The sequence below is a fragment of the Chanodichthys erythropterus genome, chromosome 11 (assembly GCF_024489055.1).
Source record: "Chanodichthys erythropterus isolate Z2021 chromosome 11, ASM2448905v1, whole genome shotgun sequence".
Lineage (NCBI taxonomy): Eukaryota > Metazoa > Chordata > Actinopteri > Cypriniformes > Xenocyprididae > Chanodichthys > Chanodichthys erythropterus.
Genome location: NC_090231.1, coordinates 2,745,742 through 2,817,830, shown reverse-complemented (window position 1 = coordinate 2,817,830; position 72,089 = coordinate 2,745,742). Strand labels below are relative to the sequence as shown.

General features: G+C 40.2%; 5 protein-coding genes across 8 annotated transcripts in view; 2 read left to right on the top strand and 3 right to left on the bottom strand.

The window, feature by feature from the left end:
* The window catches only part of LOC137030399 (uncharacterized), a 5,001-nt gene extending 533 nt beyond the window's left edge, over positions 1-4,468 (bottom strand). Inside the window, exons 1-2 of the mRNA XM_067400695.1 lie at positions 4,289-4,468; positions 1-1,938 (exon numbers count right to left, since the gene is read on the bottom strand). The exon at positions 1-1,938 is cut by the window's left edge and continues 533 nt beyond it. Of these exons, the coding sequence (XP_067256796.1) occupies positions 305-1,918 (1,614 nt within the window). The 5' untranslated portion in view covers positions 1,919-1,938; positions 4,289-4,468 and the 3' untranslated portion in view covers positions 1-304. The remainder of the gene's footprint in view (positions 1,939-4,288) is intronic.
* A 14,439-nt stretch (positions 4,469-18,907) lies between these two features.
* Positions 18,908-36,617, bottom strand: LOC137030582 (uncharacterized). The gene is made up of 3 exons (XM_067400984.1): positions 36,446-36,617; positions 23,408-23,471; positions 18,908-20,841 (listed from the first exon to the last, which is right to left on the bottom strand). The coding sequence occupies exons 2-3, from the start codon at positions 23,416-23,418 to the stop codon at positions 19,242-19,244; spliced, it is 1,611 nt and encodes a 536-aa protein (XP_067257085.1). The 5' UTR covers positions 23,419-23,471; positions 36,446-36,617; the 3' UTR covers positions 18,908-19,241.
* Positions 36,618-39,851: 3,234 nt separating this feature from the next.
* On the bottom strand, positions 39,852-48,230 carry LOC137030205 (uncharacterized). Its single transcript, XM_067400388.1, has 8 exons — positions 48,105-48,230; positions 47,962-48,031; positions 47,744-47,847; positions 45,972-46,033; positions 45,756-45,842; positions 45,603-45,657; positions 40,908-41,096; positions 39,852-40,778 (listed from the first exon to the last, which is right to left on the bottom strand). The coding sequence occupies exons 1-8, from the start codon at positions 48,228-48,230 to the stop codon at positions 39,942-39,944; spliced, it is 1,530 nt and encodes a 509-aa protein (XP_067256489.1). The 3' UTR covers positions 39,852-39,941.
* A 5,935-nt stretch (positions 48,231-54,165) lies between these two features.
* On the top strand, positions 54,166-60,485 carry LOC137030402 (uncharacterized). Its single transcript, XM_067400698.1, has 3 exons — positions 54,166-54,303; positions 55,053-55,086; positions 57,120-60,485. The coding sequence occupies exons 2-3, from the start codon at positions 55,076-55,078 to the stop codon at positions 58,705-58,707; spliced, it is 1,599 nt and encodes a 532-aa protein (XP_067256799.1). The 5' UTR covers positions 54,166-54,303; positions 55,053-55,075; the 3' UTR covers positions 58,708-60,485.
* An 840-nt stretch (positions 60,486-61,325) lies between these two features.
* Positions 61,326-69,490, top strand: LOC137030389 (uncharacterized). Of its 4 annotated transcripts, none has more exons than XM_067400679.1 (5): positions 61,326-61,517; positions 63,907-63,955; positions 64,092-64,179; positions 64,394-64,532; positions 66,727-69,490. In XM_067400679.1, exons 4-5 carry the CDS (start codon positions 64,498-64,500, stop codon positions 68,324-68,326), a joined length of 1,635 nt encoding a protein of 544 aa, XP_067256780.1. In that variant the 5' UTR covers positions 61,326-61,517; positions 63,907-63,955; positions 64,092-64,179; positions 64,394-64,497; the 3' UTR covers positions 68,327-69,490. The 4 variants fall into 4 exon arrangements, with proteins under 4 accessions (XP_067256780.1, XP_067256776.1, XP_067256777.1 ...); XM_067400675.1 differs by having other exon boundaries at positions 64,052-64,179; XM_067400676.1 differs by having other exon boundaries at positions 64,052-64,532.
* The last annotated feature ends 2,599 nt before the right edge of the window (positions 69,491-72,089 follow it).

Sequence of the window (72,089 nt, the reverse complement as noted above, 5' to 3'; positions counted from 1 at the left end):
AGTATAATAATAGAATAGTAAATATAGAAGGGTTCAAGCAGGATTAACACAATGCAATTCCCTGTTTGTGGTTGCTTTTCTTTTAAATCAATTATTCAGTCCCTCATATTATATTATTATTATTACATTATTACAGTGTAGGAATTAAATTATTGGAGATTTTAATGTAAGAAATTTTGCCTTGTTTCATACAAACACTAAAATCAAGGCTGAAAATGATCTTGATTGAATCAATCATTCTTATCTTCACATCTACAGAAAGTCACCTTCATTGTATTCTCATTGTAAGCAATCTTCTTATTTCTCATTGACTCATCTCTGTTTTCCTGTCTGCGTTTGTGCCTTTCCTACCAAAGAAATCTCCCAGTTTTGAAAGACCGGCTCTCAGATAACTCAGAGCATCTTTATTTGCTTCTTCAGCTTCAGCTTTTCTCCTCATTTCCTCCAGCTCTTGGACCCAGTCTTCTTTCCTAGCCTCCCTCACTCTGGGGATGAAGAAGTCCAGATGCTGAAGAGTGAAGGCCGAGTCTGGCTTTAATGCGATCTGAGACAGATGCTTGATGGTCTTGTAAGCTTCAGACAGAAGATTTGACTTTTGCTTTTCAATCTCCTGTATATCTTTGTCAAGATCATCCATTACAACTGAAAACCTATTGGATAGTTTTTGAGCTTTTTGATTTCCCTTTATAATGGAGATATAATGGAAAATCTTGCTTGAGGTTCTGATGACGTATTTCTTGTCTTCTTTGACGTGTTTGCTGTGGTGACACTTCCCTGTGCACACGGTGCAGTATCCGTCTTTCATGACTTTACATTTGCTGGGATTCGAACCCCACCAGCAGTCAAACTCATGGCAGTTTTCTTTACAGACGGTGCAGATCGTCGCCTTCCTGCTCTTCCATGACTTGCTTATAATGAGCTCCTCTACTTTGCCCATCTTTTTGACTTCAACAGGGAAGTTTTCACACTGCTCAATCTTTTGCTTGTTTTGTCTCATTGACTGTTGGATCTGAATTTTTTCAGACAACTTCGACTCTTTCTCTTCGACTCTCAGCTGTAAGTTGCACATGGACGCTTCTAATCGAATGCGCTCTATCAGGACATCTGAAGTCAACTCTAAACTTCTTCTGTTCTTTTCATCCAGAGACTGAAGGAAGTCCTTCATACCATCCATGCTGTCTTCCCAGGCGTCTCTTTGAGCACGAAGGTAACGTTTCTCATTTTGACGGGCTCCAGCCTGCCGATTGTTGAATAAGAAATGAACAGGTTGGCCTTTTTTGTCTCGTCTGCAGGGGATTTTAGCTTTATTAATGGCGCTGAGAACATTGTCTGGTGGCAGATTATCAGAGTGAGTGATTAAAAACACAATGTTGTTCACAACGTCTTTTCCAAACAAAGACAGAACTGAACTGATGATGTAATTCTGTCTGTCTGAGAGACGATTCTTAGACGCTTGAGTCACAAAACACACAGCATCGATCTCACAAACTCCATCATTGCACTGAAACAGCATAGATAAATTCTCAGCAACTTCCAGATCTTTTTCCAGTCCTCTAGTGTCTCCGTATCCTGGAGTGTCGATGATGGTGAGAGATAAAGGATTCTCTACAGGACAGACCTCATACATGGTGATTTCAGATGTTTGTGATTCTGATTGGTCTCTGGCTGCTTCTTCTGTGATTTCATACCATAGTTCTTCTTCAAACTTCACTCCCAGTAAGTAGTTGACCATGGTGTTGATGAGAGTTGTCTTGCCAGCGCCGGTTTCTCCCACCAACAGCACAATTTTCTTTCTTTTACTGGTGTCTTTTATCCCATAAGTCCATTTTCTGACTTTTCCATGATCATCAAGCACTTTTCTCTCAGTATGTAGTCGGTATCGTTTTGGAGGACCTTGATGTATCAGAGTTGATTCCATGTGGTGGAAGAATCTGCTTTCTGTAAAACAAGAAGTCCAATGTTTTATATTTACCACAAGGTCAGCTGTCTTCTCATGGCATGCTGCACTGTTACTTTTAGATAGAATTGGCTTCATGTCAGAGTTTTTACAATGTACAATGTAGCCTACAGCATCTAAATACTATTTACACTTCTTGCAAAGAACTGATAGGCTACTTTTACATGGTGTCAATAGAATATATCGCTATTTAACCTAGAATAAATAGCATATCGTGAATAGCCTTTATACTAAATGACAATAGCATATCTGCTATTGTCATTTAGTATAAATAGGATTTATGGGTATTTTCACTTAGTGTAAATAGCATCTACAGTAGGGGTGTCAAACTCATTTTAGTTTGAGGGCCGGACTGGAAAGAAATGAACCATATGCAGGCCGAATTACCTTCTTCTTATAATAACCTCAGTGCGCTGATAGTTGCATTAATATTAAACATATGAACAACAAATATTATTATTTTTTTATTTTTTTTACAGCGAAAAGACTTAAATTTTTTAAATGATTTTTTATTAGCACCTATTTTGATTTTTCATGGCCAATTTCAATTTTTATAAGAAGCAAAACGTCTGATTCTGATACTGGTTGCAGATTTTTTTAAAGCAAATTTATTTGTTGTTTATTTAAACAAATATCTCTTTGATATTAGAGGCAAACACTGGCATTTGGATATTAGAGGCATTTTTATCATAATCCCAACAAAGATGTTATGCACATGAGCATGACCAGTTGTTTTTAATTTAAATTACTGAATAATTTCAAGATTAACAGCAAAAACTAGGTCTGGTCTGACTTTAGCTTTGTGAAATTATGCTACATAACAAAACAAAATCAGCAGATGGACTGAATGAAAATGGAACAGCAGTGATATAGCGTTTCCATGGTTACCACTACACACACACACACACACACACACACACACACACACACACACACACACACACACACACACAGCAGCACTTTTCGATAAATATAAGCCAATACTACTACTTTATATGGAGATAAGAAGAAAAGACATCAAAACTTTTCTGAATACAGTTCCCTTCAGAGATATATTCATATCAATCCCACTGTCATATTTATATTATTCTCCCTATATTTCGTGAACATTGAGCTTGTGCATGGTACAGTATTTCCTCTGCTGGCGGGTCTGTTCTCTTTGTCTCCGTATTCAGCGTGTTAAAGTCCCGTTTACATACTTCGTAAATACACAAATGGAATTTTGGGAAATTATTACAAAGCAGTTTGTTTGCAAGCCCAGAATAATAATTAAAAAAAACCACTTAAAAGCATTTTTGGCCCCTAGACTAGTGCATCTCTATGTTTTATTATAGTTCAAATCAGATTGGACACCGGGCTGTAAGTTTGACACCCCTGATATACAGCTATTTGCACTGTAAATTGTTTTATTTACTATGGTCTAATACATTTAACCTCAATAAAGGTTAGCCTGGGATGAATGCAAATTTTGGAGCACCAACTTGTAACAGTACGTCAACATAACTATTGCGTTCTTTGATTGATTCTTATTCTGCCCTCTAGTGGGTAATATCGAACATGCTGCTAACCCTGCCCAATAAGTACTTTTAATGTTATTAAACACTGGTTAGGCAGGTTATTTGCACTTTTATAACATTGTTTTTATTGAAAATAAATGCCTTTTTTGATATGTGATGTGAAACTAGAGAAGAGCAAACTCAGCAAAAGGTGGATTCGGAACCGTGGTGATCGCAGTAAAAGCTAGTCTTTCGATCCAATACTTTAGCGTTGCGCCACTGGGGACATTGATAAATGTGCATCCTTTATCATACTTGATAGACAATGAAGAGTTATGAATTATGAAGAGTTAAGAATTATGTTGAAATAGCGACTTATGTCATTATAACGACTTAATATCTTGAAATAACGAGATATTATGTCGTAATAATGAGATAAGTTTTCGTTTTTTTTTCCCTCCCCACCATGCGGTTCAGGTCTTCCGTAGAACACAACTTTGATACTGTACAGTTTCTGGTATTTTTTTTTTCTAGATTTAATAATAGTTGAACGGCTAAAGAAATTAATACTTTTAACATGCTCATATGAAAAATTTAGTGTGTAACTTTATTTGTTTATTTATTTATTTGTAATAGCATGAACTCAAGACACTAACAAAAAAACTAAACAAAATACAAAACAAAAGATAAAATGACAACCAACACTAGACAGTAAATGTCTTAAGAAATAATATTTTTATTTATTTTTAATTAGCATATTCTCATCAAATCCAAACTACGTCTTCATATGCAAGGAAAAGCAAGAGTAAATAGATTATTCCACTGCCTCACTTACCTCCTCAGAGAAAACACCACAGAGACAGGATGATCAGAGATGCATGAAGAGGGATGTCACTGGAGATTTGAGAGAATATTCCTGAAATGCAGAGATATTTTCAGTTAGAGAAACAACAGCAACTTCAATGGACCCACCAGGGCTATGTCCGTATACTTTATACTTTACAAATCTTTAGAAGACTGATCATAATCATCCTTATGGTGAAGGAAATTTGTTAATATTTAATGAACCTAACCTTTAAACTTATAACGTACTACAGATAAGATTACTCTCTGATTGTACAAGCTTTATGGTTCTGATAACAGTTTAACTTTTATAGTTTAAAGGAACACTCCACTTTTTTTGAAAATAGGCTCATTTTCCAGCTCCCCTAGAGTTAAACAGTTGAGTTTTACCGTTTTCGAATCCATTCAGCCGATCTCCGGTTAACTGTGCACTTCACAGACACTGATAGTTGCGTGTTCTCAGTTAACACAATCAGAGCGTAAAATACAGGATATTTTACGGGAAAATACTTAAATGGGAAGACAGCGGGAAAAGAACTAAAATACGTGAGAACCCGGAAAAAACGGGAGGGTTGACAGCTATGAGTTAAAATGCCAAGATCAATTGGTAGATTTTTTTGAATAGAACAACAAAACACAAACCTTTACATTCAATCGCGTTTTGGTCCCATTTATTTTCACACATTGATCACACAGTGCATACAAAGTTTAGTTCCAAAGTGCGCACAATTGGAGAAATACACGATTACCTTTGATTTCGTTAGATAGAAAAGAAGCAGGTCCGTACACAGGGTTTTATATATACCGAGGTCACAAAATGTATAATGCTAGGGGGGTTCGGGGGCATGCTCCCCCTAGAAAATTTTTATTTCCTTGGTGTACATATATGCATTTTAAGACGTTTTAAGGCCAACAAATTGGATAACAATAGCTTTAAAACCATGTCAACAAATACATACATGCATGCACAGTTTTGTGGCAGCTTTAATCGCATGTTTGGTAATTTCATGACTTCATTTACAACAGAATAACGGCGGTGCATGCCCGTTCTTTAGCGCTTTAGTTAAGCTATAATAAAGTAATATGCAGCGCGCGCCGGCGCATTTGCTCAAGCAATTTGAGTTCACGCTTCAAGCACAGTAGGCTATCGCCTAACGGCTGATTGGAGCTTTACTGATATAGCCTGACAACATCTCATCTGACCGCAGTTCACTGTTGTTCAGCTGAAGCTACCTTTTCCGTGCTCGTTTGAGTTGCGCCTGGCGCTGAGGTGAAGGTGGAATGCGCGTCTGAAAAGTGTCCCGTTTGTTGTGGTCGTAAAGAGACAGTTCTATATAAACGCAGCGTCTTACTTGGCGATGTTTTAAAAAATATTAAAAAAATATAAAATTTTTTATTTTTGGTATTTTTTTATGCTCTGTTGGTGGTTTGTGGAGTAGCATCACCTGATGAGGATTAGACAAATGCTGAATTAGAGACGGTTAAAGTGAGTGAGTCCAATATCATTGGTCTTAAAAAGTGGGTGGGTCTTGTCCCACCCACATACAATGATTCCGACACTCATGCGCCTATATAGGTCATTTGTCACTTCCCTGAATTACGACCCATAGGAGCATTTGATAAAGTTGCGCCCCTATCAACAACAGGACACTTTCATTTTAATGCATTAAATTTATTCACTTTTATCTGTCATATTTTGGGTTTTGTGTAGCTAGGGTTGTAGTCGTTAAAAAAATGTTTTGCTAAACAGAAATAGGAGAAATGGTGTAAAAAGTCCACACATTGCATTTAAATGAACACGCATTTTGATTGGTAATGACAGTCATTCATCATTTCATGACGACAGACGTAACACGACACTGTCATTATTTTTACGCCAGCTAGAGGGCGCATGACTTCAAAACGTAACGAAAAATGACCTATAGCAGGGATGGACAACTCCGGTCCTGGAGGGCCAGTGTCCAGCAGAGTTTAGCTCCAACCCTAATCAAACACACCTGAACCAGCTAATCAAGGTCTTTGGGATAAGTAGAAAGTTATAGGCAAGTGAGTTTTTATCAGGGATGGAGATAAACTCTGCAGGACACTGGCCCTCCAGGACTGGAGTTGTCCATCCCTGACCTATAGGGTCATGTTTTTACTCAGTACACAGTGAGGATTGCTCTCGCCAGCGTAAGTTCCTCCTCTGCCTCTGTGTGGATTGTGCCTCATGTAAACAACCCAGTGCACGAATGTCATCCAAAAAGGGGGTAAGCAAATTTGGGTGAGTAATCCAAGAGCAAATATTAGTTTGAGAGAGTCAATCAGGTAAGTGGTGAGCATGAAATAGCAGCTTTATGGCAAGTCTATGCATCTTACCCATCTTAAAACAAATAAATACAGTGCATTCTAAAATGGGTTGATGTTATATTTCAAGTAGCCTACTGCATGGCTGATGTAGTTCAGGTCTGTTGACCACATTATTATGACTATAATTTAAACATGTTGCTTTGGAACTGAAATTAATGTGTCGAAATATGGAAATAAATAACTTAATATAAAATGAATATTGCCATATAATATTTTCTTAAATTTGCTTTGATTTTGGTACAGTGGTAAAATAAAAGCCAACTATTTAATAAATAAATTATATATATATATATATATATATATATATATATATATATATATATATATATACATATATATATACTCATATATGGTGCCTAATATATTTTCTCAGACAGTAGTGTCTATTCATGTAAAAGCTTTATGAAGGGCATTATATCTCCTGCAGATTCTTTGTTTGTTTTTTTTATTTTATTTTATTAATTTTTTTGGCATTAGTCATTTCCCTGACATCTCAGGAGTTGCGGCTGTCCTGGCCCAGGGTGAGATAGGAGCAGAAAATCCAGTGGTCGACATTAGCAGGAAGCTGTAGCCCAGAGAGACCAGGTACTTAGCTGTGGAGAAGGAGTGTCTTGCCATCAAGTGGTCACTCGAAAGTTTAAGATATTAACTCCTGGGGAGTTTGATCTGGAGACAGACCATGAGCACTAACGTGGATCCAGACAATGAAGGACCACAAATCCAGAGTAATGAGATGGAACATATGCATCCAAACCTATAAGTTCAAGTTGCAGCACAGACCAGGACAGCAGAATGTTGTGGCCAGCTACCTGTTGCGGTACTCAGACAGAATGTGGCCAAGAGAAAAGGGAAGTGAGGTAAAAAAAAAAGAAAAAAAAAAAAGTTGACATTCTCATTGGGCACAGCACTCGCTGATTTTCCCTTCTCTGCATTTGGTGGTCAGCGGAGTGGATGCACATGCAGCACCAGATTCCATGGACAATTTCACACACTATATTTCCCTGCTGCAGTTGTATTCTGATTATACATAGTACACCATATGCATTTTGTCTAGTTTGTGTGTTGTGCATTCTGTGATTATTATTTTTTTTTCGTGTGTTGCAGGTGTTTTGGTTTTGTCAGACTGGCGAAACCAATTGATTGGATTGAGTGTTGCCTGCTTATGACGTCACACTTGGTACTGCGCTGGCAAAGGTTTTTTTTTGTTTTTTTTTTTTTTTGTAGAGGAACTGAAAAATGGGAGAGAAAGTGTCAGTCAAATGTTATTGTGTTTTTATTCCTCACGCTATCCAAAGCGGGTCTCCAGGGGTCACTTTGTGACAAACTGACACAAAATGATTATAAGTAGGACAACCTTATTATTTGAAATGATTTTCAGTCCTGTAGAGTGAAGTTTCTCCAAAAACACAGTAGGGTGGATAATTACCCCATATGGCATTTTAATTGACAGATTCAAGAAGTTATAAATTCAACTATTGTATGGTTATTATTTAAAAATTTCAAATGCATACCGTAGTAAAAAAGTGGTATACTTAAGCAAAATGTATTCGTACGTAGTATAACTAAATATATAAATTGGAACAACTAATTTTGTACTAAATGCATTTTAGTTGTCCAAAAGCAGTGCTTAAGTTCAACTAAAGTTGTATTAAATATACTTGTTTGTGCTAAAGTGAATTATTCCAAGTATACTTAAGTACACTTTAAATATACTCTTGTATTTAAGTTTTGAAATGCAGAATTCACTCAGCATAAACTGGACGGTAAAACTGGACATAAACTGTATTTTGGTGACATTAGAATTGCAATTCAATTACATTATAAGAGTGCTGAACATACATAAATATTATACTGATCACAAACTTTTAGTGATTTTAAAACACATTGCAATGGCATTCCAAGTTAACTTGTATTTTAGCTCCCTTTCTTTTCTCTCTCTATATGCTCCCTCTTGGCTCTATTTTCAGAAAGTATGGGCTATCGTTCCATTGCTATGCGGACGATACACAAGTTTATCTGCCTCTAAAACGGAATGCACCGGATGGACTGAATGCACTATTGCTTTGTTTGAGTGATGTAAAGAAATGGTTGTCTCTAAACTTTTTAAATTTTAATGAGAGCAAAACAGAATTGATTGTTTTTAAACCCTCTGTGTCTGTGACTTCTACAATTCCAAATTTGGGTGAGTTATCACCGTATGTTAAGCAACATGTAAAAAATTTGGGTGTTGTATTTGATGAACAAATGAAATTTGATAGACAGATTAATTCTGTGGTTAAATCTTCCTTTTTCCAACTGCGGCTTCTTGCTAAAGTAAAACCTTTCCTATCTTTTAAAAACCTTGAAAAAGTGATACATGCTTTCATTACCTCCAGATTAGATTACTGTAATTCACTGTACGCTGGGATTAGTCAAACAGCTCTTTCTCGTTTACAGCTGGTCCAGAACGCAGCAGCAGGATTTCTGACCAGGTCTCGTAAGCGGGATCATATTACTCCAGTTTTACAGTCTTTACACTGGCTGCCTGTACGCTATAGAGTTGATTTTAAAATTGTATTAATCGTGTTTAAGTCACTACATGGTATGGCCCCTTCGTATATATCTGAACTTTTAATTGAACGCAGCGAAACAAGATCTCTCCGGTCATCAAACCAGAGACTATTGTTTACACCAAAGACAAGGCTGAAGTCCAGGGGCGATCGTGCGTTTTCATCTATCGCCCCAAGACTTTGGAATGAGTTGCCCTCTTCTATTCGATTAGCTCCCTCTGTGTTCATTTTTAAGTCAAGATTAAAAACCTATCTGTTTGACAAAGCTTTTATTTCTGGTTGAAGCACTGTGTTTTACCATGATTTTATTTATAGTTTTTTTTTAATTTCCTTTTAAATTATTACAAATGGCTGTGGTACTTTTTATAAGTTTTTTTTTAACTTTTACTTTTATCTTTATTGTGCAAATGTGGTGTGTGTTTTATGTAAAGCACATTGGTCAACCATGTGTTGTGGAAATGGTGCTATATAAATAAAATTGACATTGACATTGACATTGACATTGTAGTGCGCTAATGGCATCATTATAGTGTGCTTCAAATAGGCTACAATAAAGTAATATTTATAAAGTTACAGCTTTAGAACATGCCTTAATACAGACACCCACAGCATACCAGTAACTTACTTATCCAGTGAACATCAATGAGACAATGGAAACAGATTTATATGTATATTGAGTACAGGAGGATTGCTCTGCCGTTTGTCTCTGCGCACTTCAACTCTCAATGCACCACAACTGCTCCTGACAAAAACAATTAAATGATTTGGCAGTCTTGCATTAAGCTGCAGATTTATATGTGACACATAAATTAAAATGATTTACTTTTCATGCAGTAAACGTTTCTAGATTTATTTAATATTTTAAATGTCTGTGTTATTATTATTATTATTATTATTTTGGTCTGGATCAGTTTAATAATTAATTTAATAATTTATAATAGTTTGACTGCCCAAAGGGCTGCAGTCCATATTTCAAAATGCAAATAAGGGACATTAAAGCATTCATTAAAGCATTCTCATTAGCATTAATGAGAAAAGTGTTTTACAGTGTAGGTGCATTGAAGTGCATTAGAAATACACAAACTTCTGATCAGGTACATGAATTTCAAACTGACTATATGTTGTTTTCTTTATGTGTCATAAATACAAAAAAAAAAAAAAAAAAAAGTATGTTACTACTATGTATATATCTATTTGAAACCATGCAAAATTGTGAAAAGTGATATATAAATAAATTTCAATTGAATTAGACATCAGCCTACCTGATATTCAAAGTGTGAGCAAATTATTAAAAAAGGTAAAGGTCATAATTATAAAACTTACTTAATGATTATTTTTTGCAACTCAAAACACATTTCCTGTAAACTTTTATCTAGGCCAATACTATTTTTTATACTAGACAAGTAGAACTCAAATACTGTTCATTGAGTTGGACATTTAGTCATAACAGGTCAAATATTATTCAACAAAAATAAATTACTGAAGTAAAAATGTAACAAATGAAATCATTTTACTTGCAAATTTCTCATGGTTACATCTGAGCTGGAGGCAAAAGTTGGATTTGAACATTCTGCCCTCACAGCCAATTAGCAGAAACATACTAGATGTTTCAGTTCATACCGTCTCGGTTACATAGGTAACCCTCGTTCCCTGAAGGAGGGAACGGAGAAGTACGTCGGACAGACCGACGAATAGGAATCTCGCTAGAGAGGCCAATCTACTTCGAGTGTAACTAAACGAGCCAATGCACATTGGCATGCAATCATATGCATCAGCTGCTTGCCTCGCAGCGCGGGTATATAATGAGCAGCAGGTGCGTTGCATCTTCAGGTTTTCGCTGAGGAGCCGAACCCAGCAGGCGGCAGCATCAGCAGGACAACGCCTGTGGCGATGGGACGTACGTCTCCGTTCCCTCCTTCAGGGAACGAGGGTTACCTATGTAACCGAGACGTTCCCATTCAGTCGGTCACGTTCGACATACGTCGGACAGACCGACGAATAGGAATCCCTACCAAAGCGCCACAGGAGCTGCCCTCTTCCAGCGCTCTGTCATGAGCCACCTGAACCCCCTTGCCTAAGGACGGTGGGACCAGGCTCACGCAGAGAGGGTCGATCACTGTTGTTCCCAAAACCCACTCAGTGCGACAATTGGATAACGCTGGGAAAGCGTAGCCTTACATGCGATAAGGAACGCTGCGGAAGCCATATCCTTCCCCGAAAGAGTTATATGGATAAGTACATATGGACTAACCTTGTAGGTTGTACAACATATGGAAGAACTGGGGTGACTCCACTCGGTGAGAGATGAGTTCTCCCAGAGGGAAAGACACGGGCTTCGTTTAGGAGCAACCGTGGAACCAACCATATGGGATCCCCGTAGGGTCACACATATGGAACCCAGCCTAAACCCGGTTCTCAAGGATACAATGGAGTATAGGCCTAGCGCCAGACGCTCCGCCACGTCGGCTGCCGAAGGGTAACCGGAGGACTCAACAGGGTCTGCCCGTAGGGACTCTCTGGAGAATAGAATGCGCATGTAGCACAGCAAGCCGACACTAAGCCGGGGCCTCTCCGTGCCTCTGACCTGAGGCGAGAACACGGGAGGAGACCGGCTCGACACGAAGGCTATAGTATCTAGCGAACGTGTTAGGTGTCGCCCAGCCCGCAGCTCTACAAATGTCTGTTAGCGAGGCGCCACGAGCCAGCGCCCAGGAGGATGCTACACCTCTCGTGGAGTGAGCATGCAACCTGAGCGGGCAGGGCACGCCCTGAGTTTGGTAAGCCAGGGCGATGGCATCCACTATCCAGTGGGCCATCCTCTGCTTGGAGACAGCCTTTCCCTTCTGCTGGCCTCCGTAACAGACAAAGAGCTGGTCTGAGGTCCTGAAGCTTCGAGTTCTGTCTAAGTACAGTCGCAAGGCGCGAACTGGACAGAGCAAAGCCAGGGCTGGGTCTGCCTTCTCCGAGGGCAGCGCTTGCAGGCTCACTACCTGGTCCCTGAAGGGAGTGGTAGGAACCTTGGGCACGTAGCCAGGCCGGGGGCTCAGTACCACGTGGCTGTCACCCGGCCCGAACTCTAGGCACGATTCGTCGACCGAAAATGACTGCAGGTCCCCTACCCTCTTGATGGAGGCCAATGCCACCAGCAGCAAAGTCTTCATAGAGAGAATCTTTAAGTCTGCTGACAGCAAAGGCTCAAAGGGAGCAATCTGGAGTGCTCTGAGCACCAGAGTAAGGTCCCAAGAGGGTATGGAGGGGGGACGAGGAGGATTTAACCGTCTCGCCCCCCTAAGGAACCTGATGACCAGGTCGTGCTGACCAACAGATTTGCCATCTATGTGGTCGTGGTAAGCGGATATGGCAGCAGTATGGACTTTGAGGGTGGAGGGGAACAGCCTACGCTCCAACCCTTGCTGCAAGAAGGAAAGCACGACTCCGATCGAGCATCTTTGGGGGTCTTCTCGACGAGAAGAACACCACTCGACGAACAGGTTCCACTTCGAGGCGTAAGCACGTCTCGTAGACAGTGCACGTGCCGAAGTGATGGTGTTAAGTACCTCAGGGGGTAAGTCACCTAGAACCTCCGCGTCCCGTCCAGGGACCAGACATGGAGTTTCCAGAGGTCTGGACGCGGGTGCCAAAGAGTGCCCCGTCTCTGAGAGAGGAGGTCCTTCCTCAGAGGGATGGGCCAGGGAGGGGCTGTCGCGAGGAGTGAGAGTTCTGGGAACCAGGTCCGGTTGGGCCAGTAAGGCGCAACTAACAAGACCTGCTCCTCGTCCTCCCTGACTTTGCACAGGGTCTGTGCAAGTAGGCTCACTGGGGCCAGCTGTGAGCCAGTGCATCTGTCCCGAGTGTTCCCTCGGTCAGAGAGTAAAACAACTGGCAGTGGGAGGTTTCTGGTGAGGCAAACAGGTCTACCTGAGCCTCTCCGAATTCTCTCCAGATCAGCTGAACCACCTGGGGGTGGAGTCGCCACTCTCCGGGCAGCGCAGCTCGTGATAGCTCGTCGGCCACACGGTTGAGCACACCGGGGACATGAATGCCGCGAAGCGACCTCAGGCGAGTTGCGACATGCGACGGGAGCGTAGACCACCTTGACGGTTGATGTACGCAACGGTCGCAGTGTTGTCCCTACAGACCAGTACATGCTTGTCACGAAGCAGGCCTTTGAGGCGGCTCAGCGCAAGGCGTACTGCCAGCAACTCGAGGCAATTGATGTGCCAATGCAGTCCAAACCCCTGAGACTGCATGCCCGTTGTACGTGGCACCCCAGCCGGTGGTAGAAGCATCTGTGAAGACCACAGCATGCCGGAACACCTGTTCTAGAGGGACTCCTGCCCGAAGAAACAAGGGGTCCGACCACGGGCTGAAGGTACGGCGGCACTCCTGAGTGATTGGCACCCGGAACGTGCCGCGTTGCCACGCCCATCTCGGGACTCGGCCGTGAAGCCAGTGCTGAAGCGGTCTCATATGAAGCAGACAGAGCGGTGTTACAGCCGCTGCAGCCCCCATATGCCCCAGGAGCCTCTGAAAAAACTTCAGTGGGATCGCTGTCCTGCCATTGAACGTATTCAGGCAGTTCAACACCGACCGAGCACGTTCCTCTGTGAGGCGTGCTACCCGTTCGACCGAATCCAACTCCATACCGAGAAAAGAGATCCTCTGCACTGGGGCGAGTTTGCTCTTCTCCCAGTTGACCTGAAGCCCCAACTGGCTGAGGTGCCTGAGCACTAAGTCCCTGTGTTCGCACAACTGATCCCGAGACTGTGCTAGAATGAGCCAGTCGTCCAGGTAGTTGAGAATGCGAACACCCTGTTCTCTCATGGGAACAAGGGCTCCCTCCACGACTTTCGTGAAGACGCGGGGAGACAGGGCCAGCCCGAAGGGTAAGACTCTGTACTGATATGCTCGACCTTCGAACGCGAATCTCAGGAATGGCCTGTGTCGCGGAAGAATCGAAACATGAAAGTACGCGTTCTTCAGGTCGATCGCTGCAAACCAATCTCGGGGACGGATGCACTTGAAAATGCGTTTCTGCGTAAGCATTTTAAACGGTAGCTTGTGAAGGCTCCGATTCAAAACTCGCAGGTCCAAGATCGGTCGTAACCCGCCGCTTTTCTTGGGTACAATGAAGTAGGGGCTGTAGAACCCTGACCTCAAATCGGCTGGAGGGACCGGCTCTATCGCGTCCTTCGCCAGTAGGACTGCGATCTCCGCACGCAGAACAGGGGCATCGACATCTTTCACTGAAGTGAAGAGGACGCCCCTGAACTTGGGGGGACGCCGGGCGAACTGAATCGCATAGCCGAGCCTGATGGTCCGGAGGAGCCAGCGAGACGGACTGGGGAGCGCTAGCCAGGCTCCCAGAGACCGCACCAGCGGCACCAAGGGGACCACCAGCGTACCCGCCGCGGGGCAGCGAGGTGGAACGCAGGGACGCGGCCCGGGAGGCTCTCTGTGTGAGGCGGCCCGAAGCGGGGTCACAGTGTGCTGTGCAACACTTACCTGCTTCCACGGGTGGACAGAGGGAGCAGTCGAGGATTTGCTTACCTGCTGCTCGCTGCTGTCCGCTGGCGACAAAGAGGTGGATGAGAGTGGTGAGGTTCTAGCCCTCCCACTGCTCTCCGAGCCCTCTTCGGACCCGGAGATAGAGGAAACTGCTCTTTTATTGAAAATTTGGGTACCGCTGGTCGTTGAGCCAGCGGCAGAACAAAAGGAAACAATAAAAGATTCTCCACCCCGCCCGCGACCGGCTCCACGGCGCCGCTTGGATGGAGGCTGCTGCTGCTGGGGCGCGGGAGCGGGGGCGGCTGCAGGGGGGCGCCCTCGGCGACGGGTAGTCTGAGGTGCCGCCGGCGGTGGAGGTGCAGCAGCTGACCGCCTCGGCAGGATGTGACTGATGGCCTCAGACTGCCTTTGTACAGCCGAGAACTGTTGGGCAAAGTTCTCGACCGCGTCGCCGAAAAGGCCGGTCTGGGACACGGGGGAATTAAGAAACCTGACCTTGTCGGTATCCCTCATGTCCGCAAGACACAGCCAGAGATGGCGTTCCTGGACCACCATAGTGGACATCGCACGACCCACTGACCGCGCCGTAACCTTTGTCGCTCGAAGCGCGACGTCCGTCGCGGCACGAAGTTCCTGGAGAACTTGTGGATCATGACCACCCTTGTGCAGGTCCCTCAGTGCCTTGGCGTGATGGACCTGCAACAATGCCATAGCGTGTAAGGCAGAGGCAGCTTCCCCACAGGCCTGATAAGCCTTGCCGGTAAGATCCGACGAGTACTTACAAGCCCGGGAAGGGAGAGACGGCTCCCCCCGCCAGGTGGAGTTAGGGCACAGTTGCATAGCAACGGCCCGTTCCACAGGGGGTATGCGCGTGTAACCCTTCGCTGCCCCGCCATCAAGGGTGGTGAGGGAGGAGGACCCACCGACATGGTTTCGGGCAGTAAAAGGTGCCGTCCACGTGCCCGTGAGCTCTTCATGCACCTCCGGGAAGAAGGGCACTGGGGTGGGGGGCTGAGAACCAGCCCTGGCCACCCCGAGATACCAGTCATCCAACCTCGAGGGTTCGGGACACGGTGGAGGATTCCACACGAGCCCGACCCTGTTGGCGGCCCGGGAAAGCATAGCCATAATTTCCGGGTCCGTGTCGGGCACAGTTGTCACCCCCTAAGGAGGCAACTGCACCGACTCATCCTCCCCAGAAGTATCAGGCTCACCCTCCGATGCAGCGATCGACATCCGGTCGTCTGGGGGAGCTCCGAAGGAAACGGATGGTACACACCTCTGGGGTGGTCCACCACGTTCCGCGGGCAGCTCTACTGGCTGCGGAGCGCACGAGGGGGGAGGGTTCCTAGGAGGTTGGTTCCCCGAAGGAAGCGCGCTCACCGTTATCCTCAAGTCACCAGCCCCGCCGCTCGCAGCAACCCTCTGAGGAGGATTGGAGCATGGCGTCGGGACCGGGACTCCACCCCTTTGCAGAAAGTGGAGTCTCGACCGCAACTCCGCGATGGTCATCTTCCCACAATGGGTACATGACTCATCCACAAACGCTGCCTCAGCGTGCCTTAAGCCCAAGCACGCGATACAGCGCTGGTGACCATCCCGAGGCGCCAGGTAACGACCGCATCCAGAAACACACAAGTAGAACGACATCTTTAAAAAGACGCGAACTACTCGTGTTCACTCTTTCAAGGACTGACTCTTTTAGGTGCTGAAGCACGCAGGGGAATAGCCGCTGCAGCACAGACAGGGAATGTGCAGCCTGTCGTGTGCACTCTCCTTGAAGGCGCTCCTCTTACCAGCTGTAACAACAGCTTTTTAGCACTCTAGGCGCACCGTTTCACCAGCCGTGAGAACGGCCTTCACGCTGATTACAGCTTTGCTCAATCAAACAAAAGGCAAAAACAAAAACAAAAGGAGAATCGGCCCCGCTGCTGCGCTGTCCGCCTGCACCTCGCAACAAAGAGACGTCTTGAAGAGAGACTCGTTCACCACACTCGCTTTCAGTAGCTGTCTTCATGGAAGGTTTGGCTCCGAAGCGAAAAGCTGAAGATGCAACGCACCTGCTGCTCATTATATACCCGCGCTGCGAGGCAAGCAGCTGATGCATATGATTGCATGCCAATGTGCATTGGCTCGTTTAGTTACACTCGAAGTAGATTGGCCTCTCTAGCGAGATTCCTATTCGTCGGTCTGTCCGACGTACGTCGAACGTGACCGACTGAATGGGATCTCATGTTTTCCGTGGTTTGCACAAAAAGAAAGTCTCATATAAAAATTATATAGCATCATCTAAAAGTAATTTGATCATTCTCAGATTTGAAATACATGGTGAGACTTGTGTCTTTAGCTACAATGACTTTCTAGACTCTAAAGTTTCCTTCTGACAAATGTGCCAAAATCTGCAACACAGATTCCCAATAGTGTGCACTCCAGAGAGTTCAGTTGTTTAGCAAAAGTACAGCAAAACCGATTGTTGGTGAGTGTGATGGCATTGGCTTTATGGCGTGTTCAAAACATATCATTCATTGTGGTTCAACCAATAGTAGGACGGTGGGGCAGGCCAATAGGGGTCAAGGTTTAGCTTCAGCAGTTACAGTGTTTTCAAGTCATGTCAGAAAGAATAATATTTAAAATGCACATGAACATCAGCACAACTCATAATTATGAGTTTATGTAACTCTGGATTTCCTTAAGAGTTTCAGAGTTAAGTACGTGAGAAAACATGTCAGAGGCAATGGATACAGAGTCTGCCTAGTGAAAAAACCCTACCAAAATGTGTTTAAAATAGACCTACATTCATTTCACACTAACTAAAAACCCATTAATATATAGCAGTCAACATTTGAAGTGGATCAAAAAAGTTAATCAAAGTTGTCCTTAGAAGAAGATTTTAGGACAAATTTGATGAATGGTTTTGATCCACTTCAGATGTTGACTATTTATAGACATCCTGACATAAATATTTTAATTAAACTTTATTTGCAGTTCTTCTTTATTGCACAATGCATATTTCTAAATATTAAGCCTAAATTGTTCAATATCACTATTAGTAAGGATAGTATTATCACTGTATAATTTGAATGCAATATTTATATACTTGTACTAAGGTATACTTGCAATAGTTCCACTTTAGCACAATCAAATATACTTAAGTATATCTTTAGTTGGACCTCAACACAAAAATACTTGTTCCAGTTTAGCAGACTTTAAGTATACTAAAAGTACAATTGTACAAAAGTCCAAAAGTGTCTACTTGGTACGGAAACCTCAATGTAACATCTAAAACAAAGATACAAGGTATCATATTTGATAGGGCAAAAAGACTATCCCATGTACTTTACTCCAGCTACGAACTATTACCTTCTGGGAGAAGGTACAGGATCTCACGATGCAAATTGAACCGATTTAAAAATTTGTTTTTGCCTGTATCTGTCAAGTTGCTAAATCTAGAGCAATGGCACTCATTTTTTTATGTGCGTGTGTTTTGGATGGATATCTATTGTATGTATTGTGAGTATATATTTTATAGGTGTACCAGGTGATGTTGGAGCGTAGGAGTCTACAAATTTCCCTACTAGGGACAATAAAGTATATTTAATTTCATTTCAATTGCAGGGTATTTATATTAATTACATGCAAATGTAAATGCAATTATAGTACACTTAGCATAAAATAAATGTATTTCAAATAGATTTTTGTATATTTATGTTTCACTAGGGTTGTGTTTTTAGCTACAATAACTTTCTAGACTCTAAAGTTTCCATAACACAGATTCCCAATAGTTTGCACTCCAGTAAGTTTGGTTGATTAGCAAAAGTGCAGAAATCTGTTGATTGATGGTGAGTGAGATGGCATTGGCTTTATGCTGTGTTTGAAACATAGATCAATCATTGTGGTCTCTGTGTCAACTTCTGGTTCAACCAATGGTAGGATGTTGGGGCAGCCCAATGGGGGTCAAGGTTTAGCTCCAGCAGTTACAGTGTTTTAAAGTCTTGTCTTGAAAAGTCTTGTTGAAAGAATGTATTTGAGTTAAAATACACATGAACATCAGCACAACTCATAATTATAAGTTTAGGTAACTCTGGATTTCCTTAAGAGTTTCAGTGTTAGGTGCATGACAATGAGAAAACATGTCAGAGGCAATGGATTATCATTAGTGCTTTGGAGAATGTATATAATTTATTATTGATTATTTTCCACTTGTAGACAGACATACAGGTACTTCACACTTCTGCAGCTAATGTAGAAAAGTTTAACCAGGATTAGTAAAGCTACTACCCACCATCCTAAAATTTAAGATCAAGAAAAGACTTTTCAAATATAATATAATTGTCACTAAACATGCTTTTATATCAAATAAAATGCAATGGGTGCCATATCATGTCATACTGGTTTCCATTTAACATTTTAGGCTTTTGATGCATATTGATTTGTTCATATCATAAAAATTTCACAACATCACCTGTTTCTTATTCTGTAGTAAACAGAATCCTTTAAAGGAGATTTTGATGATCTTAAGATCTACAAAATTCATTATCATTATTTCATATGTTCTGCATGTGTTCGTGGCAAAAGATTCAGTTTTGCCAGACCAGCTTTCAGATAACTAAGAGCGTCTTTATTTGCTTCTTCAGCTACAGCTTTTCTCCTCATTTCCTCCAGCTCTCGGACCCAGTCTTCTTTCCCAGCCTCCCTCACTCTGGGGATGAAGAAGTCCAGATGCTGAAGAGTGAAGGCCGAGTCTGGCTTTAATGCGATCTGAGACAGATGCTTGATGTTCTGGTAAGCTTCAGACAGAAGAATTGACTTTTGGTCCTCAATCTCCTCCAGATTTTTGTTAAAATCATCCATTACAACTGAAAACCTATTAAAGGATGTATTCTCAAATTGTTTTCTAAAATCATTAAAGTCTATAATCATGCTTGTGTTTCTGATGACGTATTTCTTGTCTTCTTTGACGTGTTTGCTGTGGTGACACTTCCCTGTGCACACAGTGCAGTATCCGTCTTTCATGACTTCACATTTGCTGGGACCAGAAATAAACCAGCAGTCAAATTCATGGCAGTTTTCTTTACAGACGGTGCAGGTCGTCGCCTTCCTGCTCTTCCATGAAGCATTTTCAATGGGAACCTTCATTTTGACTGTCTTTTTTATTTTAATGGGGAAGTTTTTACACTGTTCAATCTTTTCCTTGTTTTCTCTCATTACCTGTTGGATCTGATATTTTTCAAATTTTTTTGACTCTTTCTCTTCGACTCTCAGCTGTAAGTTGCAGATGGACGCTTCTAATCGAATGCGCTCTATCAGGACATCTGAAGTCAACTCTAAACTTCTTCTGTTCTTTTCATCCAGAGACTGAAGGAAGTCCTTCATACCATCCATGCTGTCTTCCCAGGCGCCTCTTTGAGCACGGATGTAACGTTTCTCATTTTGACGGGCTTCAGCCTGCCGGTTGTTAAATAAGAAATTAACAGGTTGGCCTTTTTTGTCTCGTCTGCAGGGGATTTTAGCTTTATCAATGGCGCTGAGAACATTGTCTGGTGGCAGATTATCAGAGTGAGTGATTAAAAACACAATGTTGTTCACAATGTCTTTTCCAAACAAAGACAGAACTGAACTGATAATGTAATGCTGTCTGTCTGAGAGACGATTCTTAGACGCTTGAGTCACAAAACACACAGCATCGATCTCACGAACTCCATCATTGCTCTGAAACAGAGTGGATAAATTCGCAGCAACTTCCAGATCTTTCTCCAGTCCTCTAGTGTCTCCGTATCCTGGAGTATCGATGATGGTGAGAGATAAAGGATTCTCTACAGGACAGACCTCATACATGGTGATTTCAGATGTTTGTAATTGGTCGCTTTCTTTTTCTTCTGTGATTTCATACCATAGTTCATCCTCAAACTTCACTCCTAGTAAGTAGTTGACCATGGTGTTGACAAGAGTTGTCTTACCAACACCAGTTTCTCCCACCAGCAGTAAAATTATGTTTCGTTTACTGGTGTCTTTGTTCCCATAAGTCCATTTTCTGACTTTTCCATTATCATCAAGCTCTTTTCTCTCTGTATGTAGACGAATTCGTTTTGGAGGACCCTGGTGAATCAGAGTTGAGCTGTTTGCTGGAAGCATCAGCAGTCTGTAAGGTACAGATGGAGGCAAATTATTCTCAGGATATTTGTGTAGCAAGAATTCCAGACTAGAAATGCATACAGTACGTTTTCAACATGTACATAATGTATGTAAGCAATATTTTAATCCAAATTCAGTAAGCATCAGGTCTACCCCTGTCAGTAGGCCGTGAGCAGATCGAACTTCCTTGAGATTGTGTTGGCTAATAATATTTATCTTGAGGTTAACAGTCTTCACACAGCATGTTGCCAAGTTTTTACATGAATTAATTTGACCTAAATAGTTGTAGGGACCACTTTTCAATTTTCCTATCAGCTGAAACAATGTCACACAAGATTAGGGCTTTAGTGCAGTGAGCTACATGAACATGTAAGGGGCCGTTTATAAAAAAAAAAAGTTTTCTTTTTGTTGTTTTTGTATGTTTTTAAAAGTTGAACATGTTCAGACTTGACATGTCGATTTAAAAACACTGTGATCATGAACATAGTTCTGTTGCAATTTTAAGATAGATCAATAATTTCACATCCATTCTTTTTCCCCTTTTTTAACAATGACAAGAAAATATTAAATATAGTTGCAGACAGCAATTTTCGGGATTCGATCACTTTAAGGTCTTTAAGCGCATTTTTAAGATACGATATAGCAAGCCTGCGTGTCAGGAAGTTCCCATATTTAGAGTAACAGCCTGTCAGCCCCAAGATTCCTGTTTATTTAAAGATAATAGTTGTGTCCCAATTCAGGTACTGCATCCTTTGAAGGCCGCGTCCTTGCGACTTGTTAAAGTGGAAGGTATAGCCTTGACAAAGGCTGTCCCAATTTGAAGGATCCTTTAAATGCAGACAACAAATGCGTTCTTCTTTTTCCATAAAATGAAGGCTACAACATATGGTCTCTTCACAGCGTTGCCTACCCCAGAATTCATTGCACGCCAGTGAAAACATTTTTTTTTTTTCAAAAGAAATTGCCAGATTACACTTTTAAATTTAAGTATTGGGTTTCAATTCACTTGAAAAATCTAATGTATCTAATGATAATACAATAAAGGTACAAATGTTGACTTATGGGAGTCAACATTACATGTTATACCAACATATAATCATAGATTTAGACTCTGAACGACATCAGTGAATCAGGTCGTTACATGAAGGTAATGTCATAATTAAAACTTGATTAGCTGGATTTGATTAATGATGATTTGGCATGATTTTGGATTGGTTGGTTCTTCCAAGCTCATCCTGGGGCCTGTACCATGAAGTCGGATTAGCTGGCTAGCCAAGTAAGTTTCAGATTAGTTTGACTTAGAATGAAACTTTCATTAAAACATCAACATCTGAACCCAATTTTCAATAAGAATGTTTGTAGATGTATGACAGAAATAAAGTCAGTCTGGTTAATAAGTGTAATTATGTTTAATGGCTGGAAGTCAGTTGTAGTTGTTGTGTCTCTCTTTTATGTTCTTGTAGTTTCTCTTTCCTTCAGTGATTTTGCTTATTAACATCAGGTGTCACCACTAATGCCCAGTCATCACTTAATTAATGACTTAATTATCTCATTAACTTCAACACTGCACCAGGGTTATTTATAGTGTGGAAAAATTTAACACTCTGAGGTCTGAGGGTATCACCGGCGATACCACCGCTTTTTTTTTCTTACCAGTGTGAAAGAGAGGTTTTTTCACACCCTACCAGACTGAAATGCCTCATTAATATGCAAGTCATTTCAGCTCATTACTATTTGATTCTTTTGTCTTCTCAGGTCTAAATGGCCCATTATTCATGATCATTCACACCTCCACGCATACTGTGTTTCTTGACAAAAAGTGTCTTACAAAAACTAAATCAATATATTGTTTTATATGAAAGAGCAGTCAGCATAATTTTTACATAATTTTGAAGCAAAAACTTTAGTCTACAACCTCCAATACCCAGAAGTCTTATGAACACAGATTTATTATACTTTTTTTACCTTATTTCAGTGACTTAAGTTTTTAGTTTTTTCAATAACCACGCATAAACATTATTCCTTCAAAAACACAAACATGTACATACATGTTCCTCGCATATTATTGTAGCCTAGTTTGTGCTGAATACAGTGTAATGACACTTTTTCCATTAATATGTTTGTGAACAACTGAAAAAGCACAAATGTCAGGGCATGTCAAAACTTCTCCAGGCCCCAAATCAGCCTCAGACTCCAGAGGGTTAAACACTGAGGGTTGTTAAATTAACACTGGGAATTTTGCTGTGCAAGGTTTATTTATTTATTTATTTATAATTTTAATAATTTTAAATACTTAATGAACATTTTGCTTGACAGCAGTGGTCCTAGAGGCAAAGTTATTCAGAATTAGGATATCTATCATATGATATGAATATTGTATTGCATGATTTACAATTGTATACAACCTGTTAGCTAATATGGGCCATACCTTGTCATTGTGTCCCCAAACTGAGACCTAACATCTGGCCAAGTTTATATGATAAGTTCATGGGCAAAATTAGAAATAATGTTTCTCCCACACTTTTGAAAGAGAACTGAACCTCTCTGTAGGAAGCATATGAATTTTAACTCACCTGGAACTCATGTTGATCTCTGGACTGAATGTGTACACCTCACAGAACACATGAACTCTTCAACCTGCTTTCAACAAGGCAATTCATTAGGTTTTTTGTAAAAACACAATAATTGTTCATAAAAATAAATAATATATTTGATTATACATTACATATTTTGGGAGGGATATGTTTGCTATTATGCATAATATAAATTAATATTCCTATAAGCTCCAGACTGTGTTGAGTGTTAAGCTAAACAATCAGCTTAGATGGAAATACTGGTTTATTTAAGAAGCCTAACTGACTAAACTGTCCCTCCCAGCCAAAACAAATTAAGTATGGATAGTCTGTTGTGAATAAAATGGCAGGAACATGTTTATCCAGCTGCCCTGAATTTGAATTTTAACACAGACAAATCACAAATTAGCATCCAGGGCCAGCATGTTCTGATAGGCCAGTGACTGAAAATAATGGACTTAAATACTCACTTCTTTCCTGCATAGCTGAATCTGCAGTGCCATAACAAAGCTAAATTGTAAGCTTGCCTGTTTTAGAATTATATAAAATTTTTTGTTACACCCAGGGCCGTGCACAGGGGGGTGGCCCCTGCCCCTCTGCCCTCATCGGCAGCGGTGCCCATCTCGCCCCCTCCTCTCCCTTCAACAAAATTCCCATAAAAGCGTTTGGTTATCGCTTAGCTAAAGATTAACTAATTCTGCTAATCTGCTCTGTTTTTTCCCGCTCACTCCCCAGTATCATTCTAGGTGAGTGTGTAGAAATGAAGTTTGTCCCATTGACAGGTAGATGCTTTATAATCCGCATTACAGACAGTGATTGGGCCGCGGAATTAGTAATTTGGTAGTTTGTTTTTGTACACTGTAAATTGCAATAAGTTGACTTTACTTGGAAATTTTAAGGCAATCGGTTTCCTCACTTTTTCTGAGTAAAGTAGTGCATTAATTTTTAGTTGTCATAAGTTAATTAAGTTAAGTAAAGAAAACTTGTTAGTCAAGTTCTGTTAAGTTAACCCAACTAATGGTTTTGAGTTATTACTAGTGTTCACATTACTAGGAAAATCTTAGGAAACTGATTGCCTTAAAATTTTCAAGTAAGCTGAACTAAAAATATAAGTTAAGACAAAAAGCAAAACATTATTTATTACTTATCAATTTTCTTAAGACACTACAATGTACCAAACAATGCCATTCTGGCACCCCTAAATTCTAAACATTTTTCATTAATGTAACAATATGCATTACAAATCATGACTGATGAACAAACCAATAATACTAACAGTCTTTTGACAAGAAACTGAATAGCTGACCATGAAACAAAAATGTTAGCTTACTTTTGACTTGAATTGAATTTTGAATTTGTAACAATTTAACATTAATGAAAAAGAATGTTGACTTTCGTGCAACCGCAAGATTAAAGAGATAGCTCACAAAGAAATGAAATTCTCTCATCATTTACTAACCCTCATGATGTTACAAACCCATAAGACTTTGGTTAGACTTTGAAACATAAATGAAATACATGAGAGGAAACTTGAGAGGTTTCTGTCCCTCCAACTGAAAGTCCAGGTAACCAAAACTTAAAAGATCCAAAAAATTTTCCAGCCTGTTTTCTTTAAAAATGTCTAAATTTGTGTTTTAAAGACTAACCAAAGTCAAACAACATGAGAGTGAAAAACTGATGACAGAATTTACATTTTTGGGTGAACTAAGCCTTTAACTACTGTATCTCAAACAGCCTTTGCTTACATCAACAGAAGGGTTTTAAGTGAATGTAGTTTTGGTTTCAGAGAATTGTGTCCAAGGGAAAGAAAAAAATTCAAATTTGGCACATATCAGCCAAAAATTAGTCACATGGCACCTGAAAGAAATTCATCCATGACAATGTCTCAGTCTAGAATAATGCTGTGCATGAAGACTCCAAATGGAGTTCTTGTGGAGGAAGATTCCTGGCTGTCTTCCGTTATCACGGTCAGAATCCCAAAGAAGGGTGTCACAATCACAGTAAAAAGGGAACAGCAATATCACATTTCTGGTTACATTACAAATTAAAATAACAAATGTACATATAACGTCTCGGTTACATAGGTAACCCTCGTTCCCTGAAGGAGGGAACGGAGACGTACGTCGGACAGACCGACGAATAGGAATCTCGCTAGAGAGGCCAATCTACTTCGAGTGTAACTAAACGAGCCAATGCACATTGGCATGCAATCATCTGCATCAGCTACTCGCCTCGCAGCGCGGGTATATAATGAGCAGCAGGTGCGTTGCATCTTCAGGTTTTCGCTGAGGAGCCGAACCCAGCAGGCGGCAGCATCAGCAGGACAACGCCTGTGGCGACGGGACGTACGTCTCCGTTCCCTCCTTCAGGGAACGAGGGTTACCTATGTAACCGAGACGTTCCCATTCAGTCGGTCACGTTCGACGTACGTCGGACAGACCGACGAATAGGAATCCCTACCAAAGCGCCACAGGGGCTGCCCTCTTCCAGCGCTCTGTCGTGAGCCACCTGAACCCCCTTGCCTAAGGACGGTGGGACCAGGCTCACGCAGAGAGGGTCGATCACTGTTGTTCCCAAAACCCACTCAGTGCGACAATTGGATAACGCTGGGAAGCGTAGCCTTACATGCGATAAGGAACGCTGCGGAAGCCATATCCTTCCCCGAAGGAGTTATATGGATAAGTACATATGGACTAACCTTGTAGGTTGTACAACATATGGAAGAACTGGGGTGACTCCACTCGGTAAGAGATGGGTTCTCCCAGAGGGAAAGACACGGGCTTCGTTTAGGAGCAGCCGTGGAAAGCCATATGGGATCCCCGTAGGGTCACACATATGGAACCCAGCCTAAATCCGGTTCTCAAGGATACAACGGAGTATAGGCCTGGCGCCAGACGCTCCGCCACGTCGGCTGCCGAAGGGTAACCGGAGGACTCAACAGGGTCTGCCCGTAGGGACTCTCTGGAGAATAGAATGCGCATGTAGCGCAGCAAGCCGACACTAAGCCGGGGCCTCTCCGTGCCTCTGACCTGAGGCGAGAACACGGGAGGAGACCGGCTCGACACGAAGGCTATAGTATCTAGCGAACGTGTTAGGTGTCGCCCAGCCCGCAGCTCTACAAATGTCTGTTAGCGAGGCGCCACGAGCCAGCGCCCAGGAGGATGCCACACCTCTCGTGGAGTGGGCATGCAACCTGAGCGGGCAGGGCACGCCCTGAGCTTGGTAAGCCAGGGCGATGGCATCCACTATCCAGTGGGCCATCCTCTGCTTGGAGACAGCCTTTCCCTTCTGCTGGCCTCCGTAACAGACGAAGAGCTGGTCTGAGGTCCTGAAGCTTCGAGTTCTGTCTATGTACAGTCGCAAGGCGCGAACTGGACAGAGCAAAGCCAGGGCTGGGTCTGCCTCCTCCGAGGGCAGCGCTTGCAGGCTCACCACCTGATCCCTGAAGGGAGTGGTAGGAACCTTGGGCACATAGCCAGGCCGGGGTCTCAGTACCACGTGGCTGTCACCCGGCCCGAACTCTAGGCACGATTCGTCGACCGAAAATGACTGCAGGTCCCCTACCCTCTTGATGGAGGCCAATGCCACCAGCAGCAAAGTCTTCATAGAGAGAATCTTTAAGTCTGCTGACAGCAAAGGCTCAAAGGGAGCAATCTGGAGTGCTCTGAGCACCAGAGTAAGGTCCCAAGAGGGTATGGAGGGGGGACGAGGAGGATTTAACCGTCTCGCCCCCCTAAGGAACCTGACGACCAGGTCGTGCTGACCAACAGATTTGCCATCTATGTGGTCGTGGTAAGCGGAGATAGCAGCAGAATGGACTTTGAGGGTGGAGGGGGACAACCTACGCTCCAACCCTTGCTGCAAGAAGGAAAGCACGACACCGATCGAGCATCTTCGGGGGTCTTCTCGGCGAGAAGAGCACCACTCGACGAACAGGTTCCACTTCGAGGCGTAAGCACGTCTCGTAGACAGTGCACGTGCCGAAGTGATGGTGTTAAGTACCTCGGGGGGTAAGTCACCTAGAACCTCCGCGTCCCGTCCAGGGACCAGACATGGAGTTTCCAGAGGTCTGGACGCGGGTGCCAAAGAGTGCCCCGTCTCTGAGAGAGGAGGTCCTTCCTCAGAGGGATGGGCCAGGGAGGGGCTGTCGCGAGGAGTGAGAGTTCTGGGAACCAGGTCCGGTTGGGCCAGTAAGGCGCAACTAACAAGACCTGCTCCTCGTCCTCCCTGACTTTGCACAGGGTCTGTGCAAGTAGGCTCACTGGGGGAAACGCATATTTGCGCAGGCCCCGGGGCCAGCTGTGAGCCAGTGCGTCTGTCCCGAGTGTTCCCTCGGTCAGAGAGTAAAACAACTGGCAGTGGGAGGTTTCTGGTGAGGCAAACAGGTCTACCTGAGCCTCTCCGAACTCTCTCCAGATCAGCTGAACCACCTGGGGGTGGAGTCGCCACTCTCCGGGCAGCGCAGCTCGTGATAGCTCGTCGGCCACACGGTCGAGCACACCGGGGACATGAATGGCGCGAAGCGACCTCAGATGCTTCCGACTCCACAGGAGGAGATGGCGGGCGAGTTGCGACATGCGACGGGAGCGTAGACCACCTTGGCGGTTGATGTACGCAACGGTCGCAGTGTTGTCCGTACGGACCAGTACATGCTTGTCGCGAAGCAGGCCTTTGAGGCGGCTCAGCGCAAGGCGTACTGCCAGCAACTCGAGGCAATTGATGTGCCAATGCAGATGGGGTCCCGTCCAAACCCCTGAGACTGCATGCCCGTTGTACGTGGCACCCCAGCCGGTGGCAGAAGCATCTGTGAAAACCACAGCATGCCGGGACACCTGTTCTAGGGGCACTCCTGCCCGGAGAAACAAAGGGTCCGACCACGGACTGAAGGTTCGGCGGCACTCCTGAGTGATTGGCACCCGGAACGTGCCGCGTTGCCACGCCCATCTCGGGACTCGGCCGTGAAGCCAGTGCTGAAGCGGTCTCATATGAAGCAGCCCGAGCGGTGTTACAGCCGCTGCAGCCGCCATATGCCCCAGGAGCCTCTGAAAAAAACTTCAGTGGGACCGCTGTCCTGCCATTGAACGTATTCAGGCAGTTCAACACCGACCGAGCACGTTCCTCTGTGAGGCGTGCTACCCGTTCGACCGAATCCAACTCCATACCGAGAAAAGAGATCCTCTGCACTGGGGCGAGTTTGCTCTTCTCCCAGTTGACCTGAAGCCCCAACTGGCTGAGGTGCCTGAGCACTAAGTCCCTGTGTTCGCACAACTGATCCCGAGACTGTGCTAGAATGAGCCAGTCGTCCAGGTAGTTGAGAATGCGAACACCCTGTTCTCTCATGGGAACAAGGGCTCCCTCCACGACTTTCGTGAAGACGCGGGGAGACAGGGCCAGCCCGAAGGGTAAGACTCTGTACTGATATGCTCGACCTTCGAACGCGAATCTCAGGAATGGCCTGTGTCGCGGAAGAATCGAAACATGAAAGTACGCGTCCTTCAGGTCGATCGCTGCAAACCAATCTCGGGGACGGATGCACTCGAAAATGCGTTTCTGCGTAAGCATTTTGAACGGTAGCTTGTGAAGGCTCCGATTCAAAACTCGCAGGTCCAAGATCGGTCGTAACCCGCCGCTTTTCTTGGGTACAATGAAGTAGGGGCTGTAGAACCCTGACCTCAAATCGGCTGGAGGGACCGGCTCTATCGCGTCCTTCGCCAGTAGGACTGCAATCTCCGCACGCAGAACAGGGGCATCGACATCTTTCACTGAAGTGAAGAGGACGCCCCCTGAACTTGGGGGAGACGCCGGGCGAACTGAATCGCATAGCCGAGCCTGATGGTCCGGAGGAGCCAGCGAGACGGACTGGGGAGCGCTAGCCAGGCTCCCAGAGACCGCACCAGCGGCACCAAGGGGACCACCGGCGTACCCGCCGCGGGGCAGCGAGGTGGAACGCAGGGACGCGGCCCGGGAGGCTCTCTGTGTGAGGCGGCCCGAAGCGGGGTCACAGTGTGCTGTGCAACACTTACCTGCCTCCACGGGTGGACAGAGGGAGCAGTCGAGGATTTGCTTACCTGCTGCTCGCTGCTGTCCGCTGGCGACAGAAGAGGTGGATGAGAGTGGTGAGGTTCTAGCCCTCCCACTGCTCTCCGAGCCCTCTTCGGACCCGGAGATAAAGGAAACTGCTCTTTTCTTGAAAATTTGGGTACCGCTGGTCGTTGAGCCAGCGGCGGAACAAAAGGAAACAACAAAAGATTCTCCACCCGGCCCTCCTCCGGGGGAAGGAGTGGTGCATTCACCACCTCCTGAAGAGCAGTCCCCTCTATCTCCGGGTCGCCCGTCCTAGGGCCGCTTGGACTTGGCCTTGCCACCCTTCTTCTTGGGGGTGGCTGGACGGGCTGGGCGCCCCGCCCGCGACCGGCTCCACGGCGCCGCTTGGATGGAGGCTGCTGCTGCTGGGGCGCGGGAGCGGGGGCGGCTGCAAGGGGGCGCCCTCGGCGACGGGTAGTCTGAGGTGCCGCCGGCGGTGGAGGTGCAGCAGCTGACCGCCTCGGCAGGATGTGACTGATGGCCTCAGACTGCCTTTGTACAGCCGAGAACTGTTGGGCAAAGTTCTCGACCGCGTCCGCCGAAAAGGCCGGTCTGGGACACGGGGGGAATTAAGAAACCTGACCTTGTCGGTATCCCTCATGTCCGCAAGACACAGCCAGAGATGGCGTTCCTGGACCACCATAGTGGACATCGCACGACCCACTGACCGCGCCGTAACCTTCGACGCTCGGGCGCGAGGTCCGACGCGGCACGAAGTTCCTGGAGAACTTGTGGATCATGACCACCCTCGTGCAGGTCCCTCAGTGCCTTGGCCTGATGGACCTGCAACAACGCCATAGCGTGTAAGGCAGAGGCAGCTTCCCCACAGGCCTGATAAGCCTTGCCGGTAAGATCCGACGAGTACTTACAGGCCCGGGAAGGGAGAGACTGCTCCCCCAGCCAGGTGGAGTTAGGGCACAGTTGCATAGCAACGGCCCGTTCCACAGGGGGTAAGCGCGTGTAACCCTTCGCTGCCCCGCCATCAAGGGTGGTGAGGGAGGAGGACCCACCGACACGGTTTCGGGCAGTAAAAGGTGCCGTCCACGTGCCCGTGAGCTCTTCATGCACCTCCGGGAAGAAGGGCACTGGGGTGGGGGGCTGAGAACCAGCCCTGGCCACCCCGAGATACCAGTCATCCAACCTCGAGGGTTCGGGACACGGTGGAGGATTCCACACGAGCCCGACCCTGTTGGCGGCCCGGGAAAGCATAGCCATCATTTCCGGGTCCGTGTCGGGCACAGTTGTCACCCCCGAAGGAGGCAACTGCGCCGACTCATCCTCCCCAGAAGTATCAGGCTCACCCTCCGATGCAGCGATCGACATCCGGTCGTCTGGGGGAGCTCCGAAGGAAACGGATGGTACACACCTCTGGGGTGGTCCACCACGTTCCGAGGGCAGCTCTACTGGCTGCGGAGCGCACGAGGGGGAGGGTTCCTAGGGGGTTGGTTCCCCGAAGGAAGCGCGCTCACCGTTATCCTCAAGTCACCAGCCCCGCCGCTCGCAGCAACCCTCTGAGGAGGATTGGAGCGAGGCGTCGGGACCGGGACTCCACCCCTTTGCAGAAAGTGGAGTCTCGACCGCAACTCCGCGATGGTCATCTTCCCACAATGGGTACATGACTCATCCACAAACGCTGCCTCAGCGTGCCTTAAGCCCAAGCACGCGATACAGCGCTGGTGACCATCCCGAGGCGCCAGGTAACGACCGCATCCAGAAACACACAAGTAGAACGACATCTTTAAAAAGACGCGAACTACTCGTGTTAGCTCTTTCAAGGACTGACTCTTTTAGGTGCTGAAGCACGCAGGGGAATAGCCGCTGCAGCACAGACAGGGAATGTGCAGCCTGTCGTGTGCACTCTCCTTGAAGCGCTCCTCTTACCAGCTGTAACAACAGCTTTTTAGCGCTCTAGGCGCACCGTTTCACCAGCCGTGAGAACGGCCTTCACGCTGATTACAGCTTTGCTCAATCAAATTAAAGGCAAAAACAAAAACAAAAGGAGAATCGGCCCCGCTGCTGCGCTGTCCGCCTGCACCTCGCAACAAAGAGACGTCTTGAAGAGAGACTCGTTCACCACACTCGTTTTCAGTAGCTGTCTTCATAGAAGGTTTGGCTCCGAAGCGAAAAGCTGAAGATGCAACGCACCTGCTGCTCATTATATACCCGCGCTGCGAGGCGAGCAGCTGATGCAGATGATTGCATGCCAATGTGCATTGGCTCGTTTAGTTACACTCGAAGTAGATTGGCCTCTCTAGCGAGATTCCTATTCGTCGGTCTGTCCGACGTACGTCGAACGTGACCGACTGAATGGGAACAAAGTATCAGGTCTACTAACAACTAACAACTAAAGTATTCTCGTCTCTTCATAACATTAAAGGGTTAGTTCACCCAAAAATGAAATTTATGTCATTAATGACTCACCCTCATGTCATTCCAAACCCGTAAGACCTTCAGAACACAGTTTAAGATATTTTAGATTTAGATTTAGTCCGAGAGTCCGACAGCTTTCTGTCCCTCCATTGAAAATGTATGTACGGTATACTGTCCATGTCCAGAAAGGTAATAAAAACATCATCAAAGTAGTCCATGTGACATCAGTGGGTTAGTTAGAAGTTTTTGAAGCATCTTATATAGATTTTGGTCCAAAAATAATAAAAAATGTGACTTTATTCAGCATTGTATTCTCTTCCGGAATCCTTTCCATTTAATTGATTCCATTTAATTGATTCCATTGAATTGATTCCACTGAATTGATTCCATTGTATCCTTTCATCTGTCGGCGTTGGTAATGCACTTTTACATCGTTGTTTTTGAAAAATATTTTAAAAAATAGCTTGAAGTTACAGTTTTTGCCCATTGCTTGAACACTATAGACACATGCTTAAACCAAAGTAACATAACTTGAAGTTGTTGTTACTATACCTCAAACAAAGTTTAACCATACCTTAAACAAAAGCGCTGCTTTGCACTGTAGTTGCAATTCTGCAACACACTTGCTTCTAGACAATACACACTGTTTCATACATACTAAGTTCAAAAATGAAATCTCAGGGTACCATTAGGAAAACACATCTATTCAAAATACAACACACATTGGTTGTTTGAAAAGACGTTGACACACACCTGAAAACACTTACTTACAAAACTGAACACCAATCAGCCAGCTACAAAAAGGACATTTCCAGGCAGAGGAAGAGGAAGACAGAGAGAGACAAGAGGACGTGGTCAAAGAGGCCACACAAGGACCATTATTTCAGATGACATAAGAGCAACTTTGGTGGACCATGTCATAAACCATGGCCTGACTATGAGGGAAGCTGAGCAGAGAGTCCATCCTAATCTAAGCCATTTTACAGTTTCATCCATAATAAGGACATTCCGACTGGAAAACAGGTATGTCTTCAACTCTCTACTCTACTCAGACTGTATCTAGTGTATTTACAGTACTGTACCATTGTTACGTCCACCGTCTCGTCCAGGTTGTTTGACTGTCACGTGTTCCTTTGTGTTTTGCTCCCGCCACTCATTATTCACCATGGACACTGATTTCATCCCCAGCTGTTTCTTGTTAGTGTGTGTACTTAAGTTCCTCCCTGTCTTCAGTCCAGTGTCCGGTATTGTTTGCTGTTACTAGTGTTTCCGTGTATCCTGACTGCTTTATGTTATTAAACTACGTTATTGTTCCTACTCCTGCCTTCCTCGTCTTCTCTGGGATACCACCGTAACAGAATACCGGACCAAAAAACACGAAAGATGGATTTCTGCAGCAGATTCACGCTAGTGGCACAGAAAAACCACGATTTTTGTTTATTCACCAAGGAATTCATCAGTGTTGCACTCTCCTGCCCCTACGACGACGAAACCCTGAAGTCATTGTTCTGGATCGGGGCCAACTACCATCGTCCCGTGGACCTCCCAGACACCTCTGGACTCAGCTGGATGGAATCCATCATCAGGTGTCTGGAGAGTGTTCGTCCCCGATCCAGAGCACAGCCAGACCCAGAGCCTGTACTTTCCCCACGGACCGCGGAGTACTCGTGCGAGCCCCCCGCAGACGGAGAGTTACCACCGGCAGCTACAGGTCAGCCAGATCCCGAGACCCCGAGGACAGAGGTGACCAGTGCCCAGGAAGTGGAACTCCACCAGACGTCTGACCAGGGGTGTGAGCCCACGACATCTGCGGACGAGGGAGATTCGACTACGGAGAGGGAGGACTGGCTGATTGACTTCAGCGATGAGTCTACGCCCACCCAAACCCACCCGTCATGTTTACCTTCGTCATCTAACAGAGACATTACTATGGACTGTGTTTTATTTACAGATTCACTATCGACGCTGTCAACACCTCGCTCAGCCAGTCCTCCTACTACATCGCTGCTGGATGTCATCTGCCCTGCGCCGTCTCCGGGGAACCCCTGTGACGTAGAGCCGCAGGTCACACTCCCACCAGCAGCACGTAGGCCAGAGGTTCCGGTGGCTTCGCCTCCAGCTGCCGTCCTCGTCGCTCCATCTTGGCCCGTCGACCTGCCGGCTCCGTCCAGGCTCCTCCCAGCTACGGTTCCGCCGGAGACCCTCCGACTGACGGCTCCTCCGGCCTCCCTCGTCCGGCCGGCTCCCCCTTGGTCAGTCGTCCCTCCTCTTCCGCCACGGACTTTCGAGACGTCGAGTACTCTCCGTCCCTCCACCCCTTCGGCTACAGAGGGCTCCTCCTTCCCCTCGGAGTCGCCTCTGTCCTCGGTCGAGCCGACGTCACCGCAGCCCTCGGGATCTCCAGCTACACTTCCGCTGATCGTCGCCTGTACATCGCCGCAGTCTCCTAGGCCAGCGACGTCGCGGGAGTTCGCCAGCTCTCCGTCTGCGCACCAGAATTCACCTGCCGAGTCTCCGTCGGTCATCCCCCAGATGCCTTCAGTCCGCCCTTCAGCATCTGGACTCCGCCCTCCATCTACCCGGCCGTGGACTGTCGGATCTGGGGAGCTCTGGGTCTGTGCCAGCGGTCATCCACCCACGCCACCAGGGGATCGTCGTCTTCCCTCCATCACTCCATCACCTTCACTCCGCCCACCTCCAGAGCCCCCTCCGGCCACCCCTGTGATGTTCCTCCACGGCGCGAGGACGCGCCTTGCCGGAGGGGGGAGCTACTGTTACGTCCACCGTCTCGTCCAGGTTGTTTGACTGTCACGTGTTCCTTTGTGTTTTGCTCCCGCCACTCATTATTCACCATGGACACTGATTTCATCCCCAGCTGTTTCTTGTTAGTGTGTGTACTTAAGTTCCTCCCTGTCTTCAGTCCAGTGTCCGGTATTGTTTGCTGTTACTAGTGTTTCCGTGTATCCTGACTGCTTTATGTTATTAAACTACGTTATTGTTCCTACTCCTGCCTTCCTCGTCTTCTCTGGGATACCACCGTAACAACCATACCACGTTACTGTATTATATTCACATGTATTGTATTCCAGGGTGGCTAATGCTCCTTTTCCAACAAAAGTGGTAGTTTTGTGAAACATACCGTGATAACGTGTTGAGATGTTTCAGTACTGTGTATGGTAAATACAGTAAAGTTCAGTACTGTAAAAAAAGAAGCAAATGAGAACAATTTGTGGTTGCATTTTTCTACAGAATGGCTAGAAGACCTACTGGGGGTGGACGCCAATGCCTGTTCACCCAACAGCAGGAACTTGCCATAACCTAGTCAGAGCAAACAATGCAATCCGTCTCTACCAGTTACAGCAACAAATACTTGCAGATAGGCAAGTATTCAACAACATAAATTGAGTAAGCATTACAACTATCAGACGCATCTTGGTAAAGCACAACATGACCATGAAGCAATTGTACAGGGTCCCATTTGAGAGGAACCGTGAGAGGGTCTTTCTTCTTCTCTTTTTCTACTGCACATTCTATAAAATAATGACTCACTTCGGTTGCCAAGAATGCACACATTCAACACTCAACCACAAATGGAGAATGACTTACATGTAAGGAAACTGAACTATGGATTTCATATTTTCTGCAGGTAGAACTGAAACATGACAGTAATGCAGTTTTCATAATGCCATCATCTGTTAGTATTTTGACAGTCATTGCACTTTGATTGACTATATGTTCATGTTGGATAGAAAATGTCTCGGGATACAGATGTAACCCTGGTTCCCTGAGTAAGGGAACTAGTGCTATGTTTTGACAGAAAGTTTTCATAGAGTTAGAATGTGTTGAAAAAGGTTTTTGTTTATTTAACAAAATATGGTTTTGGGCAGGAAAACTATTTGGCTAATTGTGTGATGTATGTGTGCTGTTGTGTTAAGAGTTTAGAAAAAGTGATTTAAGTATTGGTAAACGCTTGTTAGCAATTGAGAAAAAAAAAAAAAAACTGTAATCTGGGAGCGTATAGTAGAGAAGGTGTGCAAAAAACTTGTCTACCTCAGCTGTCTTATAGGGGAAGAGTTTTGGTGACCATTAATTTGGTTGCTTCTACTCTTTGGCACAAGCTAACGGTGTTACAGCCAACTGCGGGACTTACAGAAGAAATTTAAATATTGGTAGATATAAAATAATAAAAATACTGACAATACAAATGACCAGTTGACAAACGAACAGGCAACCACCAATGGAGGATTGTACATGGGGCCATAGCCACAAACACACCTGGCACACCTCAATCCTTCTGTAGGGGTGGGTTGTCCTTTTTGTTCAGAAGTTAAAACGGTTTTTCATGTATTTAATTATTTACAGCAAAACTTACTTAGTTTATTGTTTATAGTTTGAATTGTTGATTGAGTATTTATTTTTATTTTACATATTAGTATGGTTTAATTATGTTGTTGGTATTTTTGAAAGTTTTTGCTTCGATTGAAAATACTGTGTTTTATAATAAAGCTTTTCAAAATCCTCTCTCTCTCTCTCTTGAGTACAATTAACTATGTTTTAAAATTAGAAGTGAACAGTTTCCCTTACCTTCTACTTTTAGGGGTATCACCAGAGATGTAAGAGAATAATCCAGAAAAGGCAGAGATATTTTCAGGCTGATAACCAACAGCGTCTTCAATGAGCCCACCAGGGCTACATCTGTATACGTTTTATGAATCCCCAGTAGAGTTTCAGAAAATGTCATTAGACAAGAACATGAAATTATGATCACCGTTGGTTTCACTTGCATTAAGGAAATGGTTTAATATTTGATTAAAACAACCTTTAAACTGTGTGCTGTGTGGGTAGATAAGTTCATGATTTTCAAGGTTCAAGTTTATTATAAACCCAGGGGGCGATTTTTTTGTGCAGCATAAAATTTGTAAACATATTATACTAAAACACACAAACATAACACAAACAGCAAACACAACATTCTGACATCCTACAAATTTAAAAATCTTATAGCAGTGGGAATAAAATAATTTCTATACTGATTGCTTTTAAGTTTAGGCATACTATAACGCATACCAGAAGGAAGCATTTTAAACTCATGGAACAGTGGATGAGTACAATCCGCAAGAAAAGCTCTCGCTTTCTGTAAGACAAACCGTTCAAAACTATTTGATAACCCAGTCTGCTTAATGCCAGTAATCTTACTACCATGGTTGACAATGCCGTTCAGTGAGTTTCTATGTTTTACAATCTTCCTGTTTCTGTCACAGACACGTCAGGTTCCACCTCACTCCCTTAAGCCGAGTTCAGACTGCACGATTTTCAAAGCAGTCGGTCACTGTTCTTTTCACACTGCATGACTATCTTGGGCAGCATTCAGTCGCTGCTGGGTTCACACTGCACGATGGATCGGCGACAGAAGGTTTCACACTGCATGACTTTACAATAGGAAGAATCGCCGACAACTCTGTCTGGCACACAAACTACGTTTCACAACCAAACACACGCGAGACGTGACAAGGAAACAACGCGTGCAAGACCAGAGTTCTCACATGAGACTGGCCCTGCGTCTCAATCAGCTCCCTAGCTCATGAATCAGTATATAATGAAAGTGAATGTGGCTGATACCCTGATCAGTGCCCTGACTACTGAACTAGGGAGCTGATTGAGACACACGGTGGGATTATTATTAAAAATAGTAGCCCGCATGAAGCTTGAAATACGAATTGCCTGTGCGCTGATTTGCAGCGAAAACAACATAAATAAAAGAAGAATATGGAGGAAATGTTTGGGGAGATGCAAAGTACAAGGATTGTGTGTTCTGCATCGAGAGTTGGAGGTAAATAAATAACTTTTCAATGTGCTGCAGTTGCGGATGGTCAAGCAAATGTTTGTGCTTTGTTTCTGTTTGATAGAATTGTAATGTTTATGTGAATGAAGCCATGCTTGCTGATATTGTGGTCTATAACTCCTCCCCGAACTCCCCGCTGCTCTGTATCCTGCTCTCTCATTGGCTGTCGGTCATCGCCGATGTAGTTTTCAGTCAGAACACTTTTCACACAGCAGGATTTTGAATTTGGTTCAGATATTTAGCATGCCAAATATCTCACGGGTGTCGGCGACTCGTCGGCGATTCTCTCAGATCGCGTCTTTGCTCATTCACACTGCGTGATTGTCACTCGCGTGAACGAGCACCGATTTGCCTGTGATTTCGGGCATTTGTCGGCGATTTCTCAAAACCTGTTGGCGAGCCAAAATCGGGCCTAAAATCGTGAACTCGGCTTTACCCACGCACCCAATCACCGGAATACTGATCACCGCCACCTGAAGTTCATCATCACAGTCATCAACCTCACTACAAAAACCCCACACTCACACACACACATTGTCCGGTCTCGTTCGTTGTACAACTTGTTGTATACTTACCTCAAGGACTCCCAAAGTGGTACTTACCTGCCTCCATCTTCTCCTTCGTCTCCATCGTCTCCAGTTCTCCTCGTGTTCCTACCTGCCTGTGTGTGTGAGTGTTCCTGTCTGCCATCTCCAGCGTCTCCTTCCACCATTACCTGCAGCACAAGAAAAAGGACAGTATTAACTTGCATTCTTCTCCAAGACCATCATCATCACCATTCACTTACCTGTTGCTCTGCTGATCACTTCAATAAACATCCAAACTGCTTATATCTCTGCTTCCTGTGTCTCTGTTGTAACAGTTTCTGATAAGAGTAAAACTTTGATCCAGTTTATATTAAATATTCAGATAAAAAAAGTGTGTTTGCTTTTTTTTTTTTTGTGTGTGTGTGTGTGTGTACACTACCAACCAGTAGTGAACCAGAAGAATTCATTATGCAGGAGGACAACACACACGATAAATTACTTGCATTTTGTTATTCTTAATAGGTCAGCTAACCTAAATATAACACAATCGCATAAATATTCACAAACTGAATAGTTTTTTTTTAGGTTCAAATGTAATTTTGAAAGAAATGACACATGTTAACTTATGATATATATCTTATCATATTTAGTAGACTAAAACTAGACTAAAACTAAAACAATTTCTGATGACAAAAATATGACTAAAACTAAATGGCATTTTAGTCAAAAGATCAAATCAAAATTTGCTGTCAAAATAAACACTGCAGTCAACGTCCAAATGCTTTGCTTAAGAACGTAGAGTGGAAAGAATTGCTTATAGATTTCCAAATACCGGCAATACTTCGTCTCTCGCAGTTAAATACCCTGATGTGACGCTAAACACTTTTCCACGTCAAGGACAATTTTTTCTAAATATGAACATTGCCGTGAATTTTAGCTTACGCACACTCTAAGATCAAATCTGTCCGTATGCACATTTTAGAAACGAGGCACGTAAAGTGGATCATAATTTTACATTAAAATTTCTTTTCACCAGGCACTGTAAAATCATTGTATGATTTTCATTTTAAAGTCAAACATTTATTAGTTTGAACTAATTTGTTTTCTTTAAGGTTATAATTTTATAAAAAGACCACACCTGAAATTACGTTTTCATTCAGCAATCGCCTGTCTATCTAACGCCAAAATCTCTTCAGACCTGTTCATTTATACATTGGGGGGAAAAAGCATTAAAGAAGCCTAAAGATGCATCACAATGGGTTTGATGGGCCTATCGGGTTACACTCTGATCCTCAATAAAAATTATTGCACCAATGCTCGCAGTTCTGTGTTTATTTCAGTTCAAGTGTAGACAGCAGAAATAAAAAAAATAAAATAAAATAGCAGCCACTCACAAAGACTCACATACAGAAAATCAGGAAATATTTTGAGTTTACATTTTCAAAAGATGAAAATAAAGGCAAAGTCCCAGTGTACATTATTAACATGGTAGTGAAGATGCTTCTTTTACTGCTTACTAAGTTTACTTTCAGCATTATCCTAACTAGTGATAATGATTTAGAGACTATAATCATGAAAACCTGAATATGCAGTTACCATTAACTAACCTTTGCTACTACAACAATGAATACATATAAATCTATTGATGAAAGAACACACTGAGCATTACAAAATGCAATCTCTGAAAAGTATTAGTTACAATAAGTGTGTCTCAGTTTGGGTGCAATGCATCTCGTAGTGTATCTAGAATCACCTGAAGCTCCTCTGTAGTCTTCTTTATTTTTGTCACAAATTTCATGGTCTCAGACTTCAGCTCTTGCTCTGAGGACAGCAGATTGGTTGTGTCTTTGGGCTCTGATGTCTGGTCAGTTGAAAAAGTGGTTTGTTTGCTGGTGGATTCTGTTTCTCGTTGACTCTCTTTTAAAGCGCAATCATGACGGATGCTGTGGATTTCTCTTGAGTCGAGAAAAACAAAGAAGACATCAACCGCAACAAAAAGTGCAGATAAAATCCTTGTAGCTGCTTCAGCCACTCGAACGGCTCTCTCAGCCTGTGCTGCAACTTTCCTAACATTTGCAACTTCATGTAAACGGAGTATCTCTGGAATTACTCTCAGGCTTTGTCCAAGTTCAGTTTTAGCCCAAGCATGTGGATTGGAACATGGCCTTCTCTTCATGGGAAACACACTTTCTAGAGTTTCCATTGCAATGTGGATGTTTTGGATGCAGCAAATTGTGGAAATAATTTTTTCTTGGAACTCTTTTATGATCATTTTGATTTTTTGGCGGTTTAAGCACTGCTTAACCATGTTTGTTATGTTGCTCACACCAGCTGTTACTTCACCAGCTACTGATACACCGATTCCCACTCCTGTTACTATTAGAGGAGCAAGAACAACTCCAAACACAGATGTGATTCCTCCAGCCAATCCTACTACACCTCCTGTGAGGCTGCTGACGGTTGTGTTGAAGTGGACTGTCTCCAAACCGTCGGCCAGCTCTCTCAGTGCATCTAGAGTCTTATAAAGCTCTTCAGTCGTTTGTAAGCTCTGGAAAAAAATATCAAATTTCAGTTAATTTGTTTAAAATCAGCGCCAATGTCTGAAACATTGTTACTTTCTCATTTCATAAAACCTGTTTTTGTACAGTAAAATGTAAACATTAATAAGATAACTCACCATTTTATGAAGGTGTTTAATAATGAAAGGCCTGGTCAAGATCTCACTGACAGACGGCCGGTTCTTTGGATCCATCTGAAGTGTGTCTGTTACCAGCTGACGAAGATCCTCAGAGAAGGTCTCGGGCAGAGCTTCATAGGAGCTGTTGAGTATCTTTATAACTGTCTCATCTGTGCTTCTTGCTGAAAACTAAATGGAATTAACATTCCAGTTGCAATCTTAAAAACAATGCATCAGTAAGTTCAAACAAAAACATACAACGTTTACACCCATTGAGACAAAACAACCTACCGTCAAACCAACAAACACAATTTCAAATCAATAATTGCTGCTAAACCAAAATTTAACCCGTACCCTAATGCTACCCAAGTTCATGTTTAAAATGTGCTCTACGGCACTGAAACTGCAATATGAACACAACATGTGTACAATGTTCCAAATACAGTATAGTATGTATAAAGGAACTGGACACAAAATTTGGATTTGTGTGCTACTTGTATTTGTTTCTATATATCATGTGAAGCCATTCAATAGCTTCCAAATTCATATCTGACACATATTAAATGCACACCAGGGGCCTCATGTATAAAACTTTCTGTAGATTTCATCCTAAAAGTGTGCGTACGCACAAAAGTTTTCAAATTTATAAAACCATGCATACTAGGGATGAAACAATTACCGGTTTGGTGATAAATCATGATAAAATTCCCCACTCATATTCATATTTTAATCATCATTAAATCCATATTTAATTACAGCGTTTTGAACACCTCATGATAAAAAAAAATACTGCCCAGCATTAAGCAAAGTTTTAAGGCGCGCATCTGACTGTTTCTATAGGAACCGGAGCTTCTAACGGCCGCTGCAGTGACACAATGACTTTACCAATCGGCGATTGGCTCTTGTTTAGAAGGTGAGACTTAAGCTGCGTTCACGTCACCTCGTATTTACTGGAATCTTGAAATGACAATACGTGACGTTAGATTCGGAGCTGTTCATGTTCTTTTGGTCCTTGGATTGGGAATTATGCGTTTCCATGGCACCACTATCAACGCCTAATAAATGAATCTACAGCGGTCAGGTGGTACAGCGGCCACGTGGTGTAATGAAGTGATCATGAGATAATGAGTCCGGCAGTGCATTATGGGTAATGTAGTTCATGGGGTGAAAACAAGAGTCCAGGATGGAGTGCCCTCTAGTGGCTGATTAGGGCACTCTCACTAGTGATCGTGACACTAGAATCTTGTAACTACAGGAATTACGAGGCCGCGTGAACGCCATATTGCGTCTTGCATTTTCTCCCATTCAAAATAATATGAGTGACGCGCCTTGTTTTATTCTATAGTCTTTGGTAGTGTTTATAATCGCAATGCTTCTTTGATACGGAGGTTACTATTTCTGTGGTTCCATAAGCGCCACCCAGTGTCAGAGAGTGGATTTACAGAGAGTTACATTTACATTCAGAACCACACAAACCACTATAAATTTTTACTGGCTGGTTGATGAAAAATAAGCTTATGTGGATTCTAAAATGTTAAACAATTTGGATAAGGCATCTACAATTATTTACAGAGCAGATAAAATACATATAATCATTTATTATAATTTTGACTTTACCTTTTCTTTATTTAAAGGGTGAAATGTGAGGTTTACCATTTTATGAAACGTTTTTCAAAGCTTTATTTGAACATTTCGTATTGTATCTAATTGTTACTAGATAAATAGTTGTCAGTCATCATTAATAATGTTATGTTTTTAGTGTTTTATACAAAAAAGATGTACTTTCATTTGTTGTTTGTTGATTTTAAATGTAAATCTTAGTGAAATGATTTATGTGACGGTACTTTTTGAACATTTCCAGCACATTTTAACAATACCATGATAATTTTGATAACCGTGATAATTTTGGTCACTATAATCGTGATAAGAAATGTTCATACCTTTTCATCTCTAATACGTATGCCAGAAACTGCGCAAATTCCCTTTATAAAAAAACAATTAGTGGAAGATATACCATACTTGGAGCTTACAACGCCTAATTTTACTATGCATTACATCATCTGCATCATTTCCATGCATATCCCATTCATGTGACATCGTGTTTAATGGTACAAAACATTAGGAAAATATGACAATAAATGCCATCATATTACATTGCCAAAAATCATTCACTATCCTTGCCTTGTTTTAGAAAAATAAATAAATAAATCAAAACTGTGTAAAATACTGTTCAGAAGAAGTTTAATGAAGAGTCATTCTTATTCTTTTCCACTAGCCAAATAGTATTTTTATTTGTTTTAAACAAATGAAGTTTATGTGTCATGAATCCTGTCAAGTTCCGGACTACATCTCCCATCATCCTCTCTGCCACTCACCTGCACACACTTAACACTAATCACTAATCATCACACCCAGCTGCAGCTCATTACCAGGACTATTAAAGACTCTTACACACATCACCTCACTGCTAGGTCTTGTTTTCCCAAGTGTTGCATTTCCAAGCGTTACTTCCTGTCTGCCTGTCCTGTGTTACCGTTCCTGCCTGTTTCCTGTTTGTTGACCCGTTGCTGCCTGTCCTGACCATCGCCTGCACCTTGACTACGATTCTGCCTGTTCCTTGTTGTTCCCGTTTGCTCCCGTTTGATCCTGCCTGTATGACAACGCTCACTGTAAATAAAGCTTTGCATTTGGATCCCTACCTGAGTCCCGCCTTCGTTACATTATGCAATTTTGCCTATAAGGTAAACATATTTTAGGATGTTTATATATTTTTAATGGAAATGGATAGGCCTTATTTTTGCATTGTAAATAATTGTCTGACTTAGCGCATCATTGACAAAAATTGTTAAAAATTAATCGTGCATATCTTACTGTTTCCTTCAAAAACAATGGTATTTTTTATAATATTGGGAAGTTATCAGGTGTTATCATTAGGCTCTCTGTCTGTCTGTGCACGACACCAGCAGCACACCTGTGTTCAGCAGAGGTTGTACAGTACTGTGTACAGTAGCTACACATCGGACGATCACCGAGTGATTCCTTTAGTGTGTCATTATGCCATTATGTTGCTAAGCTATCTGCTTAGACGAAATGTGCATCATTGATCATTATTTACACAGAAATATTTTCTGTGTCTGCTATTGAGCTCTACATGAGTTCTGCTGTTTAGAACACAATTATTGTGCAACACAAGCAACAAGCAACCCTTGCTGTAGTTAAAACATTTAAACACAGCATGCCATTAAGGAGAGTGGCACATTTTTAATCTAAATGTGGAAATTGAAATGTCCAGAGTTAAAAATCATTCTGTTTACTTCATTACTTCGCTCATTCCAGTAAAAGAGTGCATACATACAGTATGGTCTAGAGCTCCCGTACAGTACGCACATATTTACGCTGTTTAATTTTTATAAATCCCAATATGTGCATGGAAAATTGAGTATGCCTTTGTTGTGCATACGCAACATTTATACATCAGGCCCCAGAGCTTTGTTTTGGTACCATGCAAGAAGAGGCCAGTACTGTATATGCAAACTTTGGTTCTCGTGAGTATGATCATTGTGCCAAACATGAATGTACACAATTTGAAAACTCATTAATTACAACTAATGATTCATTTAATTCGTTTATGAACAAGAGATATTCTGCAAATTAACTACTATAAATCATACTGCTGTTGTTCTAATAAAGGCATCATAAATTGGAAACAGAATTATTATATAGATTATTATTATATTGTGTAGATTATTGACAAAAAAAAAACACTTATGGTAAGTGTTTTTATATATATATATATAACTATATTTTGGTTATTAAACCAGCTAAAACAATTGCATGTATTGTATTGTATTGGTTTGAAAATGTAATGAAAGGTTGATCGATTTGTCTCATTTATATTAAGCATGATAAGATATCCCAGGTAAAAAAAAAAGCACATTGCTATAATATACTTAAAGTGCTTCATTTCTGTGCACTAATTTTGTACTTAACATACTAAAAATTCTCCTTTAGTATTTCTTAAGATCATCTAAGTGTACTCAACTGTGCTATTTTGAGACACCATGAAATATGAACTCAAATGTGCTTTTAATATACTGTCTCTGTATTTAAAAAAATGTATTTAGATATCACTTATATAAATACATTTTTAAATACAGAGATAGTATATTAAAAGCACATTTGAGTTCATATTTCATGGTGTCTCAAAATAGCAAAAGTGTACTTTTTTTTTCACCTGGGATAGTTTACTACCACAACTATAAGAGAAACGTTATCATTTTAATCACTTTCACAGCATTTTTTTTTTTTTTTTCAGCTGAATGATACACACGTTTGACAGCCAATCAGAATCCACCAGACTCAGATCTCAAGCATTTAAAGTGAAAGACGACAAAACTCAACATGCACTTAAAATAAACAGAACAATATCATCTGCTGGTGTGGACGCTAATATGGTTATCATTATAGTTGTCTTTATAGTTATCATTCTTGGTGTGGACAGGCCTTAAATAACATTTTCTGTGCCCGAATATTGTTCAGCATCTTACAATTTTGCCAACTGGATGACTTGTATAAATTATTATAAATTTAACAGTGTTGGCCTTTCTAAATTATTTCAATTAAATCTCTGCAATGTATTACAAACTCGGTGTGTGTTTAGTTATACAAAGCGTTAAACTGAACCAAAGATCTTACCGCAGATTTCATCATGCAGAGCTCATAGATGACGCATCCCAACCTCCAGATTTCACTGTAAAAATAATAGTGTATATTATAAAGGCTTGAATTTTCAAGGTTCAGATATGGAAATATAAATAGTCAACATTGCAAATCTAGGGTGATGATTACGATTTCTCATCATAAGATTTGCCACTCAAATTCTCAGGTGAAAAATATGTGACAGCTTTAGTTTCTGCTGTTCGTGCATCACTGGACCTGATAAAAACAGAAATACATGATAAAGATCATTATGTCTGCACATACATGGACTATTTTGTATATATCGTTTCGAAGAGTTTGTCATGTTTTGAATTAAATGAGCACTATACCAAAGTAATTCAGTACCATTCATTAATCTCTCCGAACTCTCCAAGATGAACGGATCCACATGCAGTGAAAAATATGCTCTGTTATGAGAAAACACACATATTTGATAAGTTAATAAGGATGTGAGAATGGGTGGATTGCAATAATATCAGTCAAACTCAAATTGATACAGCCTCTAGCTATTTTGTGACCATGTCTGGAATAAAATCAACTGATTGCATGGCAACTTCAATTATTTTATCGAAGAATAAATGTCAATAGAGCTCCAGAGTGTACAGCTGTGGTTGGCGGTCACACCGGCGTGATCACGCGTTTTTTTTCTAACCAGTGTGAAAGAGACTCAAAATACTCTGTCAATGTTGCACATACAATTATGAGTTATACACCATTTTAATCTGTGGAATATTTTCTTTTATTTGTGTACACTCAGAGTAACAACAAAATATTGTGCTTTTTGTAAAATAAAGAAAACTAACATGATGCGTGATCTCTCGTCTCCCTCTGAACGAAGTCCAATCTGATAGTTCTCAGAAAATGAACTTAGTGAATACTAATGACAAAAAATGTAGACTTATGTCTAAAAAAACATTGAAATGTCAGGTTTTAAATCGTGTAAGTCAAATCAAAAACAAATATTCTCTGTTTATGTAATCTGTATGAAAAGAGAGCCATGTCAGAAGTCCGTGATTCAGCTCATTATCCGCTAATGCGGCCACGCCCACTGAGCCAGCGCCATTCAGACGCAAATTCAGAGGCAATACATGCATTCATCATCTCAATCGTGTATTTATTGTCTTGAAAAGTGTTTTGAATAGCCATAGTTAGCGATCTCTGGCCTCTGTTAGTTCGGTTAGTTCCTGGATTGCCTATTCTTCTTTAGCATTGGCATTTGTGGACTAAAGGTGCACAGAGCGCCCTCCGGCTGCAAGTATGAATTCAAAACACAGTATCCAGCATGACAATAAATCTTGAATAAATATTACTCCTCTGTATAGAAAATTGACAAACATATGAGAATCCATCAATATTTCTCCAAATATGTATGCTTTTAAGCTAAAAGCCTATATGAAATGCCATAGAGGTAACATAACTGTGCAGACACTTTACATCACAGAAATACATTATATTTTAAAGAATATAATAGAATACCATTATTTTCAATTGTAGTAATATTTCACAGTATTGCTGTTTTTTCTGTATGTTTGATTTACACCATGATGAGCTTGAGACATGATCACAGAGGGTTTTTTCACAGCCTACCTGTCTGAAAGAGCTCATTATTTATGCAGCTCATTAGAGCTCTTTATGCGATTCTTTTTGTCTTCTCAGGTGAGAATCACCCATTATTCATGATGATTCACACCTCTACGCATACTGTGTTTCTTGACCAAAGATGTTTTAGAAAATTTAAATCTCTCTATTTCTTTATATGAACAAGCAGGCAGCATAATTTTTACCTCATTTTGAAGCAAAAACTCTAGTCTACAACCTCAAATACCCAGAAGTCTGGTGAACAAAGATTTAATATATATTTATTGGCTTTATTTCAGTGACTTAAGTTTTTTGTTTTTTCAATAACCACGCATAAACATTATTCCTTCAAAAACACAAACATGTACATACATGTTCCTCACATATTATTGTAGCCTAGTTTGTGCTGAATAATGACACTTTTTACTGAAAAAAGCACAAATGTCAGGGCATATCAAAACTTCTCCAAGGCCCCAAAAATCCTCAGACCCCTGAGGGTTAAAATGTTACATGAGTTAAATTTTCCCACACAATCTTACCTCATTCTCAGAAAATGTATCAGTGGCCTCCATTTTGTGTTTGATTTTCTGAGCGAGATCTCCACCCTCGCAGTGCTCCAGTACAAGGTACAAACGATTATGATCTGAAACCAAATTCATTCAACACTTTAATGATTTACAAATATTTTGTAAGAATAAATACACTCCTAGCTAACTTTAGATATATTATCAGAATATGAATTTAAGTTTCTGTCGACCTCTGATGATTTCTTTGTGATGGACGATGTATGGATGACTTAGTTGTAGGAAAAAGTTTAATACATGTTCCTAAAAAACAGATACATGTGAATCATGTGATTTTTAACTACATTTTTAATTAAACTTTAAGTGTCCATCTTACCTGACCAACACTGAACTTTTTAATGACAAACTGTTCGCCACCTTCATTTTTCACCAGGCTCGTCTTCTTGTCTTTACTCACTAATGTGTAGCCAGGATATTTTGTAGCTGACAGATTGTTGCCCATCACTGAATATTTTGGTGTAAGGTGAAAAAAACACTATATTAAATACTGTATAGTATGGTTCAAAAACACTATAGTATTTACTATAAATTACTATAGTACTTTTTCACCTGGGTGAATATCTGAACATTATACATCAAAATAAAGAACAGATCTGTTCTCTAGAACAGATCTGGCTCGAGCCACTTTAAAAAAAATATATATATAATATATATATATATATATATATATATATATATATATATATATATATATATAAATTTATTTTTATTTTTTTTTCATTCTAGCTTCAAGCTTTTTTTTTTATCAAAACTTGAATATAGGTAAGTTTCATAAATAGCGACATTTTGAGCAAAAAGCTGAGAACATCACGTTTCTATCAAACACAACATCTGGATCATATTCAGTACGATTACCAAAGATGCAGTAGATCACTTTAACCAACGCTCTCAAAGCTTCGCAGTCCTATACCACTTCCTGGATCAACATTTCACTCAGTAACATTTGGCAGTTTTCATTTATATGCAGTTATTGTTGATGATGATTGCAGTGTTTTTCCATATTCATCTGCTTACATATGATATCTGTCGTTTCTGCGCCTTCCTCATCTGTGCTTTCGTTCTGGAAATTCTGTACTCATTCAAAAGATGCGTAATAGCGCCCCCGAGTGTATAACAGTGAAAACATGGAAACCACACCCTCAGAAACCATCTGCAAGTTTCTTCATAGAACTTTTGTGACCCCATTTAAGAAAAGTCACACCTGTCCAGTCATCAAACAGTGAGCATGAAGAAATCACGAAAAGACACTGGGACTGGAGAGGACACACCATCTGCAAGACCTGAAAGTCCCTCTATGATTTTATACCTTAAAACTCATCTTTATTCACCAAAATTACATATTAAAAAAAAAAAAAAAAAAAAAAAGGATTAGTTCACTTTTAAATAAAATTTCCTGATAATTTACTCACCCCCATGTCATCCAAGATGTTCATGTCTTTCTTTAGTCCAAAATATATATATTTTATACATTTTTTTTGAGGTTTTTGATGAAAACATTCCAGGATTTTTCTCCATATAGTGGACTTCACTGGCCTCCAAACGGTTGAAGGTCAAAATGTCAGTTTCAGCGCAGCTTCAAAGAGCTTTAAACGATACCAGACAAGGAATAAGAGTCTTATCTAGAGAAACCATAGATCATTTTCAAAACAAAATGTAAATGTATATGCTTTATAAACATAAAATATCGCCTTGAACGTACTTCCGGTTTCCGCATTCTTCACAACGCTTACGCTGAATGTTCCACACTTTCCCTATTCTACTTACGGAAAAAATGAAACTGGCACTGTGTTCGTTCCGTAAGTAGAATAGGAAAGGCATTTGGAGTCCAGTGAAGTCCTCTTTAAAGAGAATAATCCTGGAATGTTTTCATCAAAAACCTTAATTTCTTTTTGACTGAAGAAGAAGGACATGAACATCTTGGATGACATGAGGGTGAGTAAATTATCAGGAAAAGTTTATTTAAAAGTGGACTAATCCTTTAAAATAGCTTGAATGTAACTCTTGCTTTATTTAGTATACACAAATCTATGAATATGCTAATTAGCCCCGCCTCTACTTACTTACTCAAGCTCAGATCCACTCGATCAACTCACTGAGGTGAACACTGCACAATGGTATGGCTTTTGGACACAACAGTAATTAATATGATTCGCCCTTTACTTGATTATGTTATCAAACAGCTGCTAATAATGTGTTGGGTGTGCTGGATTTTTTTTTTTTTTTTTCACATAACAGCAAAATCAACTTAAAATACTCTTTTTGTCATACAGACAAAAAATACATCAATTGAAACTACAGAAACTACTTTTAATTGTGTACACTTACATTAAAAACAAAATGTTGTGCTTTTGTCACAATGGATAAAAAAAGCTGATTTTATGGAGGCCAAACAGAGGCACTAAATGCATGAGTGATGAGTGCTGTTTATTCCTGTCTGCCCCTCTGCCCATCCCCAAAAAAGAAATATATATTTCTGATCTATGGTGTAATGGATACAACATTTTTTAATAATTACCCCAAGTTTATTGGAGTTATTAAAATTAAAATTGCTCAATATTTTCTATTTATTTTTGTAATTTAAATAACATGGGTTATCTTAATAAGTGATTAATAACATTTTATGATAATATTGCACAACCTATATATAGGTTTTCACCCCCCGGGTCTTAATGTACTGTGTTTCCTTCCGGAGCATCAGTGAACATTTTTAATAGTTGTGTTTGAGTCTCTCAGTCGTCCTCACTGTGTAAAGATGGATCTCAAATCATACAGTCACTGCTGGAAAGGGTTCAAATATGCAAAAAATGCTGGAAAACTGAAGAATCTGCAGGAGGATTTTTCTGAAGAACAGAGCTCAGTTTAACTGCTCAGGACAAACAAGAGACTCATGAACAACCATCACAAAACATAAAAACAGTCGTGGATCATCAGGTGACCACACACAGTATTGAGAATCAATGCTTCACAAATTTTTGAATGGGGTTATTTTAATTAAATTCAGATTTTTTTTTTCCTGTGTATATATATATATATATATATATATATATATATATATATATATATATATATATATATATATATATATATCTTTATATTTTATGTAAAATATCTTATTCAGGACAGCACTAAAAAAAAAATAACATGCATTTTGTGATCTCTCTTTTGTTAAAATTATTCACATTTTCACAGATTCTGCAAGTGGTTCCCATACTTTTTCTTGCAACTGTAATTTATATATATATGTGTGTGTGTGTGTGTGTGTGTGTGTGTGTGTGTGTGTGTGTGTGTGTGTGTGTGTGTGTGTGTGTGTGTGAATTTCCTTTTAATTAGTTGTCATTGCAGGCTGGTTTATATTCATGTTAAGAAAAGTGATTAGTGTATCCTGCTTAAAATAGCCTTGAACATAAAACAACAGGACAAAAACATAGTTGATGACTGAACATTATCATGACTCTAAACATTACTTTGTGAAGACAGTGACATAATACTTTTTTTACCCATATCAAAACAGTAGTCGTGGGTTAATTTTACCCGCTGACTGTTTTAGGTATACAACGAGCTCTTGCAGTTCTAGTGTCAATGTACCTGTAATACATAGTGAAAGCATAATGAAGTTTTATCCTCAACGAGTGTCAGATCATCACTGACAGACAGAGATATTTCTGCTTGAGTCTCTGATCAAAGTAAATATTAATTCTCTCACTTAAGATGCAGCTGTATTTATATGCTTAGAAAAAGTATTTGTCACCTGAGACCAAGAAAAAGGCATTCAATTGATCATTATATTATGAATTTTCATTATTTTGGAATAATAATACAGCATGAACCTCTTAGGTCTAAAGAAGTATATTTCTCCACAGGACAAAAAAAAGAAAAAGAAACAGTCTCAACTTGTTTTCAAGAACATCTGCTTGTGTCTCAAAACTCTCAAAGGCAACAGTTACTGAACTGACTTTGTGACAAGTGTGCTGTTAATAATTTACAACAATCACACAAGATAGCAGTGATCCAGTTGGAAATGTTTGCCACACATTGGTCAATGGCAGGTGAATTTACTGTACAGGCCGTTAATAATATCATTCATTTCATTATAGGGCCCAAGTGCTGATGGTGTGAGGACCCTATTGGAATTGCTCTGTTTCTCTGAAATAAATCGCATTTTTGAGGGCCTAAACATGCTCGAAAACTCACGAAGCTTTGCATACGCGTCAGTAGTGGCAAACATTTACATCTGATATGTGTGTTTCAGAATTAGGTGTGGCAAAATGGCCCAATAGCACCACCTACAAAATGTTTAATGAAGTGCCCCTCGAGCTACATTTCACATACAAGTGGGAAATTTGGTACACACATGTCACCTACAAAAAAGTATCTTGGAACAAAATCTGAAAACTTTTTTTTTTTTTTTTTGCCATTTCCAGATGTTGAACAAGGTGCACTAGAACTTCTTTTTAAAAGATTTAATGTAAGTCTATGATGTCTCCTGAATGTGTCTGTGAAGTTTCAGCTCAAAATACCCCATAGATTTTTTTTAATTCATTTTTTTTAACTGCCTATTTTGGGGCATCATTAACAATGCGCCGATATATAGGTTGCGGCCCCTTTAATTCTCCCGCTCCCGCTCCGCCGGAGCTGGCACTTGCATTGAACAGCATAAACACAGTTCACACAGCTAATATAACCCTCACAATTGATCTTTACAAGATGTTCGTTATGCATGCTGCATGCATACATCAGATCATTTAAGTATAGTATTTATTTGGATGTTTACATTTGATTCTGAATGAGTTTGATGGCTAAAGCTAACATTACTCCGTGGCTAAAGCTAACATTACACACTGTTGGAGAGATTTATAAAGAATGAAGTTGTGTTTATGAATTATACAGACTACAAGTGTTTAAAAATTAAAATAGTGACAGTCTTGTCTCCGTGAATACAGTAAGAAATGATGGTAACTTTAACCACATTTAACAGTACATTAGTAACATGCTAACAAAACATTTAGAAAGACAATTCACAAATATCACTAAAAATATCATGTAATCATGGATCATGTCAGTTATTATTGCTCCATCTGCTATTTTTCGCTGTTGTTCTTGCTTGCTTACCTAGTCTGATGATTCAGCTGTGCACAGATCAAGACGTTAATACTGGCTTGTCTAATGCCTTGAACATGAGCTGGCATATGCAAATATTGGGGGCGTACATATTAATGATCCTGACTGTTACGTAACAGTCGGTGTTATGTTGAGATTCGCCTGTTCTTCGGAGGTCTTTTAAACAAATGAGATTTATATAAGAAGGAGGAAACAATGGAGTTTGAAACTCACTGTATGTCATTTCCATGTACTGAACTCTTGTTATTCAACTATGCCAATATAAATTCAATATTTAATTCTAGGGCACCTTTAATTAAGTTATATGCCAATATTCATTTAGTCATGGCGCCATCTGCTGGCAACAGGTAATGGCATGCTTTACACTGTAATGCACTCCCAGAAACACATTTCAATATGCCATGAAGTGACAAACATGCTAGAAACACGTTAAATCATGCAACACTTGGGTGAGTGCTAATGTATGCGATTAACGCCATAAAACAGGAAGTTGTTGTAACTCAGGCATACAATGTCAAATGTGCCACAAACGTCACATGTTTGATAATAGTCCTGACCTGAAGACTACATGGCACTATTCAGTTATAGTCAAAGCACCATCTGCTGGCAGCAGGAAGGGTGGCAAATACAAATGACTTTGACATAGTCCTCTTATATTTACCTACTTAAATGCATTTTCCTAAAGCCACCAGGTGGCAGTGGCACAGGTGCGAGGGCTGTTTCATCCTTGCAGCTTTAAATGTTATTTTGTTCCTCTTTGTAAATCATCCATTGCTCATGGGTGTCAGCACATGGAAGAAAAACAAAAACATTTAGGCATTTGCCAACTTCTGATGGCAATTTTTCACAAAGGAATAATATGCTAGGAGTCATGTATTTATTCGCATCACTTCCATCAATATCTGTCATTCTTGCAGTTCCATGTAAACATGTATTATGTTGCTGTTCCTTAAATGCATTTCACTTGCAGCACATTTGGCTCTTGTTGAGGTTAACGTTAGACCCTGAATGAAAGTGAAAGCGTCCAGAGGCGTTTGGAAGCAGTATAATATTTCAATATGAACCTTAGAACTTTTGAATGAACTTTAATATTTCATAGCAAAGCACTTATCAGAACCAGCAAGATTGTAAAACTCTCTGTAGTTGTAAGATAATTCTCGAACATCACATGGACACTATAACAAGTACAAAGGTTGTTTTCATCAAATGAAATCAAGGATGACTGTGATTTTACTGTTTGTTGGTTGAGTACATTCTAGTGTCATTTTTGCCTCACACCTTTCTGAAAAAATTGTACACCTGTAGGCCCATAACATAGACGTTGGCTCTCTGACTTAAAATATCTCTGCTTTTCTGGTTTATTCTCTATCCTGACTGGGACCATTTTCTCTGAGGAGGTAAGGGAGATCGTTCACTCGTAGTCCTCTGTATGTTATGAGCAGTGAATACTCTGTGCATTTACCCTTGATATGTGTGGCATTTGAAGCCATGCAGTAGTTTGGATTTGATCATTTAAAAATAAGAACATTACAGGAAAACACCCTGCAAATGCACAAAAAAAAAAAGAAAAAAACCTAAAAAAGTGCAAACATAGAACAACATTTGAACAATGACTGTACTGTATATTCAGTTTGTGAATAAGAAAATTTAAATACAATTAGAAATTGTTAAAAATGTATTGGTTTCGCAATGGGGAAGCATACAGGGTTTTTTGACCATACAAAGGGCAGCTTGCAATTTGGGTTGATTTGCAACCCACTGATGGGCCAAATATGGACAGTTATTTAAACTTAACATGCTGAGATGTTAATTTAACATGACATAATTGGTTGATTTATGCTAGTTCATTTATTTTTTATGTTTAGATCTTAATTTGCCTTGTAAAAATTTGCAAAATAGAGTACACAGACACTGCTTACACAAGAAAAATACACTTCTAAATACAGCACATATATAGTTTGTATTTATGCAAACAACCTACATTTAGACTTATTTAACAAACATTTTTAGACACTTTGTGAACTTCAGACCAACGGTCAGCATTTCTCATAGCCGAAAGATATTGCGACAATGTACAAAATACTTTTTTTTACAATTAAAACAGTCATATTCTGAGGAAACTAATGAATTGTTTTGCTGTAAGCAGACTGGAGAGTGAATGTCTTCATTATGGATTCCAGGTGAGTTGAAATCAGTATGCTGTTATAGAAGGGTAAATTATTTACTTTTTTAAAAATCAATTTGAAGCCAATAAATTGCTATGTTTGTATATATAGTTTGTTGTGATACTTTGTGAACTGATTTTTATATCATTCCAACAGTCATAACCTATATATGTCATAGCTCTGACTGTCATAATCAGGGCCAGACTGGGAAAACATTTCAGGCCGGGAAATCTCACACTCATCCAGGCCATATACCCACAACATATTTTGGAACCACTGACAACCTTATTTTTTTGTATGGGCTTCACATGAAAAAAATGTCTAAATCATTAGGTTGGGGCCATGCAAGATACTGTAATTGCATTTTTTTCTACAATCGCTAGGACACATTTCTCAATAGGTCATTTTTTTCTAAACTCTTCACACAGTTCTCCTACAGACTTACAACTTGGCACAACTTTTCATATTCAAAATGCAATAAAACTACCAAAACACTTCAATTACATCACAAGTCAAGTCATTCTTCCACAACACCCAACAAACACTTTATGCCTCATAAAACACAGACACAAAAAAAACTAACAACAGGCAGCATTAAAATTTCTTTACAAAGCAAGAATTACAGCTGTTGTTTAGTTGTGCAACTCTAATTGCTTTGATGGTATTTGATTTTTTTTTTTTTTTTTTTTTTTTTAGATTCAGAATATATTTCAATATGGCATTACTGTAGAAATCTTGCAATTTTCTGTCTTATTTTTATTTCTTGTATTATGCTAGATTTTGAACTCAGCTTTTGAACTCAAACTGACCTCTATAGTACATAAATATTTGGTGGTGTTTATAGTCATTTATAGTCAAATAGTCATTTTGCTATTTTTCTTGTATCTGTCACTTCTTCACCAGCAGGTCTACTGTTATGAACAGAACTGTTTCAACCTTGTTGCAAAACAACCACCTTATTATCATTTGTTTGCACAATCTTAATTTATTTTAAGTCATTTCAAAGTATTAGGGCAAATTGTTGTAGTTGTTTTATTTAACAAAAACTCAATTTCATACAAATATATTTAAAATAATTTTCTAAATTGCCTAAATGTTAAAATGAGTACAATAATAACTACATCATGCTTTATAGAAAAATCTTAATACTTATAATTTTATTGCATTATTATGATTCACATATATATATATATATATATATATATATATATATATATATATATATATATATATATATATATATATATATATCATAAATGGATGTGAATATCTGTCTGCTAAATTACTTCTGTAAATTTACAGTAGATAATAATGATGACCTTTAGCAAACATTATTTTGAATGATGATAATTATGGGGTACTACTGCTAAAATTTGCTTGCAGTTTATTGCTTAACCTAGGTAACAAAACTAACCTGCACTTGAAGTCCTGAACAGGTCAATAATTTTGTTGCATGTCGCTGCTTCTTCTTGGAGAGCTTCCTTCCTTTTGCATGCTCATTCCTGTCCATCCTTGAGCCTCTCGTAATGATTAGATTGTTCAAAACTGTTTGGCGGATGGCGGAGCATCCTCTGACACTACAGAGCTTTTCATTGCCAACTCAAATCATGTGCACGATTTACTAATTCATTCTCTCGATTCACTAATTCGTGCTCATGATTTACTACTGCGTTCCCTCGATTTACTATATCATGCACACAGTTTACTATTTCGTTCCCTCAATTTTAAAATCGTGCATATTATAAATCGAGGGAACGAAATAGTAAATCATGCACACATTTTAGTAAATCAGAGGGAACAAAATAGTAAATCGTGCACACGTTTTAGCCTACTACTGATTCAAAAACTCTGCATTCCAACCGTCTATAAATGTAACATGGAAATGACATGAGAAATATCAACTGTAATTAGAGTAAAATTTTGTTCTTTACATTACTATTCGGTTAAAATTTCTCAATTTCTCAAAATGTCTGCATTTTGATGTGTTTACACTCTTTATTTCTTCCTACACAAAATTTCTGACATTTGCCTCCATATTTATTTTACAGTCTTCCAGTAAACAGCTCAACTCTGATTCATCAAGGACCTCCAAAACGATATCGTCTACATACAGAGAGAAAAGTGCTTGATGATCATGGAAAAGTCAGAAAATGGACTTATGGGATAAAAGACACCAGTAAACGAAAGAAAATTTTTCTACTGGTGGGAGAGACCGGCGCTGGCAAGACGACTCTCATCAACACCATGGTCAACTACTTACTGGGAGTGAAGTTTGAGGATGAACTATGGTATGAAATCACTGAAGAAGCAGCCAGAGACCAATCAGAATCACAAACATCTGAAATCACCATGTATGAGGTCTGTCCTGTAGAGAATCCTTTATCTCTCTCCATCATCGATACTCCAGGATACGGAGACACTAGAGGACTGGAAAAAGATCTGGAAGTTGCTTCAAACTTATCCACTCTGTTTCAGACCAATGATGGAGTTCGTGAGATCGATGCTGTGTGTTTTGTGATTCAAGCATCTAAGAATCGTCTCTCAGACAGACAGCATTACATCATCAGTTCAGTTCTGTCTTTGTTTGGAAAAGACATTGTGAACAACATTGTGTTTTTAATCACTCACTCTGATGGTCTGCCACCCAAAAACGTCATCGGTGCCATTAATAAAGCTAAAATCCCCTGCAGACGAGACCACAGCGGCCAACCTGTCTATTTCTTATTCAACAACCGGCAGGATGAAGCCCACCACAGTGAGACACGTTACGTTCGTGCTCAAAGAGCTGCATGGGAAGACAGCATGGAAGAGACTAAGCATTTCCTTCAGCATCTGGATGAAAAGAACAGAAGAAGTTTAGAGTTGACTTCAGATGTCCTGATCGAGCGCATTATATTAGAAGCGTCCATGTGCAACTTACAGCTGCGAACTGAAGAGAAAGAGCTGAAAACGGCTGAAAAACGTCAGATTCAGGAGGCAATAATGGAAAACAAGGAAAAGATTGAGGAACGTAAAAACTTCACCATTAAATTCAGAAAGACCATCAAAGAGAAGGTTCCTATTGAAAGCACATCATGGAAGAGCAGGAAGGCAACAATCTGCACCGTCTGTGAGGAAAACTGCCATGAGATTGACTGCTGGTGGGTTTCTGATCCCAGCAAATGTGAAGTCATGAAAAACGGATACTGCACCGTGTGCACAGGGAAGTGTCATCACAGCAAACATGTTAAAGATGGCACAAAATATGTCATCAAAAAGTCAAGCATGATGATAGAATTTGATGATTTTAGAAAGGAATATGAAAAAGCTCAAGAACAGTTAAAGAGGTTTTTTGTTATAATGGATCATCTTGACAAAGATTTGAAGGAGCTTGAGGACCAAAAATTCATTCTTCTGTTCAATGCCTACAAGACCATCAAGCATCTGTCTCAGATCGCATTAAAGCCAGACTCGGCCTTCACTCTTCAGCATCTGGACTTCTTCATCCCCAAACTGAGGGAGGCTGGGAAAGAAGACTGGGTCCGAGAGCTGGAGGAATTAAGGAGAACCGCAGAAGCTGAAGAAGCAAATAAAGATGCCCTGAGTTACCTTCAAGCAGGTCTGTCAAACTGGAACATTTCTTTGGTGGGCAAGTGAAGACAAGAGATGAAATTATGAAAATAAAGAAGACTGCTTACAATGAGAAATCAATGCAGTCGACTTTCGGTAGATCTAAAAGTAGTAATAAAAAAAAAAAAAAGTTTAATCAGAGCATCAAGATATTTTCATCTGTTTTCACCGTTAAAAGGCAAGGCATTCCAATCCAATCCGTTTATTAATGAACTGTAAAAATAAATGAATATCTTTCATTTTGGAGTAACATGGAAGTTTTAACACACACAAAAAAGTCATCTATGAATGTTGATGTGTTTACTTTTGTGGTAATCCTTTGAGTTGAACTCTTCATCATTTTCTGAAGTCTTTCCTTTTTATCTTTTTATCTTTTATCTTTTATTATGCTATTTCCCTACAATATTTACAGTTTTTTACAATCGCTAGGACACATTTCTCAATACTTAGGTCACTTTTTCAAAACTCTTCACACAGTTCTCCTAACCAACTTTCATCTTGGTACAGCAGTTCATTTCACATTCAAAATGCACTAAATCTACCAAAACACTTCATTCATGTCTCAAATCAACTCATTCTTCCAGAACACTAGCAAAGGTTTTCACCAAGCAAACACACTTTGCCAGTCATAAAACATCGACCTTAAAAACACTAACATCAGTTAGCATTATACAATGTTTTCTTTTTTTAAATTTCTTTATAAAACAAGAATGACACTCTCTACTGCTTATAATTCACCGCAGTACATGTTACATGGTCCATGTTTACATTACAGAACAAAATTATTCCTAAGTTTCCCCTTTTGAATATATATTCCTCTGATAGTATATATTGAATATATTCCTCTGATAGTATGGTAATGAAACTGAAAAACGAATGCTTGTGTAGGTGTTCAGTTTCATCTAATTCCTCTGATAGTATTGGATTTTTTATATTCAGAATATATTTCATAACTATATTACTGTAGAAATGCAGCATATTTCTGCCTTATTCATTTTTGTATGATGTTATTGTTTTGAACATAAGTTTAACAGTATTGAAAACAGTATGTAAGCATGTGCAAATTGGCCTGTACATACAAAGAGTTTTGGCAGTTGTTGTGTCTGAGGTTGAAAAGAATTCATGACATTTGAGAGATGTAGTCATTGAATGCATTTTGTGCGAAAGCAATGATAAATGATCCTCAGTTTAGCCCACATAGACTTCTGTTGTGCTCACTGTGTGAAGAGTTTTGCAAAAGTGACCTAAGTATTGAGAAATGTGTCCTAGCATCTGTAAAAAACTGTAAAATGCATTTAATGATCTAACATGTTTAATCAGTAATAAACCTTGGGATGAAATCTGTGACCCAGGATATTCAATGATGATGATGTAATCAATAAATACCCAACAGATTGTCCCCAGCATTTCTCTAGACATTTTGCCATAATGACTTTAGCTTACAAATACAGCTACAGACAAAAAAAAAAAAAAAAAAAAAGCTAAGTCATGGGTCAAGAGCCCAACGTAATCAAATACTGATCACAAGAATGGTGACTACAAACATTATTATTTAAAACAATCATCAATATCTAAACCTTCATTAATTTTCAATAAGAACTTCTATGTTTCAGTCCAGGAGAAGACCAAGAATCACTGATGTTATGCTGCAAGTTGCTTTATTTAAAAGGCAGTAACTGTATTACAGTAATGTTTATTAACTACTTTAAGTGTTTGTTTTTTTTTAGCTTTGTTTTTTTTTTTTTTATTTAGTTAAGTCTGCGACATGCATAAAGTATTTGCAGCTTAATAAATACAAATCAATCATGCACAGTCTATTATTTTCCCAGCACTCTCTTGTATGTCTTTGTATTAACAACTTACAACTTTGAATAAAACATTCTTGAGAAATTTAAGGCAATCATTTTCTAAGTACACTCAATGTAATTACTTTTTACAGGGTAAATACGTTGTCACATTTTTCAATATATGAAAAGTGGCAATTCCTTATGTATTATTCAATATATTGTAATATATTATTGCAATATATTGCATTAATATATTGAATTAGTACACCATTCTGTGTCATGATATCGCTGATTGGCTGATGTCACCAAGCGGAAACATACCATTCCCACAAAATCCCAGTCCTGCAGGTCCATGTATGAATGCTGTGCAGACTAATCAATGTCGGCTTGATCAGAATCAGAAAGAGCTTTTTGTCCTAATTATAAAAAATTAAAATAACAATATAGCTAGACTTCAGCAAGGTGACGTGAGCCACTGTAGTTGCTACCAATGGGTATAATTTAGCTTCTTAATGGTCCAATTAGCAGCTGCTGGTAGAAATCCTTACTACACTATCTGGCCAAAAAGTGATGTCTCTCTACTGATGGCCATTCAAAAGTTGTCATGTTTCTAATCAAACATTTTGTGTTATTTTGCTTATATATTTTAGTTAGTAAATAAATAATACTGAAAATAAGATTTGCTCTGCAGTGCACCAAAAATAAAACTCACATTTGCCCAGCTGTGAAAGTATTTTAAAAGTTTCAGAAATAAACTGGATAAAAGCAGTTATCAGAACCAGGAAGATTGTAAAACTCTCTGTAGTTGTAAGATAATTCTCGAACACCACACGCCCTATAACGAGTGCAAAGGTTGTTTTCATCAAATGAAATCAAGCATGACTGTGATTTTATGTGTGTTTGAATACCTTCCAATGCCATTTTGCCTTTCTATTAAAAAAAATTGTACACCTGTAGGCCCATAATAGTTGCCGTTTGCTCTCTGACTGAGAATATCTCTGCTTTTCTGGATTATTCTCTATCCTGACCCGGGAGCATTTCTCTGAGGAGGTAAGGGAGATCGTTCACTCGTAGACCTCAGTGAATAATCTGTGTATTTATGCTTGATATGTGTGGCATTTGTAGCCATAAAGTAGTTTGGATTTGATGAGACTGTTTTGAGTGATAATATGTCCTGGACTATCCTGGCCCCTCAGTCAAGATGAATGTGAAAATGGATTTTACAGTTTTTACAGACGCTAGGACACATTTCTCAATACTTAGGTCTCTTTTTCAAAACTCTTCACACAGTTCTCCTAACCAACTTTCATCTTGGCAAAGCAGTTAATTTCACATTCAAAATGCACTACAACTACCAAAACACTTTATTCAGGTCTCAAATCAACTCATTCTTCCAGAACACTAGCAAAGGTTGACAGCCGACAATCACACTTTGTCACCCACAAAACAATGACCTAAAAAAAACACTAACAACATGTAGCATTATACAATGTTTTCTTGTGTAAAACAAGGACACATCTCTGTTTGTAATTCACTGCAATATATGTTACTGGAATAAATCAGACATGATGCAGAATTCACCAATATTTTATGTTGTTTATTTATTTTTATTTTTTTGCACTTTACAGTTTTTTACAGACGCTAAGACACATTTCTCAATACTTAGGTCACTTTTGCAAAACTCTTCACACAGTGAGCACAACAGAAGTCTATGTGTGCTAAACTGTGGATCAATTATCATTGCTTTGGCACAAAATGCTTTCAATGACTACATCTCTCAAATTTCATGAATTCTTTTCTCACTCAGACACAACAACTGCCAAAACTCTTTGTACGTACAGGCCAATTTGCACATGCTTACATACTGTTTTCAAAACTGTTAAACTTATGTTCAAAACAATAACATAATAGAAACCTGAATAAGACAGCAATTTGCTATATTCCTACAGTAATATTTTAATAAAATATATTTTAAATCTTAAAATTAAATTATATAAAAACAATTGAATTGTATCTGTATCAGTGGATGGTGTGTATACAAATTCTTGTATTTTGGAATTATACAATTTTTTTTAAAATAAATAAACAACATAAAATATTGACAAATTCTGCATCATGTCTGATTCATTCCAGTGAAATGATGTGAAATGAACTGCTTTGCCAAGATGAAAGTTGGTTAGGAGAACTGTGTGAAGAGTTTTGCAAAAGTGACCTAAGTGTTGAGAAATGTGTCCTAGCGTCTGTAAAAAACTGTAAATCTTAAAATTAAATGCTATAAAAACATTTGAATTGTATCTGTATCAGTGGATGGTGTGTATACAAATTCTTGTATTTTGGAATTATAAAAAAATATAAAAATAAATAAACTACATAAAATATTGATGAATTCTGCATCATGTCTGATTCATTCCAGTAACATATATTGCAGTGAATTATAAGCAGAGATGTGTCCTTGTTTTACACAAGAAAACATTGTAAAATGCTACATGTTGTTAGTGTTTTTTTTAGGTCATTGTTTTGTGGGTGACAAAGTGTGTTTGTCGGCTGTCAATCTTTGCTAGTGTTCTGGAAGAATGAGTTGATTTGAGACCTGAATAAAGTGTTTTGGTAGTTGTAGTGCATTTTGAATGTGAAATTAACTGCTGTGCCAAGATGAAATTTGGTTAGGAGAACTGTGTGAAGAGTTTTGCAAAAGTGACCTAAGTATTGAGAAATGTGTCCTAGCTTCTGTAAAAAACTGTAATGATGAAATTGACTATTTAAAAAAAGATCTGAAGTGCCAAGTGCATAGGCTTTCTAGCATTAATATTAGGCTACTATAGCAACATTTTAGTTATGGACAGTCTGTCTTGCAAAGTCAATTTTTTCTTGGCACATTTGACATATTAACTTCCTGCAACGCAGATAATGCAGCTCTACTGAGTAGGCTAAAGGTATGATTATTTATATATTTTATTTTTTTTTTTTTATTATTGTTTTTTTTTTTTTTTCATGTTTTGAGGGATAGATAATTGGTCATAGTTAGCTGATTATTTCACTGTGTATTGTTTGAGCAGCAGATCAGCATATTAGAATGATTTCTGAAGGATCATGTGACACTGAAGACTGGAGTAATGATGCTGAAAATTCAGCTTTGATCACAGGAATAAATTACTTTGTCAAATATATTTAAATAGTACATAGTTATTTTAAATTGTAATAATATTTCACAATATTACTGTTTTTTTTACTGTATTTTTAATTAAATGTAGTCTTGGTGAGCAGACAAAACTTCTTTTAAAAACATTAAAAATCTTAGTGGTTCCAAACTTTTGGACTGTACTGTATATATATATATATATATATATATATATATATATATATATATATATATATATATATATATATATTTAAGCCATCATATTCTGAGGAAACTATTGAATTGTTTTGTTGTAAACAGATTGGAGAGTGACAGTGGTGTTAGTTCAAGTGATCACCATGGCTTCCAGGTGAGTTGAAATTTTCATGCTTTTCAAAGGATTGTAAATTATTTACCTTTAAAAAAATCAATTTGAAAGTAATTAACTCTTTCCCCGCCATTGAAGGAATTTTCTGGCTATCCATGTTTTTATTGTTACATGGTAGGGGACGCTATTACACATCTTCTAAAAGAGTACAGAATCTCCAGATCAAAACACAGGTGAAGAAGAAGCAGAAACAAGCAATGGCATATGTAAGCAGATGCATATGTAAAATAAAGTGATCATCAAATGTTAAGCAGCAATCAAAACTGCCTAATATTAATTCAGTCAGGACCACTTAAGTCAAAATTACAATAGACAAACTTTAGTCAATTTTTTATTGCCATATTTTGCTAAAGTTACAATTTGGCAGTATGGCTCTGTTCTAAATTCCCTGTACTTTTTATGAACTTCTCGAAAACCAAGACCAGGAACAGCAGCAGCTTCTGGAGACAAACTCCCATTTTTTAACTGGGAGAGCAGCACAAAATCCCCCTATTGAGAACAGAACATGCATCAATGACAACAGAATGACACGGATTAAGTTTGAGGAGCTGGGGAGGAGGTGAGTTGCAAGCAGCGTGCAGTGGAAGCAGCCAAGCAAGCAGAGAAACGGAAGCTGTGTTTAAAGGGATACTCCACCGTTTTTTCATATTAAACTATGTTATTCCCTTAACTAAGACGAGTTGATACATACCTCTCTCGTCTCAGTGCGTGTACTAAATCGCTCTGTCTTGCGGCGAAACTTTGTTAACACTTAGCTTAGCCCAGTTCATTCAATAGGGGCCAAGCAGAGAAGCTACCAAACACCTCCACGTTTTCCCTATTTAAATACAGTTACTCGAGTAGTGTAACTCGACCTAGGACGGTGACACAAAACAAAACGTTGCGCTTTTCTAAGCGTGTAAAATGGATAACTATATTGTATGGCGGAATACCATAGCAAGTGCTCAGGAGCACTTTGACTTGGTGCAGTAATATCTTCACTCGTGAAAAGTCCTCTCACCGGCCCCCGCTCCCTCTCCTGTAAAAGTCTCGTTGGTTCTATTGACGGAAATGAGAGGGAGGAGGTGGAGGTGTTTGGTAGCTTCTCTGCTTGGCCCCTATTGAATGAACTGGGCTAAGCTAAGTGCTAACAAAGTTTCGCCGCAAGACAGAGCGATTTAATGCACGCACTGAGACGAGAGAGGTATGTATCAACTCGTCTTAGTTAAGGGAATAACATAGTTTAATATGAAAAAACGGTGGAGTATCCCTTTAAGTAATGCGCCTTATTTTAGAGTTGCCAATGGAGTCCATAGAAATCGGATCAGCTGATATGGGTGGGGTTGGAATTTGTGAATCAGCTGATGGTGAAGCTTGACTACGAAGCCTGTCTGAACTGATGCAGAATGCTTGATTTAATGAAAAGTCCACCCAGGACTGTGAAACTTTCGTGGTGTTGATGGACTCGGTCTACTCCATCTACTCCATGTTTTGATCATCATTCTGAATACGACCTAGACATAGTCTTTGACAAAAGTGCGTTTCTCTCAGCTTTTTGTTCAAAATGTAGATTTTTTAAATTAAACTTACAAGTGTTGATTAAAAAAATGGATGAAGCTAGAATCAAATGTTTAAAAAAACAGCTCTGTTTTTTCTTTTCTTTTTTTTCTTTTTAAACATATTGCATGTTCAGATATCCATACAACAAAATATTCTGGGGGCCATGAAAGTTTTGTGAAAATTAAGGGTGTTGTGATATACCGGTATTGATGATAACTGTGCTATTTAAAAAAAAATAAATATCATATGTTAATTAGAGGTGTCACAATATACCAATATTGTCAATAACCATAATATTTCAAATGAATTGTAGTACACACATGATAATATGGCACATGAATTATCCAATGCGAGTATCTGGTTGACAATCCATACAGTAGGGGGCGGTATTGCACCTTAACTCTGTCATAAAACACAAGCAGTCACAGTGTGCAGCTGTTACTGCCACATAAAAGCAAGCCTTTGGAAATGAGAGATGAGACATTCTACATGCACTCCAAAAAAGTTAGAGCTCTCCAGTGTGGACATTTTATAAATTCAGATGGCCATGACCTGTCTCATGTTTTCAATGGCAAAAATGCGTTTTGTGTGAATGGCCGTTCAGGCAGAATGCATTTTCACTTTCCATTATTCAGCTTTTAAATTGTTTTTCTGTCTAGACATGCGCTACATAACGTGTTTGTCCATTGCTCCATGTCTCGATAATTTTCCAGCACCTTGCATGTTTTTTTAAATCTCAGGTTTTCATGCACTGCTTTTTTATACCTTGCATTTTGTGCTCATTCAGCTCACCATGATTAGCCCTATTTTTACCAGGAAGTTTATATTTTGTTGAACAGTACCTGTTCTAGACAGTAGGTGGGGATGTCATTCGGCTGGTCTTTTTCTCTTCCAACATTTTTTTTTTTTGAGAAAAATTTTGACAATTAATGATAATGTTGATAATAAATGGTCCAATCTGTTTCAAATTAACTGATGCAAAAACACTGGCATCCAGCCATCTACTGTATATTGGCATCATGTCATGAGAAGACTGCTGACCTCAATGTGAATATGAAAATCTTTTAAATGTCAACTGTAATTGGAGTAAAGTATTGTTTCTTTATATTATTATGTTCATGTAACACAAAATGTCTGCATTTTGATTGGTTTTAATACTCCAGATTTCTTTAAAAACAAAATTTCTGACATTTGCCTCCATTTTTATTTTACAGAGATCTGACTCTTCCAACAAACATGTCAACTCTGATTCATCAAGGTCCTCCAAAACAATATCGGCTACACACAGAGAGAAACACACTTGATGATCATGGAAAAGTCAGAAAATGGACTTATGGGAATAAAGACACCAGTAAACAAAACAAAATTGTGCTGCTGGTGGGAGAGACCGGCGCTGGCAAGACGACTCTCATCAACACCATGGTCAACTACTTACTGGGAGTGAAGTTTGTAGAAGAACTATGGTATGAAATCACAGAAGAAGCAGCCAGAGACCAATCAGAATCACAAACATCTGAAATCACCATGTATGAGGTCTGTCCTGTAGAGAATCCTGTATCTCTCACCATCATTGATACTCCAGGATACGGAGACACTAGAGGACTGGAAAGAGATATGGAAGTTGCTTCAAACTTATCCACTCTGTTTCAGTGCAATGATGGAGTTTGTGAGATCGACGCTGTGTGTTTTGTGACTCAAGCATCTAAGAATCGTCTCTCAGACAGACAGAATTACATCATCAGTTCAATTCTGTCTTTGTTTGGAAAAGACATTGTGAACAACATTTTGTTTTTAATCACTCACTCTGATGGTCTGCCACCCAAAAATGTCATCAGCGCCATTAATAAAGCTAAAATCCCCTGCAGACGAGACCACAGCGGCCAACCTGTTTATTTCTTATTCAACAACCGGCAGGCCGACGACCGTCACGATGAGAGACGTTACCTTCGTGCTCAAAGAGATGCCTGGGAAGACAGCATGGACAGCATGAAGCATTTCCTTCAATCTCTGGATGAAAAGAACAGAAGAAGTTTAGAGTTGACTTCAAATGTCCTGATAGAGCGCATTCAATTTGAAGCATTTATCTGCAACTTACAGCTGCGAGTCGAAGAGAAAGAGTCAAAGAAGTCTGAAAAAATTCAGATCCAGGAGTCAATAAGACAAAACAAAGATAAGATTGAGGAACAGAAAAACTTCACCATTAAATTCAAAAAGACTGTCAAAATGAAGGTTCCCATTGAAAGTGCTTCATGGAAGCACAGGAAGGCAACGACCTGCACCGTCTGTGAGGAAAACTGCCATGAGTTTGACTGCTGGTGGGGTTCGAATCCCAGCAAATGTGAAGTCATGAAAGACGGATACTGCACCGTGTGCAAAGGGAAGTGCCACCACAGCAAACACATCAAAGAAAACAAGAAATACATCATCAGAAATTCAAGCATTGTGCTAGAATTTGATGATTTTAAAAAGGAATATAAAAAAGCCCAAGAAAAAACCAAGAGGTTTTCAGTTATAATGGATGATCTTGACAAAGATCTGCAGGTGATTGAGGACCAGAAGTTAATTCTTCTGTTCAATGCTTACAAGAACATCAAGAATCTGTCTCAGATCGCATTAAAGCCAGACTCGGCCTTTACTCTTCAACATCTGGACTTCTTCATCCCCAGAGTGAGGGAGGCTGGGAAAGAAGACTGGGTCAGAGAGCTGGAGGAAATGAAGAGAAATGCTGAAGCAGAGGAAGCCAATAAAGATGCTCTGAGTTATCTGAAAGCTGGTCTGCCAAAACTTTTCTTTGGCGACCAATCAGAGGCGTAGCAATAGGGCAGGCAATTGCCTGGAGCCCTGCATTTTGAGGGGACCCCTGAGGGCTGATTATTTAAACAATCTGAAATCTTAATGTAAATACATAGCAATGTCTCTGCATCCCCCTTTGTTGGCCCCCTCCTTTGTTACACTAGTTATGCTTTTGCTGCCTCGCCTCGGCCGCCTTTTTCAAACTGGCACTGTTGAAAATGCTACTGTAGAAAATGCATGATTTAACCTGTTAAACATGAAGAGGATTTATCCAGCTGCCATGGCCACTTGCTCTAACATTGGATAAATGTGCACTATTTTTAGGTGCGTTATTAAGTGCTTAAAATACTCTGTCATACAGATAAGAGTAATACATCATTTAAAACTGTTATTTGTGTTAACTCACAATAACAACAAAGAAAACATGGTGCGCTTTCTGCCTCCATGAACTGAAGAAATTAACAAAACTCAGCATAATGGCTACTTGCCTCACAAACATGAGAAATATATCTATAGAAAGCTTTAAATTTCTACTTTTAAACAAAATTTGATTTGAAAAGAAATACTCTTTGATTATGTAATCCATATGAAAGGTGCATTCACTATACTGTGGAGATGACGAGTCAGCATCGCCATCTCCATCTTCGCAGCCAACATTGACTCAAAAAACAACACTTTATTGATAAACTATTAAAATGTCTACTTGTTTTTTTTTTCCAACAGATTTATAATCATTACTTTAGCTGGTGCTTTGCAGGAAGCTTTATGCATACGCTTGAGCGCAGAATAGGCTATATTCCTCCATGCAGCCAAATTAAATAAATATAAATGTGTAATTAGTTGCTTAGATGAATGACTACTAGTCAACTAGAAAAATCTTTAGTCGGGGACAGCCTTACTTAATTGACATTGATTAGTAATTAGTTGTTTATAGCTCTTCTACAATAAATATATTGTAGAAGACAATATAAGACAATGTATTGTTTATAGCTGTGTTACAACATTTCTATATGTAGGAGCATTATTTGCTTCTGTCAACACCACATAAATCACCACATAAAATAAAGAAGGTTGTAGCCTACTGTATTTTAAAGCTGGTATTGTATCTTCTATTATAATGATGAAGATTGACATTTTGTTAATTAAAACATAAACCATTTAATGTTGTAAAAAATAAACAATGTATGCTCCGTTAGATGTGTTTTGCCTACTTTTTGTATGTTGAATAGTAGATACATTAACAAAAAATCTTTCAGAAGGGCCTCAATGATTAATTTTGCCTGTGAAGTCAATGCAGGTGACTTTCTGTAGATCTGAAAATAATAAGAGTTAATGTCAAGTTAATTTTCATGTCTGATTTTAGTGTATATTTAAAAAAAAGGCACTCTTGGCAAACATCTCCAGTCTGTTCATTTTCATTTTCTGCAATAATAAATGAGTATCGTTACATTATGGGTACTGTATGATAGTTTACCTATGTTTACTTATGAATTACTTAACCTTACATATGAGTTCGCTTTCGAATGGGTTCTCTACACTGCATCTGTTGTACAGTTGCTAGGGGGACGCCATCAGCGTATTCGGTGTCATGTGTGAAAACACTTCCAATCTGATTGGATGGTGACTGTCTGTGACATCACAGGAGCAGCGCCCAGAAGTATAAGAGGGTACCCCTAGTACACGTCATCAGCTTTTTTGTCTCCAGAAGCCATTTGTTTGTTAGTTCGTGGTGAAGGTTGGATTATGGAAATCCCAAGTGTAACGTTTGTAGTCTTACATCGCCGAAACCATCACAAACCCCGAATAGATGACACACAAGAATCTGAGAAACAATAAAGTGTATTTTATGGACAAATAAATACACTGCAGACATAAACCATAAACCGCAGCAGTGTCAGACATTTTCTGCTGTACTATTCCATGCAACAAAATAACAAAGAATATGCATGAAAATCACATACCTGAGAAACAATAAAGTGTATTTTATGGACAAATAAATACACTGCAGACATAAACCATAAACTGAAACAAGAAAAACATAAAATTAACAAACTCTGTATGCACTTTTATCACATTTTTTTACAGTAATCAAGACAGAAAAGAAACACACATACCCGCAGTAGTATCAGCCATTTTCTACTGAACTATGGTAAGCGCAGAAGGACAAAATAAAGACTGTCTGCAGTTTTTTATCCACTAGTGGGCACCAAAACACCATTTGATCACCACTTTCCCTCTAAATTCATGTAATTAAACAAAATGAATATTATTAAAATTAACATTCTTTTTAACTCCGTTACATTCACCCCCGCAGAATTACATGAAATTTAGGCATCACCAAAGGTATAAAAAATAAAGTCACATAATGAGCATTTCACATCAAAGAAGAACCTCCCATAAAAGGATGGTCAATATGAAAATCATCCCATAAGGATAAATTGATAAGAGAGTAGCGCTACGCTCCCATATCAACAAACGACAGCAGAATGTCCACATACATTCTACAATATTCTTCAACAATTTCGTATTCTTAAAATAAACTTCAATAAATGAGAAGAAAACAAAAATACATAATTGAGTAAATAAAGAGACCCCCTTGACGGTCAACTAAGGCACCCTACGTCCTCAGGTATATCATTAGAACATGAACCAAGAACTTTAAACCAGTCCAGACAAACTAGGAAAGAAAGAAGAAAAGGCTTTCTCAAATGTTCCATAAAAGTAGATTCACTTTCCTAATTGACAAAGGCTCTAAACATGGACTTACAAACAGCCTCAACATTACGCTTTGCATCTTGAATCACAGCCTGGCCTGACATTGTTTGAATTAATCTGTCAACTGGCTTGATGACACGGCCAAAGCGTGATCTGATCTGTCTGGTGGAACTAGGGTTAACTGGCATATGTGTGTTCAGAATCACACCGGAAGACTGAGAGTGTGCTCGAGCAGGCGTAACAGTGCTTGCAGATTCTATGTTTCCTGAATCTGAATGGCTTTCATCTTCAGTGACATTCACATAAGCTGTTACTTCATCTGACTTCACAGATGTACTTTCAAAAGGCGTCGCTGGAGCAGCTTGTGGTGTTGGATTAACTATAACATCACCTGAGACTACAGTCGAAGTTGGTTCTTGACTCACATCAGGTAAGTGAGTAACCCAACTCAATGTTCTGTCAGTATCGTCATCCACATGACTGGTAAGAGGAACTGACTCGCAGGCAATGTCATCATCCATGTGTGTGGGTGAGGCTTCACTTAACACTGAGCAGTCTTTCTGGCTTGATGAACTTGAAGGCATGCTACTATGGGGTTCACTCACAAGGGAAACCGTACAGTCCACAGATATTTCATCAGGCACAGGCAGGAAGTTGACCAGCAACAGGAGATTGCGATGAACCACCTTCTCCTGACCTGTGGCAGGGTGTCGAATTCTGTAAGTGTGAGTTTGAGGCTTGTGGTCCACTACAGTGTAGACAGTGGACTCTCACCGGTCAGCAGTTTTTCTTTTTCCCCTCTCGGCCTTATTCGCCAACAACACTTGGTCTCCCATGTCGATGGTGAGCCCCTTCACTCGGCGGTTATACAGAGCTGCATGTCTCTTCTGTTCTTTGGTGGCATGCTGTTGTGCAATCACCATGGCCTCTTTTAGATCTTTAACAAGTGTGTCAGCAAACTTGTCGTAGCTGATTACATTCTGATCATTCAAGACTGAACGGAATAGAATGTCAACTGGAAGGCGTGGTACCCTCCCAAACATCAAATAGAAGGGTGCATAGCCTGTAG

Bases quoted from the DNA above. Each gene is read 5' to 3' on its own strand.
- LOC137030205 (XM_067400388.1), bottom strand. From the start codon at position 48,230: ATGGGCAACAATCTGTCAGCTACAAAATATCCTGGCTACACATTAGTG. The intron at 48,032-48,104 runs GTAAGATGGACA...TCTGTTTTTTAG, and splicing joins AAAAGTTCAGTGTTGGTCAG to GAACATGTATTAAACTTTTT. The intron at 46,034-47,743 runs GTAAGATTGTGT...TTCTCATAACAG, and splicing joins ATACATTTTCTGAGAATGAG to AGCATATTTTTCACTGCATG.
- LOC137030389 (XM_067400679.1), top strand. From the start codon at position 64,498: ATGACACGGATTAAGTTTGAGGAGCTGGGGAGGAG. The intron at 64,533-66,726 runs GTGAGTTGCAAG...TTTATTTTACAG, and splicing joins TTTGAGGAGCTGGGGAGGAG to AGATCTGACTCTTCCAACAA.